At 33.6% G+C, this 60,948-nt stretch overlaps 5 protein-coding genes and 1 pseudogene across 5 annotated transcripts; 4 read left to right on the top strand and 2 right to left on the bottom strand.

Moving 5' to 3' along the window:
- The first annotated feature begins 982 nt into the window (after positions 1–982).
- On the top strand, positions 983–2,264 carry LOC133824658 (protein SRC1). The gene is made up of 2 exons (XM_062257621.1): positions 983–1,403; positions 1,940–2,264. Exon 1 carries the CDS (start codon positions 1,058–1,060, stop codon positions 1,370–1,372), a length of 315 nt encoding a protein of 104 aa, XP_062113605.1. The 5' UTR covers positions 983–1,057; the 3' UTR covers positions 1,373–1,403; positions 1,940–2,264.
- Positions 2,265–11,823: 9,559 nt separating this feature from the next.
- Positions 11,824–14,187, top strand: LOC133821696 (protein VAPYRIN-like). Its single transcript, XM_062253854.1, has one exon. It carries the CDS (start codon positions 12,143–12,145, stop codon positions 13,763–13,765), a length of 1,623 nt encoding a protein of 540 aa, XP_062109838.1. The 5' UTR covers positions 11,824–12,142; the 3' UTR covers positions 13,766–14,187.
- Positions 14,188–42,156: 27,969 nt separating this feature from the next.
- On the top strand, positions 42,157–46,879 carry LOC133824662 (5-methyltetrahydropteroyltriglutamate--homocysteine methyltransferase 1-like). Its single transcript, XM_062257624.1, has 12 exons — positions 42,157–42,311; positions 43,014–43,367; positions 43,472–43,559; positions 43,910–44,037; positions 44,131–44,522; positions 44,617–44,780; positions 44,936–45,016; positions 45,108–45,274; positions 45,360–45,465; positions 45,583–45,833; positions 45,938–46,139; positions 46,243–46,879. The coding sequence occupies exons 2-12, from the start codon at positions 43,018–43,020 to the stop codon at positions 46,609–46,611; spliced, it is 2,298 nt and encodes a 765-aa protein (XP_062113608.1). The 5' UTR covers positions 42,157–42,311; positions 43,014–43,017; the 3' UTR covers positions 46,612–46,879.
- A 3,955-nt stretch (positions 46,880–50,834) lies between these two features.
- Positions 50,835–54,360, bottom strand: LOC133824664 (COBRA-like protein 10). Its single transcript, XM_062257626.1, has 3 exons — positions 53,606–54,360; positions 51,220–52,689; positions 50,835–51,125 (listed from the first exon to the last, which is right to left on the bottom strand). The coding sequence occupies exons 1-2, from the start codon at positions 54,162–54,164 to the stop codon at positions 51,239–51,241; spliced, it is 2,010 nt and encodes a 669-aa protein (XP_062113610.1). The 5' UTR covers positions 54,165–54,360; the 3' UTR covers positions 50,835–51,125; positions 51,220–51,238.
- A 622-nt stretch (positions 54,361–54,982) lies between these two features.
- LOC133825789 (protein PHOSPHATE-INDUCED 1-like) lies at positions 54,983–55,918 on the top strand (annotated as a pseudogene).
- A 700-nt stretch (positions 55,919–56,618) lies between these two features.
- LOC133825790 (uncharacterized) lies at positions 56,619–60,500 on the bottom strand. The gene has a single exon (XM_062258689.1). It carries the CDS (start codon positions 60,498–60,500, stop codon positions 56,619–56,621), a length of 3,882 nt encoding a protein of 1,293 aa, XP_062114673.1.
- Positions 60,501–60,948: the final 448 nt, after the last annotated feature.

Raw genomic sequence — 60,948 nt, forward strand, 5'->3', positions numbered from 1 at the left:
ACATAATTGACAACAGTTTGATTAAATTGGTAAAATTTTATTAATTAAATTTGAGTTTAGGGTACCAAATATGTACGATTTTAAAATACAGAGTATCATATGAACATTATTGAAAACAGAGGGTACCAAAATGATACTTTGCAAAAATACAGGATACCAAATGATTATCTACTCTATTTTTTATATAGAAGAGATATGTGTCTTGGAGTACAATAAAAAAAGATGTGTCCAATATTGTCATTTATTAACTTTTTGCATTAAATTTAACATTATTTTTGCATCTTTATTAGGAGATAATGTTAACTCATATAGAAACTTTATATTCCAAAAGAATGATAAATGTTTTTCTCTTAAAAAAAAAATTGACTGGTCTTCTATCTCTAAATTATACCTTTTTTTTATTATTATTTTACCACTCAAACTCGAATAAATGATTTATTTTTTTAAATATATATTCATAATTTATTAAGTTTTAAGTGTTTGAATAGAGAAAAGACTTTTTATCAAGACAAGATTTTTGTTCCACATACATACATGTCACTTGTTGTAAGTTTGATTTAAAATAATAATCGATTTTATAGGTGAATTTTGATGAAATTTGATTGGATGATAATTTATTAACTTGGTCCCACTCCCACGTGTCATCATATCATGTTAAAAGAAAAAAAAAAGAAAAAATTAATTGCACTAAAAGTCAAATCAATGAATCTTATTTATTTTTAAAGACCACATCTTATCCACACACATCTTTTTATTTTATTATATTATTTTCTCCCAAAAAAAGAAAATACAAAAATAATAGACATGCATAAAAGACACTATCGTCACCTAGATCTAATACCAGTGTCTTTCGCCGCGTACACGTAGGTGAGGGCATTTCCGTCATTACACACTCAACACGTAATCCGCACATCTCCACCGTCCAAAATTATATAAATAATATTTTTTGTTTGAAATCCGCTTTCCCTGCCTATAAATTAGAACGTTCTAGCTCCATACCCATTCATCGAAAAACACAGCGAGTAATCAAATCATTTCTTGAGAAAATTTTCTAAACATGTCTGGAATCATGAACAAGATCAGTGAAACCCTCCACATGGGAGGAGGCCACAAGCCTGAGGATCAGCACAAGGGCGAGCACAAGGGCGAACACCACGGCGAGCACAAGCCGGAGCACTACGGCGACCACAAGCCGGAGCACCACGGCGAGCACAAAGGCGAGCACAAGGAAGGAGTGTTGGAGAAGATCAAGGACAAGATCCACGGTGAAGGAGGCCACGAAGACAAGGGCGAGAAGAAGAAGAAGAAGAAGGAGAAGAAGAAAGACGGTCACGGCCATGGCCATGACAGCAGCAGCAGCGACAGCGATTAGATTCAATGTAAATATGAAGATCATGATATAGGTATACCTTCTTGCTCTTGTTCTTCTTTGTTTTCAATTTTTTTTTCATTTTTGACTCGATCTAAAATTTTTTGTGATGATTTTCCAATGAAAAGCTCGGATGTCATGGAGTTTTTGGTACTTGATGATACAACATTTTTGCTAATAATTATTTATAAAATTATTATCATAAACTTTATGATATTTTTATGAAACTTGAGTATCGATCATGATAGATCTGTTTTTTTAATTACTTTTTCTTTATTATACTGTTCTGATCTAAATATCTGTGATATTTTTCAATTTCATCACATGGATTTACGGAATATGTTAATTTTCTAAATTTTATGATTATGATATTTTTCTAAAATTTGAGTATTCAAAGTGATGTGCACAAACTTAGTTGACTCTGACAGTGAGATATTTGATAATTTTTTGGAACCGTTAAAATTATTATTTCTTTTTTTGATATAATTCTAGTAAAATAAAAAAAAAGGGAGTAATTTGTAATTTGATTTGGTTCCGAGGACTAATTAGTAAATTTGGTGTAAAATGCAGGTATTTCGGGTAGCGGTGTGGAGACAAGGAAGCTGGGTTTGTTTGGCCTTGTTATGTGAAGTTTGGAGAAAATAAATCATAAGAAAAAGAAAAGAAAAAAAATGTAATGAAAATGAAATGAAAAGAAGTGGTTGTGTCGTGATCTGACTATAGTACGTCGTCGTTTTGTGTGTTTAATGGTGCTTTGAATAATATTGTCATGTAATAATGGTATTAATATTATTGATATGATATGAAATGATATTGTAGGGTAGAGTTTTCATATATTGTCCGTGAATCGTGATGATATTTATTTATGGAATGAAATTTTTATTTGTGGTCATAACCATATCCACCCACTTTAATTTTTCTGTCGTTTTCTTCTTTCATTAATATTTTTCCTCATATATTAGAAATTATAACAATAAATATTTATTGAAGTATAATGTCCGACATGTTTAAGCATAAGAATATTAAGCTATTAATAAGAACATAATTAATTCTATTAATTACTAATTTGGTTTTAGATAAAACTTTACCATTATATTTTGGCGAATTGACGAAAACCAAAATAAAATATAATAAATATAGTTCAAAATCTTAAAAATGTCATTTTCATTAGTTAGGGTATTTAGTTAAATCTTATAGTACATACATATATATTATAGCTACATATTATTTATCTTTTAAATTTATTTAATTAATTTTTTATTAGAATTTCTTTCTTTTTTTCTCATTTTTTTATTTAAATAAATAAATCACATCTAAAAATATAGTATTTAAATATTGTAAGAGTATTTGTAGTAAATGACCTAAAATAGCTAAAAAAGAGTAAAAAAAAAGTCCAAAAAAACCTATGTCAGATGAGTGAGGTATTATTACTTTTTATTTTACATAAAGAATAGTGCCTAACTAAATATAGCTACAACTTTAACTTCTTCAAATTAGTTTTTTAATAATTTCTACTCTCTACTCTTTCTTTCCTTGTAGATTTTTATTTTATATATTAGTGTATTTTTTAAAAAAATTTAAATAATTTACAGTATAAAAATTAATAAATAAATTTGTTTGAAGTTTGTTTTAGATACCATAAATCATTTAAAATTTTCTAAAAACTGATAGAAAATCCTAAATTATTATAATGTACACTATATCATATAAAAAAATTAATTTTAATTTTTATAAATACCAAAAACAAAACGCTGTTATCAATAAAGGCAAAATACATGCTCCGAATATAATCATCCCCTAAATATTAGAAAACAAAAAGGCTTCATTTGAGTGGCAATAACGAAATGTGCCCCAACTCACGTGCGAAAGGGGACAAGTTACGGGTTGTGTCCCTTTTTCAACTCACATGAAAAATGGGATATTTATAAGCCTAACGTCCCTTCTAAGTTAGTTACCAATATAAAGTCTAGTCTTCTCAATACCCTAAATTTTCATTTCTAGAAGAAATTTGACTACTATTTAATACATTAAATTATTTTCTTTTACGGATTTCTTTTTTGGGTTTTTTGGCAAAATTACTTATTTTTTAAAGTCATTTTACACTAGTTTAGTTTTAATAATTATTTATAAAATAATCTCTTATGATTTAGATAACTAGTCGAAAATTTAGACAGGTGATCGAAAAATTCAAAAAGTCGGTTGAATATTTTAGACAGTTGGTAAAAAAATTTAGATAACTGGTCGAATTTTAGACAGAGATCATTTTGCAAAAAATTATCAAAAATAGGCCAGAATGCAAATTCACTTAAAAAAAAGAGTCATTTTCACCAATTTCTATTCTTTTTTTTTTAGTCTTGTGGAAAACTTTCCTTAGTAACTAATCCAATCTCCTACATTGAAATTTTTAACACATATTTTTCTTCCAACGAATCAGGATGTTGATACATGTTGTTCCCCTTCCCATTGCCTTGTTCATCAATTATTAATTCTTGTTGTTTGTATTCCTTTTCAACTCCTTCAACCCCACATGGTAAAAAATATGATGTTTCTTCAATTTAAGCTTCGACTTAAATTTTATAGGATTTTGATGTAGGAGATTGGATTAGATACTAAGGAAAGTTTTCCACAAGACTAAAAAAAAGAAGAGAAATTAGTGAAAATGACTCTTTTTTAACACATTTTTCTTCCAACGAATCAGGATGTTGATACATGTTGTTCCACTTCCAATTGCCTTGTTCATCAATTATTAATTCTTGTTGTTTGTATTCCTTTTCAACTCCTTCAACCCCACATGGTAAAAAATATGATGTTTCTTTAAATTTTATAGGATTTTGATGTAGGAGATTGGATTAGATACTAAGGAAAGTTTTCCACAAGACTAAAAAAAAGAAGAGAAATTAGTGAAAATGACTCTTTTTTAACACATTTTTCTTCCAACGAATCAGGATGTTGATACATGTTGTTCCACTTCCAATTACCTTGTTCATCAATTATTAATTCTTGTTGTTTGTATTCCTTTTCAACTCCTTCAACCCCACATGGTAAAAAATATGATGTTTCTTCAATTTAAGCTTCGACTTAAATTTTATAGGACCACAGGGTGATTCATTTGTCTATTTCTCTTCTGCTAACTCGAGTTTCATTTTTAGTGGAATTTCAAACAATCAATTGCACGTGTGACTAGATTTTTTTTATATGCGTGGAAATCAGATTGTGTTGAACTAATTTGTGCATAGTAAGAATTTCTTGAAAATTTGTGGGATGTCTGTTATAACTATAATATACACTGTCATTAAAAAATAATTTGGTTATAATTTGTTTAAATACTAGAAATAGAAAATGATCCCACGGTAGAAGCATTTTATATGCCCCTATTGTAGAACTTTAAAAAAATTTAAATCTTCACTTAGAGCAACTTTAACGCTGGTTGCCAAAATGATAGTCTGTTGAGCGTATCTGACAAGTCACGTTGCCAAGGCATTGGAGAGGACTTGGTAGCTTTGAATATTGAAGCATTGCTGCCTCTATCAAGCAACAGTGCTTTCCTATTATTTATGAATATAATGTAACGTTTAAAAATTTAAACACTAGTCAAAATGACTTTTTTTTACTGTTGGCCTGTTTTTTTTTCAAACAATTTAATTAATTTTTTTTCTTCTATAAATACTCATCAATTTCATTCAATTTTAAATTTCGTCTAATTTAAATTTCATGTAATATTTCTTTAAATTAATATATGAATTTACAAAATTAGTGTGACAATTACAAAATAACATATTAAATAATGATATGTGAAATCATAGTTGACAACTTTTAAAACGGCTTAACATTGAAACATTTTAATGGAAAAAGTTGTCAAAAGTAATGCGGATGAGACAAAAAATAAAAAATTATATTTTGGGATGACTTAAACATTTTGGGCAATCAATGTGGTATCCACCATTAGAATTGCTCTTATAAATTGGAAACCATTGATGGTCACAATCATAGATTTGAGGACAATATAGAAAACTTATTGTATTTTTAAAATGATCTACATGAACATGTATATCCATATTTTCTCTCATTCTTTGTGAAATCTACCTTCTTTAAGCTTTTAAGGCATTGACCCTCTATCTGTTTAGCTATGTTTTGTTGAGTATAATAAAAATTGCCAAAACTTTGGATGAGATTTACAAGTTTTCCACATATGACTCCACATTGAAGAGACACAAAATTAACTATCATGAATTTATGCAGGTTACTTGCTAGTGTTATAGATATTAAGAGAGGCTATTTATTTGAATATTTTGTGGATTGTGCTGGTAAGATTTGAGTTTAGAACCCTTAGTTGCCTACTTAACATTTTATAGGGATCAAATCCTATGTAATTTTTTTTTTGTATTTGATGTAGAATCCATAATGTTAATGGAACTTAATTAGCTAATAAGAATTATCTCTTGATCTAATCATATTTTTTATTGATGAGTCATTATGATGAGATTTGTATGTATGATCATTTGTTAGGTTAATCTTTGTTGATATTTAGTTTTGGGCCTGTGGGCTTTGAGCTCTGGATGATCTTAGATTAAGCCTATGCTGGTTTAGACTTTGGGCTTTGTCTCTTTTAGATCTTTACTCACTTGGGCTTCACATTATGTATGTTTTAGGTTTTTAAGTTATTTGAAACTAAACAATTTCAGTAAATAAAAACTGTAACATTATTTTCTGACCATAGATAATATCAATCACAACAATTACATTATTATTTAAATATATATAAAAAAAAAAAACACACACACAACCATAAGATCACTCACTCTATATCTATTTTACATCACCAAAACTTCATTTTTTTTCTTTCTATTTTACCTCAAACTACCATACAGTTTCTCTATTTTACATCACCAACACTCCACTTTAATATTATTTACTCATTTTATATGTTTTCTCTCACTTTCAATAATATTTATATATTTCTGTAATATTTATTGATGATGTAAAATGTAAATATACTCTACATTAAAAAAAATTATACTCTATTTTGAATAAACTCAAAAGTTATAAAACAAACTAAATTATAAAAATATAAAAACAATAAAGTAAGTATAACATTGTAATAACAAAAATAATAATGCATTATAATTTAACAAATAATTAAATAACAAAACAACTAATTAATGAGTCATAAAAAATAAGATGAAAATACTAAAAAAATATAATATTAAAATATATATACACAAAGGCACATATATGTATATATATGAGAATTTTCTTATAGGGACTTCATCACTTTAAGCCCTACCGGTGGGGTTCTCAGTGTTCTCGACCTTTGACTAATTTTCGACGCGATTTTTTTTTATGACCGTGTATATTGTAGCTATTTAGAGCATCAGCGTGATTTTCAGAAAATTCCGAATAGTTTACAGTACCGAAAACTTGGTTCAAACATATTATTATACGTGTGACTAATTTTTTTTATGCGGGTGGAAAGCAACATGTTTGAATCTAGTTTTCGGTACTGTAAACTATTCGAAATTTTCTGAAAATTTGCAGGATGCTTTAAATAGCTACAATATACACGGTCATAAAAAAAAGTCGAGCTGAAAACTGTTCATAGGTCGAGAAACACTGAGAGTCCTACTGGTAGGGCTTAAAGTGAAGCCCCAATAAAAAAAATTGTCCTGTATATATACACACTAAATGCACACACACTACATATATATATAAAAATGCACACACATTAAAAAGAAAGAAAGAGAGGGAATGAAAAGAGAATAAGTAGGAGTTTAAAAAATAATAAAATATTACATTAGTAAATAGTTCATCCTACATTTAGCTAAGAAATAGTAGTCTAAGGTAATTTTTTTTGTAAAATAGCTTATCTGTTGGAGCACATTTTTACCACTTTTTAGCTAAATGTTTAGATTTTAGCTACTTTACCTCCTTTATTGAAAGTACTTTAAGTATATTAGTAATTAATAGGTGGTCGTCACTGCATGATAATTTCAAACATAAGGGTGTTTTATAATCTTCTGAAGTTGACAGTTTCCTTCTAAAAACAAAAATATCACTATACAACTCCAACTATTTTGTAGCACAGTACCTAACCCTTACAATGAAGTTAAGTTAGCATAGTTTCTTTATTAAAAAAGAAAAAGTGGGGTGACTAATGGTTAAAATTAGTTAGTCCAAAATTACATGAGGTGTGCTCATTAGTATCCAAAAATCTGATGATATATTAGGTAAATGTAGTACTGTCATATATAGATTTAATATGTATGTAAGGTTATAATATAGGGTTGGAGTAAATGTGTAAGATTTAATAGTATATATTTCATGTAATATGCTCTTCATCAACAATAGAATATAGATATGGCTAAGCATTTTTTTATAGTTTATTAGTTGGCTAAGTTAGTTGTATTCTTGTATTCTTGTGCAATAGAAAATGTCACAATTAATAATTAAAAGGTCACTAATATATAGAGCTTGGAATGGGTAAAATCTCCAAAGTTAATAGAATTCATTTGTTTAAGCAAAACTAATTAATTAATCAAGATGTTCACAAACCAAAAAGGGCCACATGGAAAGGAGCAACAAGGTTATAGATTTGCTTGTGATATATTTATATACTCTCTTGCCGTATTGGCAAACAAGAAAATCAAAGCATAGAGTTAATAATTATAATATTGGACTAAGTACTTCTTTGTAACTATTAGTTTTTTTTGTCATTTTGCATAATAGTCTTTTATATATATATATACTAGCTAAAAGCTGGTGTCTTAGGCACGAGCAACCCGTTAAGAATGGTACTTTTGTTTTAGCATTTTGTTAAAGGAATGAGTGAAAAAATATATTTTTGTTTGAAATTTTTGTATGTGAAGAAAGTAAATAATAATATAAACAAATAATTCATAACTAATAATTTATTTTTCTTGACCTTGGAAATTGAATTGAATATTTTAAGATTTTTTTTATTATTATTATTATGTTTTTTTGACACTTCTCTATTTTGCTTACAATTTTTCTTTATTTAATAAATTAATATATATATTATGAGAAGACAATTTGATTGTAAACTAATATTTTCTAAATATTTAATTCAATTATTTACAACTTCTCAGATATTTTTTTTTTTGTTAGAGATAAATTATATTTCAAACAAAATATGTATATATATATATTACATAAATGACAAGTTGGAGCATTAGTGAAATGAGTCGGTGGGACAATATTTTTTTGTGGAAAAAAAGTAGTCTTAATTAATTGTTTATTTAAAAAAAATTGAGTCTATTATTAAATGTATAAATATTCATGCTTAAAATTATATAAAAAAAATAATATTTGAATATTGAGGAATTATATGTTTTTTTGTTTGAAAAATTTGTAAATAGTGTTGAAAGGCTGTAAATTATTTGTTTATAACTTATATGATCTTAGAGAATTAGAGTAGTGATATGTGCACTCAAAATATGATAAGTGTAATTGGCTAAAATAAATGTAATTGATTAAGTTAAATTATCGTATCACCATGCGTAATGTTTACTAATTGAAATTGAGTTTAACAGATAGTTTTATATTGTTTGTTGAATAGGATTTGTTAGTTGTAATTCTTCTTCTGTCTTTTCGTATTGTGATTTTTCTTTTACTATTTTTTTTCACACACTAATTTACTATATATATAATACTACTTTTTACTATTTTTACTGTATTTATGATAAGTCAATTGTTTTTGTCGTTTAAGTTGCCTAACATAAATAAATATATTTTTCAGTATTTTTGTCACATATATATTTATATGCATGGTCTTCTATCACATAATAATGTATCACATAACTGTACATGCCATGCATACATGCTGATGCTGAAATATCAATGTTCATGTTCATGATTCATGTTTGATGGTATTCAATCAAGGCATTGTATCACATATAACTCAAAACATCTTTAGTCATAATACACGAAGCTTTGGGTTGGTAGCGTTGTTATACCTTAACGTAGAGCTATGACTCAGGTCTAAGGTTTCCAGCCTAAAAATTTAAACGCTTCATATATCATAACATATAACAAATCATGAACATAAAGTAATCCACATATCCATCAACATAAGAACACATACTTGCACATAATTCATATCATTCTTAACCAAGTAAGACATCTTTCACATATCACGAAATTCATCAATTACATATCACACAACACCCTTATGGTGTTCATATAACCATTCTTCACATACTTATCATATGCATCATCATCATACCATACTTAACTCATCAGATGTACACAATCAATGTAGTCATGCATCTTACACTTAAGCACAAAAGGTGAGATTTACTTACCTTAGGTCCTTAGCTTATTTTAAAACTGCTCAGTAAGAGTCAATCAATCAAATCCATACAAATCCGATTCAAGGCACATCATTTATTAAATTCTATCAAAATCTTAAATATACACTATTGATAGTGAATATTAACAATACCATAAACTATATGAATGATAATAATAATTATTATCAACGTAATACAAATAACTCTTCATATAAAACATTACTCATTTAATAATGTACTCTAATAATAATAATAATAATAACAACAACAACAACAATAATAATTATCATCTATAAATAAACTTATTTCAATAATAATAACAAAATACCTCAATAACAATACATATATGAATGTATATATATTCAAATAGTCATTTTATAAAAAAAATCTTATTTTAACATAAAATTGTAATAATCAATATAATGATAATAATATAAATATAAATATTTATATTATTATTAACTAGTCATAATATCAATTCCAGTGATATAATAAATATACTTTCTCCAAAATTCATTGGTCTTACAAATATCAATAACTATAAGAAACTAATATTTGATATTATTTTAATATTCAAATATTAACAAAAATATTAATACATAATAATAATTGTTAAATAATAAATTTACTATAAATCACACTTTATATATATATATATATATGAAACTATATTTTTGATTTACTTAACAAAATAATAACAATAATAATTAAAATTACTTAATCATAATAATTTCCATATTAATAAAAAATCAATTAAATATGTATTTTTATAATTTATTTAATATTTAATATTTTCTAGAAAATTGGACAGCACAACGGCTATAAAATGGAAAATCCCAAAATCAAAATCTGTATAAGAAATACATATATATAATCCCAGACAGCCAGTATAATTACAGAAAATATTCAATAAATCAAGAATATACAATTATACATTATAAATACACATAATAACAATTACTCTAATCAATAACAATATAGGTCAAAGAATTTATACCACAATGATCGGGTTCCACAACAAGTCAAACAATGATTTTCTGAGACTCAAAACGTACTTCGGAACCTCGAACACTAGGTTTCGACCGTCGGTCTACTGTGGATCGCGGTGGCTCGTGGTGGGCCCACCACCCAACTATGGTAGATGTAGGAACAAGTTATTGGGTTTTGAAGCCCACAACACGAGGAGCACGATGGTGGTGACGGATCGGCAAACGGATGCCCGATGTGGCCGAATCGCAACTTTGAAATAGCAACACGAGAGAGCGGCTCGGGTAAAAAGAAAGGTTGAAGCCTTTTTTTTTTAATTTATTTTTAAAATTACACTTGGACCCAAAATACTAAAATTCTTTTCAAATAAGCTCTTTAGCAAAACTTTCTTAATTTTATAAAAATTCTCAATTAAAATTATATGACATTTGGGTCTAATACTTGACTACTCAAGTTTCTCTCTCTTTAATCTCATTAAAAACATAAAATGATATTTTAAACACTATTTTTCCATTATTATTTCTTAAATTTGTAAACTTGTACATTTTATGTATTAAAACTCTAATTTATAATAAAAAATGTATAATGAAAATGTTGGATATTACAGTATCGTATAAGAAAAAATAGAGTTTCAACCTTTCCAAAATAATTTACTAGTACTATAGTAGTTAGCCAATTGAATTAGCTCATGTATGTCTACGATACGTATATTATTATTAGAGAAATTGATGAAAATAATAAATTTTTTTTAAGTGATTTTGTAATCTGGTCTACTTTTGATAATTTTTTATAAAATAATTTCTGTCTAAAATTCAACTAGTTCTCTAATATTTTAAGACCGACTGATTAAGTTTTTCGACCACCTACCTAAAATTTTCAACTGCGAATCTTTCGACCTCACGCTAAATTTTGCAAAATACCCTCCTTCTTCTTCTTATTATTATTAAATGCAGTGCGCGGAGGCGAGCCGTTTTCAGTATTTTAATGAACAAGTAGTTAAACATAAAGACACATTGAAGATTATATACTTATTATTATTCTTTTGTTCTCTAATCACTACGTATGCTTTGTTTGACAATTATGCACATACTACATATACATATATATACCAAGTATATACACAAGCTTATATCTATATATAATTACAATCTCAACAATAAGAATGACTTTTAGTCCTTAATAAACACCTTAAAAAAATAGTGGAGAGAGTGACTTTGCACAAACTGTTCCGAAATAAACACTATTTCTTTTGGCCCAAACAACTGTTTCTTAGGAATTATAAAGATCAGACGCCGAATAGAACAAGTCAGCTTTGTTTTCTACGTCTCCACTTGTCACTCTCTCATCAAAGCCGGCTCTCTCTCTCGAGCTCACTCTCTCTTCTTTATATTACTTTCATTTTCTTCAATCTTTCATTTCTTCAATTTCCATGGATTTTCATTCAAAACCCACTTAGAGAAACATCATCTGAACCCCGAAAATGAATAGGTTGATAAGCTTAGAACCATCCAATCTAGTGGCCATAAGAATAGAGCCAGGGCAAAAATGCTACGGCCAAATCACGCTGCGCAACGTCATGTACACCATGCCGGTGGCCTTTAGGTTTCAACCACTCATCAAAACCCGTTACTCGGTCAAACCACAGTCGGGGATCATACCACCGCTCGAGAAAATAACGGTTGAGATCGTTTACCACCTCACTCCGGGTTCTACTCTCCCGGAGTATTTTCCTTACTCGAACGATTCTTTCCTCTTGCACAGCGTCGTGGTCCCTGGAGCAACAACTAGAGACTACTCCACCACATACGATGCCGTTCCGAGCGATTGGTTCACCACGAAGAAGAAGCAAGTGTTCACGGATAGTGGTGTTAAGATCATGTTCGTCGGATCATCGGTGCTGGCTCGGCTCGTAGCCGACGGTTCCATGGATGAAATCAGAGATGTTCTTGAGAAGAGTGACCCTTCTTGGAGGGCTGCCGACTCGGTTGACTACGAGGGACAGAGTTTACTTCACTCGGCAATCTCTCAAAGCCGAGCTGATCTCGTTCAGCTCATTCTCGAGTTCGATCCTGATGTCGAGGCTCCGAGCCGGTCCGGGTGTAGCCCGATTGAGGCTGCGGCGGATTCTGGCGAGGCCTTGATTGTTGAGCTTTTGCTGGCTAGGAAAGCGAGCACGAACAGGTCGGAGAATTCGACTTGGGGTCCGATCCATTTGGCCGCCAGAGGCGGCCATATAGACGTTTTGAGGCTTTTGATACTAAAAGGTGCTAACGTCGATGCCCTAACGAAGGACGGTAACACCGCTTTACACCTCGCCGTTGAGGAGCAAAGGCGGGACTGTGTGAGGCTTTTGCTTGCAAATGGCGCCATGCCGGATATCCGTGACACTTTCGATGGTGATGCGCCGCTGCATATTGCGGCGGTCCTCGGGGACGAGTATTTAGTGAAGCTCTTGCTCCAGAAAGGTGCAAACAAGTACGTCAGGAACCGCGCCGGCCGAACAGCCTACGATGTCGCGGCTGAGAACGGCCATGCTAAGCTCTTTGATGCTCTCCGGCTCGGGGATAACCTCTGCACCGCCGCGAGAAAAGGAGAGGTTAGGACGATGGTGAGACTTATCGAGCACGGCGCGGCGATCAACGGACGAGACCAACATGGGTGGACGGCTCTCCACCGGGCTTGTTTCAAGGGACGCGTGGAGGCCGTTCGAGCTTTGCTCGAGAAGGGAGTTGATGTTGATGCTAAGGACGAAGACGGGTACACGGCGCTGCACTGCGCGGCGGAGTCGGGCCATGCCGACGTGATAGAGTTGGTGGTGAAGAAAGGCGGCGCGGACGTGGAGGCTCGGACGAATAAGGGTGTGACTGCGCTGCAGATTGCCGAGTCGTTGGGTTATAGTGGGATCACTAGGCTACTCATTCATGGTGGTGCTACAAGAGATCATAAAAATAATACTAAGAATAATTATAATGATGATGATATTTCACAAAAGATGATTGTTTCAATGGAGGGAGATCAAGAGTTGAAGAAGAAGAAAAGCAGGATTCGAGGAAGAGCAGTTCGTGGTAGCTTTGACAGGTCTAAGGCTTTGGTCATGGTTTAAGTGGCCAAGCATTATTGGTATATATGTTAATGGTGGGTTTATATTTTTTTTGGCTTTTCTTAGCCTGGGTTGTGGTGTTGAATAGAAATGTATAATCATTCTCATATATATGTTTAATTTTTAGTTATGATATTCTTGAGAGAAATTGAATGTTTTTTTTCTTTCTTTTTTGTTTGCACTTCATATATGGACATTGGTTTTAGTTTCAAATTTTGAAGATGAAATAATTTTTTTGATTTAGAATGCTAAATCCTGCTATTTACCTTCTTTTTGGTTTTCAATTGCAAATTGAATGTTATTGCCGTTGCAATTTATGTTCTAAAAGAAATATGAGTATTTTCTTAATTTGATTGGAGTGTGTGTGATATAGAATGTGTTGGTTTTATATGGAAATTGTTGGTCTTAATAAGGAGAGTGGTAGAAAATAGCTAGGCAGCCACTATAACCACATATATATATTTATAGACTATAACAATATATATAAGGGCTGGCTTAATATTTTCGAAGTACTTAAGTATATTAGGATTTTGTGGCTTTATCTTCGAGAGAAAAAAAAAAATTGAAGCCTTTATTCTTAAACATAAAGTAAAGCAAAATTTTGAGGCCTTAGATTTTTGCCTAATTTGCCAAATGGATGAGCCGGCCCTATAAGATGTATATTGTAAAGAAAATGTTATCTATTAGCAGACATGATCCTAAGCCACAGTTTATGACCTGAGATAGCTTATGTGACCTAAATATCAATCATATAATAAATCGATTACATTCAAATTATGAACTAATTGTTTGGCTCATGTAATAATGGGAAGATTAATGATATGCATTCAAAATACGTACATAAACATTATAGATAAGGACGCGTGTGATACTGTTTTTTTAAATAGTGGGTCTTAGTTTTAATCAATCACATTTATTTAAAAATAATTAAAAATCTAATGAATATAATTAATTAAAATTTTAAGAGGGGTAGTAATGTCTTGAACAGCAATATTAGAGATTTTGAGATTAACTTGTCACGACCCGAGCCCTAAGTTTTGGCAGATATGTAATATTCATAACTTAATTGGGTGGTCAAATGTCAAACTTTGACCATTGTTAGAATATAACGCTTATAAATGATATTTTAGTTTATACTAAATAGTATCATAATTAGAAGTCCAAAAATTATGGAATACCTCCTATAATTATATATAAAAATATTTGTGATTAAAACATGATTATCTATCATTATACATAGAATAATAATATTCTTAAAGTTATGTAATCACCAAACATTTATATTTAATAATTCATAAAACACTAAATAATACTTAGCATACATCATTCTTCATCCGCAACTATTACATAACCAATTAAGAGATGCATACCATAAGGTTTCAAATCAAATACATGAACAATGTTTAAAAGATAAGACTATGGCTATGAGTACTAAGCTAAAATCGCATTGGCTCCACCAATAAATTACCTTCTCCACACTCACGTCACTGAGTTCCTCGAAGGGGAGAGATATAAGGGGTGAGCTTATAAAACCTAGTAGGAAAACTAATATCAAAGGACCAATAGTTTAATAAAACCCCTGCATGGTTAACTTTGAAAACAAATCATTTGTCATCATGTATAAACAAAAAATAGAGAGAACCCACAAATAATCACAAGAAACAAACTACACATGCACTTCACACCGTCCACTAGATCCCTAATTTCCAATACCCATCATAGAAAATAACATCATAAACCAGGTAGTCATGCATAATAACCACCAATAAGAGGTGGCTCATAACACATCTTGTATACAGATACTAGGTCTTTACACCTACAGATGAGTAAACACCTGACCTATCTATGATGACACAGAGACTAGGCCGTGAAACAACAATATGCACAAATCATGATCAATATGGCTCTCAACAATATAACCAAATGCAGACAAAAAGAATAAAAAAAGAACATATTCCTTTTATTTAAGAAAATTGGGCAGCATAACGGCTGCATATGAATAAAACTCAAAAATCATAACCTGCATAAATAAGTAGATACAAATATATTTGACACTCAGTGCTCTCAGAACAGTCCAAAAAAGCATGCAGATTAAGTTTTCAATTATTCACATTTTATAAATAAAAAATTAGAATATGTCTAATGTTATTCGATACATATAAAGCAAGTCCAAGAACTAAGTTGAGTCTCTACCTCTCTAGGAGCGTTATCTCATGTCCAAAGAGACGCTCCTAAGCCTCCCTATTCTTAGGTTCCAAGTAGTTTAGCCTGCTTCAAAGTCACTTTGTCCTACAATCCTCGATTGAACAAATAATTATCATCATCGTAATGTACTCTTCAAACTGAGTCCAATGACATATAGCATGATACTATTTAAATACAGTAAAAGATCTCACCTCAGTCCCGGTATGCGGTGGCTGATAGTGGTGCTTCGGAAACACTAACGAAAATTAACTTTCTATATATCAAAACGATCATCTCGATTTGTCTTGAGACTTGCTTATGTGGTATGATAAATAATGTGTATAAGTGTATTTGTCTATGTTGATCTCTCGAAAAAAAAAATTAACTGATTAAAGAATGTGGAATTGAAGATGAAATAATTAAGGTGAAGATCGACGGAGATTTTTTCTCATACGTACACAAATATTTATCTAGAAATGTTAAAAATAAAAGTTATTGATCACCAAGAAATAAAGAATAGTATCAATGACAGAGATTTTCCTTTTGATCATTTGTTTTGGTACTTAATTTCTGGTTTTCAGTCCTTATATAAAAGAGAGAATGGATTGTTTTTTAAGAAAAAACACCAACTAGTTTACTCTCTTGAAAAATTAAGTAATTTATAAAATACTTACTATATATTTGGATAATTTTGAAAACCATTACCCATCTCAAGCAATTTGTCCTTTACTAAATCTAACATTTTTTCTTGACCAAAGTGACCTATAATACAAGTAACTAGTAGTTGTCTCACAATTTAAAAACATTAAACGTTTTTAATGTAAAAACATGTTAAAAAAATTTACACACTAATACAATTATAATCATGTTTTATTACAATTCAATTCTTTAATTAAAAGTAAAATAAATTTCACATCATTCATAACATTATTAGACAAACTTTCAAACAAATTAAAATACAGTTAACCAAGAATAATTAAAAGTGGGTAGTTTTGCAAACCATATACTGCACCACCGTACAGTTTAGAAAAAATACAGCCCACTTCGTACTACAAAGAATGTTAATATAAGCAATTTATGTGGATTTTTTTTTGAAAAATTACACATAATACCATAAATTTTTAAAAAAATTGAAAAAAATAGAATTTTACAAAAGTTACAAAAATACAGATATCAGTTTGTAACAGTTTTGTAATCTTCTATAATAATTTTCTATTTAGTTTGTAAATATTGTTTACGAAATCGTAACATATAGTTACAAACTTGTAAATTTTAGTTACAAAAAAATTGTATTATTACAAATATGTAAATTTGGTTTACAAATAAAAAAAAAATCCATATTTATGATTATGCCCTTCATTTTTTTGTAATTTTTTCCAGAATCCATATTTTTAATATTTTTTTTAAATCTTAGGTATTTTTGTGAATTTCTTTTTTTTTTTTACACCCACATCTGATCTAATTTGATCATGAGAAAATCGTGGACTCACCATAAATATAATTCTTCCTTATTCTCAATCAATATGTTTTTAAGTTTTATTTTATTCTCTTTTTTATTCGTTCCTTCCTTTTTTTTTGGGGGTCAAACAAGTAGCTGGTAGAAGTAGTCCAACACATTTATTTATAGGATTCTTACCCCAATGCCACAATTAAGTTATTTATTAAAAAAAATTGAGAAAAAAATAATAGAATAGAAATAAATCGATAATTTTCAAGTGTTAAGTTATGTGAAGAAGATTTGTGAGTAGCAAAATGTAACAATCATAGGTTGGCAAGAACAGATGTGAAAGCCACCTTATGTCAATATCCATATATACCAAAACAAAACCAACCACTTTAAAATTTTCTTATATAGAAATGACTTAGTTTATTTTGTGCACCAAGTCCACACCTACTCACAAAAATCTCTTTACTTACAAACTTAAAATTCTATCTTTGAATTGTTTATTTTTGTGTAATGTTAATTGGTGCCTATAAAATATTTTTCAATTTAATGCCGTGACAGCTCTCTAAACTCATATTATATATAATACATTTTTATACTATTCCATCTCAACTAATTAAAATTATCATGTAAGTTACAAGTTTTGATTTTTTATTTGCAATAACTCATATGTTGAGCTCTGCTTGATCAACTTTCAATGATTGGTTTGAGTTGGCTAGACATGTAAGGCAGTTTCCTAATTGATACTCACTTAAACCTAAATCTATATAGACTAGACTATATATTAATCCATGTACTTGCTACTACTATTGTTAATAATTCTCTAAGAGATTGTCTTTAGGTAGACTTTACCAGCAGATTTTGCTTCATTTTATATATATATAAAAAAGAACATCCATTATATATCACATACTTTATTTTATATATTTAAATTAATATGTAGAATATAATGATATGTGTATCCAAAATATGCACATAAATATTACACACAGTGACATAGCAGTTTAGCCTAGTCAATCACATTTATCAAAATTAAGACCTACTGTTTTAAAAAACAGTGTCACCTCACTATGTGTAATGTTTGGGTGCTCACATCATATATACTCTGGGTTTGATTTGGTGTAGTTAGATTTTCAATGGAGTGTTGTTATTTGACACCTTAAGATGTTCAACAATACATGATGTAGTATCCTATAATTGGTTAGCGATACTCTATAAACTTATTAAATTCAAATAAGTGAAACTCAATATTAAATTTTACCAATAACAGTATGTCACATTCTTGTGGTGTTGGACACCAATAATGCTTCTTAACAATTCTCTTTTCAATATCTAATAACACTAGTATCAATCCAACTATGGTTCAAAAGTTGAATACATTCTTTTTTTTTAAATGAATACATTTTTCACATATGCTATAGTTTATATTTAAACATTATTTTTTTAATGATTAAAAGAAATCGATTAAGCTATTTATTTCTTTTTTGTAATAATATTTTTTTTTTTTAAAAGGCCAATATATTGCAGTTGGTGTGGGCTCTCCTATCAATATCACCACCAATCACCTTAGCTGACTCGGAAGAATAAAATTCCACGTGGACCAAGTGGGGGTGGTGGGCCCCACTAACAATAGCAGATACCTACTACCCCAAAAAAAAGAATCGACCGCGCGTGAAGCCAAACTCGATCTAAGAGTGTGGGCATTCATCCCTGATGTCAGAAACCGTCAGCAAAATTTAGGGAGGCACAAATCTGTGTAGATGTGCGTGCCCTTTCCAGACAAAGACAAGTGTGACCACCGACGCTCTCAGCTTATGAGAGAGTCACGCGCGTGAAACACGCTCGGATATCCATTTCTTTGAAAGAATCTAACCAAACCCATTTCACGGTCAGCATTCAAAGCAAATAAATTAACTAATAAAAAAAGGAATTTTTTATTTTTTTTGGGCTGGAGGAAGAGCTTATGTGTCTCACGGACCGACACTTCTATCCTCTTCTAAGAGCAATTAACCCACTTAATTTCAAATTTACCCTTATAAGCCCTTCAAATTTCCTTTTTACAAAAGAATAAAAATATAGGAATTTTTTAAAGTGCATACCCTAACAAGGTGTCCAACCCTTTCTCTATTTGGCTCGTGAAGTATTTTTAGCACAAATTTTTATAATAATTATCTATATTGTACTTATTTAGACTATTTTGTAGATTTGGAGTAAATTTAGAATAATTTATAGTGTTAAAAACTAAATTTAAAAAATTAGTCACGGGTGCAACAACCTGTTTGAACTTAATTTTTGACACTGTAAATTATTCAGAATTTCTTGAAAAATTTGCAGGATGCTCTAAATAACTATAATAAACACGGTCATAAGAAGAATCACGCCGAAAACTGTTCACGAGCTGGAAACACAAAAGATATGCACTATAGAAGTATCTTATAAATATATATAGGCTAATTTTTAAGTCTCCCACAATACTTAATCTTTCAGCCGGATCCCATTCATTTTACCAAATGTCAAAATATCAGCATTTTTGGTATTTTTTATTTTTTTTTAACTTTTGACTTGATGCAACCAGTTATCTCAATTTTTTGGAAAACTAGAGCTTATATGGTTGTGAAAAGTAAATGCATTAATGTAGTTTAATGTAAAAAAAAATGTACAGCTGAGGATATTATGGTAAAATTCGTATGGAGTTGAGACAAATTTACGATAGTGGCTATGTAACATTTTGGTTGTTGCTGAGTAATTGTTAATGAACTGTTGAATAACATTGTTAGAGTCGAATATAACAAAAATTGAACTATATTTTTATTGTTTTGTGTATAAAAAATGAATTGTCTTAGGAAAAATTTGAAATTTATTTGATCTTTTTAATATTTAAATGATTGAATTATCATTAATTAAGTAGTTTAGGGCTATATAAATTTTAAATCAAAACTTTGTTTGATTATATGTATAAAAAATGGCAGAGAAATTAAAATTATTTAAGTCCTACTAGTTTACAATTAGAAAATTATATTAAAAAAAAATGTTCTTATAAGAAAAAAATCTAAATTTGGTGTCCGATAATATATTTCTTAAAACTTAATTATTGCTTATACTTGTTGACAGAAAATAATAGAAAGAGTATACATGATTTGTGAAACAAAATTTAAAAATATATTAATGTAATATTTTCTTTAACAAATGTTATATGATATCAAATTTTAATTTACCAACAAATTTAGTTGAATAAAATTTAAAATTAATACATTAAAAATTTAGAATAATGGTTCATAAAAATAAATTATTATTTACATTTGTTCTAATTAACTGAGAGGTTTGTTCTAATTTTTGTTTTATAATTATGCTTTGTTCTTGAACATTTGTACCATTAGAATTCATTATTAAATATATGGATAAATTTATGATAGAATTCTCAACACCAATCAAATAATTTTCAAACACAATAAAAAAATGGCTCCACTTCTTTTAGTGGTACATACACTAATATACAATATATATTCTCATTATTCAAGACCAAAAGTTGTATAACTAGTTAAGTTGGGATTTTTTTTCACAATCATGTTGAATAGTTCAAAGTTGTAGCAATAGTGTTCTTGGTGAAAAGTACATGAACTAATCTATATTGAACCAAAAACAGATAACATGAAAGAATGATCAAGTAATAAAAGTATTCTCCTTTCCTTTTTCTAGACTCTCTAAGCTAACACTACTCTCTAGATACAAACTCAAACACTATTAAATACACAACTAAGACAAGTCATTGTGGAATTAAATCAAACACTTTCTATGCACACAAATTATACCAACCCACCAAAGTTTATATGAATGAGTCAGAAAATGGCACAAAACAAATATACACACATAAGTAATTGAAACTTATATATAGATGAGATATTAAAAACGAAATAGTACAAAACATGACATTTCCATGAAGCAATACAAATAAACCAGCATAATTATATTGCTTTAGTGCAAATATATGGTTTTATGTTTAGAAGGTATAAATAATAGATGAAAGGGTGCTAGCTGATTTCAAAGAGAAGCCTTAGAGCCTTTTTCATAAGCTAAAACAAAACTATCTAAACCAATTACTATTTCAACAACCAAGGATTGTCACTTCAATTCAAAGTCACAATATAAATCAATAAGGAAAACAAAAAGTTGAAAAATATGATTGGTTGAAAAAGTTGTTACATAAGTGTGTAATGTTTGAGTGTAATTTGTGTGTGTATATATTATTACTCTAATAATAATGTGGTCTTATCATAAATCATACACTATTATATACATAAAAGTGTATAACATGTATATAAATTGTGTGTATTTTGTATGCATAAAAAAACGTGTGCTTATGATTATTCAAGGTTAATTTTGCATTAAAACACATAACACATTATTGTATTGTGTGTGTAACACCCCAACTTCCCTAATATGGCTTAGTGCCTTGATTAGGACGCCAGGAAGGCAATAATTGAGCTAATTATGTGTTTGTGCATTATGAGCATATTATTATGTGAATTGTATTATGATACGATTGTGCTTGCATGTGTTAGGTATTATTAAATATGCATTTTGGCATGTTTCTTATTAGAAGGTATTTTCGTAATTTTGACTCGTTGGGGGTATAACTGTAAATATATATGATTTATAATTGTGACAATATTATTATGTGATATAGTTGAGTTACCTGGCACAAGGCGATCCTAGTGGGCAAGTTTGCAGAAAAGTCACAATGGGGTAAAATACCCGGCTCGGAGTGAGCTTAGGGGTCTTTTGGAAATTTGGTAAATTACCGGGATTTATTGAGTAACGGGAATTAATTGATGAATATTTGGTTTGATAGACTTATTTGAGATTAGCGGGAATTATGCCAAATGACGATTTTTCCTTTGGGAGTAACCTTTGAGGTTAAATGGGACAAGAGGCAATGTGGTCATTTGACCACATGGGTTAGCAAATAGGCCAGCAACTGGGCATTGTGGCTCACTCATGTTCTCAGCCTTCCATTTCTCTCTTGGTGTTCATTTGGAAGCTTTGAAAGGATTGTACCTAGAGGTCAAGTTTAGAATCCATTTTTGGTGAAGATTGAAGGGGATTATTGTGGATTAGCAGCTATGGATTGGGACTAGAGGCTACTAGGACCATTATCAACCCAAGGAATTCAAAATTTCAAAGGTAAGACCCCTGTTTTTGGGCATTTTAATGGTGTTCTTGGGTTTTCTAACTTTGATTTTTAGTTTTTGAGTTTTGTGAGTGTTTATGGTGAATTGAATATGGGGTTTTGTTGTTTAAGATATGTGGTGCATTTTTTAGGCTGAAATTATGTTAGAAACATCTGACTGGGTCGAATTTGGAGTCTAATTCTGCTAGAATCGTAAGTTTGGAAAATTTGGGGAAGAACACTTATGTTCTGGGTCATTTTTGGATTTATGGTGACCTAGCGTGAACGCGCTAGTGTCCCAGAAAGAGGAAAACTGAACTTCAATTTGGGGCCTTGAGTTTTGGGGTGCGACCGCGCCAATGCCTTGGAAAGCCAATTTTTCTGTGGGCGTGACTGCCCCAGGTGCCATGAAAGGCTGATTTGCTTAATTTTAAGAATATGGCCCGGGGGCTCGAGAATCCGATTTGAGTGCCCACTTGGGGGCCCGGGGGACGTTTTTATCGCCATGTTAGCTGGGACCAAGGTTTTGAGAGTTAGCGTTCATATTGGAACTCGGGATCTAGGGTTGATTTCTGATGAACGCATATTTGTATTGTGACTAGGATTTCCACAAGGCTTAGGTCAGGGATAGAGCTCAGGGTCGTTTCTTTAATCACACAAAGCTCAAGGTAAGAAAACTGCACCCAATGTATGAGATACGTGATTAGGGCTTGGCCCAGTTGTTAAATGTAAATATGGTTAGGGTTTGGCCTGGTTGTTAAATGTAAATATGGTTAGGGCTTGGCCCGGTTGTTAAATGTAGATATGGTTAGGGCTCGGGCCCCTGTTGATGAGCATGATTATAATTATGCTTGTGAATACATGATTAAGCATATTGGAATGGGTTGTATTTGTTTACATGATGAATACTATGCGTGCTGAACACATGTCGCTATGGCTAGGCCACCCTAGGGGTGTATTATGAACTTGTCTGGCTCGGATGCCACTTGAATAAATAGACGTGTGATACACACTTGTGTTACCCTCTGGTCGCATACCTGTATAATGTGTTTGCTTGGTTACAATTATTACTATTAAGCATGATGTTTATGTTTTGTTGATTATCTAAATCTATTAAATAAGTTTTTTTGATGAGTCTTGACTCACGGGTGCTTTGTGGTGCAGGTAAGGGTAAACAGAAGCTTGGCTAGCCATGAGTTGGAGAGCATTAGGGGTGGTGTGTACATATGCAGTTCGCTCGACCACCACGACCAAGATATCGCAGAAGAACTAGCGTTGGACCCTATTTTGCCACTTAGGTCGGCTTAGTTTGTAATCCTTGAGTTGTAAACAACTTTTAAACTTCTATTTTGGGATCCCATGTAAAGACTAAAGTTTTTAATGGAAATGTTCATTCCTTTAACCAAATTTTTTAATACCTGAGTTTTTAGTTGCTTAATCACATGTTTAAGTCCAAATGACTCGTTTACAATGTGTATTTTTTATATATAAAACTGTGTATGTTTGTGATTACTCAAGAATAATTTTGCAGTAATGACATGCTCTTAAATTTTAGTGTTCATTTTTCTTATTGTTATTTATATGTATTGGTGACAATCAAGGGTATTGGTAGAGTTTGATTTCAAATGATGAACCAAAACTCTATAAATAGAGATAATTTTGCTCACTTGTGAATATGTTTTTTTCCATCCATTTTAGCACTTGGCTAATAGAATAGGGGAAATAAGTATTTGGACAAATCTTTCGAATCTTGTTCAAGTCTAGTGATCTCCGCTACTTTTCACTTTGGTAGTGTGAGTGAGAGTTTTACTTTCTTTTTCTGTATATCTTGTCATCGATTAGTGTGTGTATAGATTGTGCTTAGAGTTGTAATCTCATTGTTTTATTCTCTTTAAGTTATATTGTAATTAAACTTTGTGGTTGGAGTTGTAATATTGGGATTTCCTCCATTGTTATAATATTCTCTAACATAGTGAGGTTGAATGACATCCTTGAATTGACAATCTAAGACCACCCAAAAGAGAATTAATTTTGTATCAAATTAGGTAATTGGCCCGGATACTTGGGAAATTGGGTGTAATAACTCTTACTCTACTATAAATTAGAGAAACCTCTAGATATGATGTAGGCCACTTTAAGTATACCAAAACTCTGCTGAAAAATAGAAAAGATGTTGGTGAATGTATGCTAGATTTTTTAGCCAAACCACATAAAATTCCATTGAGTTCACTTTTTTTTTTTCTCTAAACCCTAAATCATTTTACTAAAAACTTGTCGAACATTTTAAAATATCTAATAAATATACAAAAAAAAATAAAAATAGTTTTTAACAAAATAATTATGTTTTACAATTTAATTTAGCCTAAGAGTTATTTGTGTTGAGTACCAAACAAATTTGAACTTTTCAAAAACAAAAAAACTTTTAATACTTTTAATAGACTACCAAATTGCCCTTAGTCTTTATCATTAGTTTGATTATAAAGGAAAATATCTCTAAATCTGTATACAGATATATATATTTTTTTTTTTGTGAAAGGACTATATATAGATTTCTTTCCTGTAACTTGGGCTTAATGTGAATTGAGTTAAGTTCCACTTTTCCATATTTGTTTTTTTTTTTTTTTAAAAACCCCAAAAATTTAATGCATATAATTAGCTGTTGTTGTTGAAGAGCAGAGATCCTACATATATCTTCACCGACACAACAATGTTCCAGCTCAAGTTTTATCTTCAAAAGCAACTAACATTGTCATAACTCTCATACACATCCACTTTTAGCTTTTTTCTTTTTTTCATTTTGGGCTTTTTTTTTCTTCTTCCAAATAGTATCATCTTATTAATTATGACATAAAAATGAAAATACAGGTAATTCTCCAAATCTTACTAAATTAATTCTATGTTATGTATTAGTGGTTACTGTACTTATTTTGAAGCTGTAATCACATCAAATAATGTGTCCAATAATATAATACTATTAACCTTTTAAACACTCCTAATCTAGATCTAATACACAATAATCTCTTTTTTGTGTGTGTGAATAAAAATGAAAAAGGTGGTATCTAGAATTGGGGCAGAACCTGGTCGAGGATTTGAGTAAAGCTCCGATTGTTGGTGCTCAAAAAGGCTATTATTACAGATCAACTCCATCGTCATCGTGTGTGTGCATTCATTCGAACAAAGCTTGAACAATTTTTTTTTTATATTATTTATAAAAAGAAAAAGAAGAAAAAAGAAAAAAGAGGCTGCTGGGGAGAGATACTGGCAGCCTAGCTAATAAAAGAGGAAATGAAGTAATTTATAGAACATAGAAGCTGCTGATTTTTCAGAGTAACTGATGTGAAAAGACGAAACTACCCTCCTACCTTTTGCTACTGTAATGTTGGTCCATGAAGAATAAATAAACTATTTGGATTTTCAATTTTCTTAACCAATAAGACCTTAAAGATAAAACTCATGAATTCAAAAAAGTATAATGGGACTTTTGACTAGTATGTTGCTTAAGGTGTACAACATTACATGAGGTAACATCTAGTTGTTAGTTAGTGATATTCCATAATTCGTATTAAATTCAAATATGTGAGACTCGATATTGGATTACACTAATAGCGGTATGTCACCTCCTTGTGGTATTAGGCACCAGTGGTATCTCTTATCAATTTTCTAATTGATATAGTGATTGATATTAGAGTATTGCTATTTGACACCTTAAGATGTCCAACACCAAATAAGGTGACACTCCATGATTGATTAGCGATAACCTATAATATTTAATAAATTCAAATAAATAGGATCCGATATTTAATTACACCAATAGCATTACGGCTTCGTTAGCAATTCTGTTAATATTATATATGGAATATTATGATAATTAAATTTTTGGGGGTAGTTGAGAAAGCGGTGGTGAGTGGTCACCATTAATGGTAAAAACTTCATCTCCGAAAATGACAGGTGGAAAGTCATTCCTAATCCAACCACAAACTCAGTCCATTAGACTAAGTTTCGTATGTAAATTAGAGTAATGGTCAAATTAGCCCGTTAGATTATTCAATTGCTAAGGAAAGTGTTAACACAAATTTTTTGTTGATTAAATTATACAAATATAGTTTAAGATTTGGTGTTAAGTAAATAACTTGTATAATAAAAAGACAGATAAAATTAATATTAGCCATTCTTAATAATATTTCATGACTTGGTCACAGAATTTTCTATCCTTAATAACAAGTTAGATGTTGATTGAATCCTCTCTAATGGTCATCTCCCATCTCTCAAAACATCATTCGAGCAAGTTTCAATCTACCAAGTGATTGAGATGTGGGATTAAAACTCTTTTTAATTTAATTATAATTATCGACAAATCTTCATATAAGGACATCATTTATTCTCCTACTATAAATGTATCTATATATTTTAGCATGTGAATAAATTATAATTTAATTTTTTTTATATAATTATTATTTTTTAGGTCTTAAAAAAACATCACCCCCATACTTTATACTTATAATTTGTGATGTTTTTTTGTTTTGTTTATAGAGTAAATACTTATAGACTTTATACTAATATTTTTAATAATACTCATTTGATATTTTGTTATTTGAAATTGTACATATATGTTATTCAGATCTTAAATTTGATCAATATAATCAAATTGTCATCAATTATATGAATTTTAAATTTAAATTTAATTACTTAATTATATATAACTGATAACAATTTAGTTATATTGATCAAATTTAACTTCAGAGTACCAAATACGTACAAATTGAAATTAAAAATTACTAAATAAACATTATTGAAAGTATAAGTTATCAAACTTGTTTAAATAATAATTTTACATATGACTTGTGCTCTTTGTATATCCATGTGAACATGCCCATCTAGTAGGAATCCATACAAATTTGTCTTTTGCAGCAGCTAATGAACTTCACACCATTATACAAAAAACAAAATTACTAATGTAAATAAATATAAAAAAAATACATTTTCCCTTTTTTGTTTTTCTCAATTTTGAATGGATTTTTTAAAAAATATATATATAAATTGCTATATAGACTACTTTTATCAACAGCTATTATCATTATTTTTATTTTTAAAATCAATAAATTTGATTTATTGGTCATTACTATAAATCTAGATCTAGACCACTTACCAAATTATTTTTATTTTTAAAAGCAATAAATATGTCGATTTGCAAGTGACATATATCATAGTCCAACAGATTCATAGTTCACAAATATTAACAAAGAGAAAAGACCTTACTTTGTCAACTCTTGAAGGAAAATGACAACTTACGGTAGGTGTCACCGCACTCAATTATATTTTCCACATGAACAAAAAATTAATATTAAATAAATCTCAAAATTTTATTCTCAAACAACCAAAAAAAATATATATATATATATAATGTCCGAATCAAAAAAATTAATTAAAAAATAAAAATCACATATCTCTACCATTTTCTCCTACTACCCCTAATGGCAACCATGATTATTAACATGTACACATCATTAGATCTTAATTATTATTTAAGTTAACAAATTGTGGTCCCTTCTCACCTACCCTCCCAACAAATAGCATTATAGCATGGAGTTTTGTTTTGCTTTAGTCATGTGTTCAATTTCAATGTTTCAATAATAAGAATTTTTCAAAAAAAATATTTCAATCTATTGACGAAAAGTGTTCGATAACAATTTTGAACACCATACACTAATACAGATTAAAATTTACGCTTTTATTAGTATGCTGTTGAACGCCAATTTGTATCTTTCGATATGATTTGATCATAAAATTTTAATAAAGTTAAGTTTTCTACATGAATATTAGGGTTTATATTTTTTTAGATTTTGTGTTTTGACAAATTACTTATTGAATATTGTGTTTTCTAAAATGGTTCAAATAGATCTCTAAATCTGATTTTTGTTAAAATTTTTATACTAAAATCATTAATAATTATGTTGTATTTTTATCAAAATTGAGTTTAGGAGTTTATTTGAACTATTTTACAAGACGTGTATGGTCCAAATAAGTAATAAGACAAAACACAAGATCTAAAAACTTATAACCTCTAAATATTACAATCGAAAATAATATGTGAGAAAAATAATTATATTTATCTTACGAAATTAAAAATGAAAGAGCTTATTTACTAAAATTAAAAATTTAGATACTAAATTGTATAAATAAAGGATTAATGACACTTTATTAAGAACTAAAATGTAATTAATTAAAAAAAATAGTTTGGAGTGGGGCCCAGGCCCAGGCCCAAATACCAATCCCCGTCCTTACCAACTGCAGCCACCAACTCCCGTTGTTGCTTTTCTCGTAATATCTCTCAATAAAAAGTTACCTCCTCAAAATCTCAGATATACTTTTTTTTGGTAAAATTAAAATAAAATCGGTGGTTGGTTGGTCCAAGCGCTTTTGCTGCGCGTGACTAACAACAGCAACCTACTACTGCTGCTCGAACGTTTACTTTATATAGTTTTGGTTGACACGTGTCATCGTGTTTTGGTGTATTTACTAAAATAAAACTATAAAGTTGGCAGAACAGCTAAAAAAATGCAATTTCTTTTTGACTGTTTCTGTTTTTATTTTATTTTATTTTTCAAAGGTCAAGAGGGTGTTTTTACAATCTTTTGTTGATTATAGTTATTATTATTGGATAATTCTATGTAGGGCCTTAAAAAATAGTCTTTTCGTAGGGTTTTTTTGTGTTCTTAACCCGTGAATAGTTTTTTGTGCGATTTTTTTTTATGACCATGTATATTGTAATTATTTAGAGCATTCTGCAAATTTTTAGAAAATTTCGAATAATTTACAGTGCCGAAAACAGATTATTGCACGCATGACTAATTTTTTTATCCACGTGGAAAATAGCATATTTAAACTTAATTTTCGGTACTGTAAATTATTCAGAATTTTCTGAAAATTTACAGGATGCTCTAAATAACTACAATATATACGGTCATAAAAAAAATTGCGCCGAAAACTGTTCAAAGGTTGAGAAACACAAAAGAGCCCTATTTTGAAGGCCCTACCAAAGAAATTTCCATTATTATTAACAAAAAAGAAAAAACCCAACATCATATCTAACATTCATTAAATATAGTCTTAATACAATGTGTAATATTTTTCAAACTAAGTTAATTATGATTATTGCCTAGTTCTTAAACAATACATATACGTCACGTTTGTTATGCCGTATTATATTGTATATTATTAATTTTGTACAATATTGTGTTTGATATTCACTTATATTAAAGTGTTATATTAAATTATATTATATTTACGACCTCAGACCCAGCCCCCGGTCCCGATCCTAACACTGGAACCCGGACCCGACCACGGCCCTAGCCTGGCCCTTGACCCCGAACCAGGCACCTGCCCTCGAACAACAACCCAGACATGGACCTCGCGCCTAGGACCCAACCTTGGATCTAACCCTGGCCCCGGACTCGGACCCGGACCACGACCCCGAACTTTACCAAAATACAACTTAATTTAAAAAATATTACAATACAAGCTAACATGTATCATTTCATAAATATTTAATAATATGATTGATATTGTATTAAAATTTGTGATTGTAATAATTAATACAATACATAATTCAATCTAAACATGGTGTTCTACTTATTTAATACAATACGACATTTTTATACGACATGTCAAACATGCTCATAGAAAGATAGATATTAAGGATGTAATATTTTAAATAAGAAAATATACATCATTAAGAAATATTAGAAAAATACACCCAACATCACTATAAAATTTAAAAAAAGTGACATTATTTTCACTTTCTTTCTCATTTTATGAATTGTAAAATTAGATTAGCAATATTAATTATTTGATAGTAGTGTGATTGCGAAATTGAGATTCAATAGTTATGATTTTTTTTTATTGATATATTAATGTGATAAATATTTTATATTTTTGTAACTGTGGGTGTTTGAACTAGTTTATGTACACCTTGACTAATTAAGTCAAATCCTGGCAACTTAGTTGGGAGAAAGGCAAAGAGGAGTTATTGGGAACGAAGAGTGCATTCCTCGTATTCATTCACTCTGTGTGCATCACTACTTGGAACCATGCACTTAATCACACATCTCAATCTTCAAAAAGCCAAATCCATGAGGTTACTTATTTCATTAAATATAACCTAAAAACACTCCAACCATTTTTAAATTCTAATTTTTTTCCCATTCTCACATTCCCACTTGAATCATAAAAAAATGTGCTAAGTTTGTTTTACACCAAATATAATGTTTAAGACATATATTAGATCTGAAAAAAGTCTCATATGGAAAATATAAACAGGAGTTTGTACTTTGTTTGGACCCTATGTTTTAAAAAATTCATTTTTGGACTCTATATTTTATAAAATGGTTCAAATAGACCCCTAAACTCAATTTCGATGAAGAAAAAATTAAATATAACAATACAATTTTTAAGCAGAATGATTTTATTTTTGTTCTGAAGTGTTAGTTTAGTGAATTATTTGTGATTTCAGTTGAAAATACTTTGACCAAAATCGGATTTAGGGTTCTATTTGAATCATTTTACAAATACATAGAGTCCAAAAAGTAATTTGAGGCAAAATACATAGTCAAAAAATGTATAAACCCTATAAATAACAATATCTTTATAAATGAGAGTTATTCCACTTAACACCAATTAATTTTGAGAATGAACCCTAATTCTAATACTAGTGGTCTTTCCCCTCAAATTCTAATAACATACAAAACAACTTAAGTGTAACGCCCTGGATAGCCAAGACTGTTACACTGTGTGTTTATAAAGTGCTAAACTTTCTAATCAAGTCGTTTAATTAAAAACGTGATTTTGAAACTATAAAGGAACTAGGGTTAAAATGTTTTGGTCTCAAAAGTCACACTTTTCATAAAGAGACGTTTCCTGTTTACACGGGATCCAAAAAATATTAAGAACAAAGACCGTTTACAAAAGTCATAAGGTTTAAATACAATATCAAGCCATATTAAGGCAAAACAGACAGTTAGGCAATCCCTGTCCTGATCCACTCCTCGACCATGGCGATCGAACAGCTGGCTATGTACATTCAACCCCGCAGCTCTCCATCTCAGGATTGGTCCAACTTGTCTTTGCCTTACCTGCACCACGTAGCACCCGTGAGCCAAGGTCCAGCAAGAAAACACAACAATAGAGCATAAGCAATCAACAGACAATTCAGTATCTCAGATCGCATCACATATTCTCAACCATATAAGCATTCAGTATAATCAGGTATTTCACATACTAAACTGTAACGCCCCAAACTCCAGGGACCGTTACGGTGTGCCTTGTAAACAGTGCTAAACTCGCTAATCGAGTCATTTGGCAAAAATTGTGAACTAAGTATGATTAGCAGTTTAGGGATTAAAAACTTTGGTTAGGATGTAGCGTTTCACTAGAACATTTACTATATACATTGGGATCTCGAAAATAAAGTTTCAGAGTTTATTACAGAAAATATTTACAACAAGCCGTTCTAAGTGGCAAAACAGGGTTCAACCCTAGTTCCACTTTAAACCTCGGCCGTGGCGGTCGAGCAGCTGCATATGTACACATCATCACCTAAGCTCTTCAACTCAAGGATGGTCCAGCTTTCTCTTGCCTTTACCTGCACCACACAGCACCCGTGAGCCGAAGCCCAGCAAGAAAACATAACACTGTACATAAGCATTATCAAATGATTATCATTATAATCACACGGAGCATAAAGCTTCCAAACCAATGGGTGAACATCATATGATTCAAGAGGGAGAGTGGCTGCTAGGTAAGCCACTAGCCTCCAAGCACTTATTTCATTCATCGACCCTCGAGGCCGGTTGGGCATTAATGCTCTTTGAGTCATTCAATGCTGATGGTCGATTAGATCTAATCTCCGTTGGCTTGCGTGAACCACGCTAAGACCGTTCTGACTAACAAATCAGCGCTATGTGACCAGTGTCCAGTATCACTGCCGAACCTAACTCATAAGTCACAGCTTCAGAGCTGATACCAACACCTTTGCCAGTTCTGACTGATGAGTCAGTGCAACGTGACCAGTGCCCAGTACCACTGCTGAACCTGACTCATAAGTCACAGCTTCACAGCTGATACCAACACCTTTGCCAATTCTGACTGATGAGTCAGTGCAACGTGACCAGTACCACTGCCGAACCTGACTAATGAGTCACAGCTTCACAGTTGATACTAGCACCTTTGCCAAATCTGACTAATTAGCCAGTACCATGCACAGGTAAGCAATGCTATCAATATGTATCATATGCCAGTTATCCAAGAGTAGGGCATTTAGCATGCTTACTAAACAGTTGCTAGCATAATCATGATAACGCACAAACTCAGAGACTCAAGCTCTGGCCAATCTCATATTCATCACTCATGGCATGCCCTAATCACATGTTTCTCGTGCATCACATGCATCACACTTAATCATCCAGCATGCCTCAATAATAATCATATGCAGTTGGGCAAGATCGCCAAGCATTCACTATGCTATCAATGTTTACATTTAAACATACAACATGCATCAATCATAGCCATGCATGTCACATACGGGGTGCAGTTTTCTTACCTCGGGTTCGAGCAAGAATTAATAAAATAACGACCCTTGAGAACGATCAATCCTTTGGTCCTTTAGCGGTCACCTAGTCATAACCAAATCTGGAATCCCATCAATAAAATAAATCATAGAAAGGTTTATAATCTAAAATCTCACTCTCGGGATCCATCCCACACTCTCGGGACTCTCAATCCACCCAAACAGGGTAAAGGAACCAACCCTCGAGCCTTAAAAGTCCCCCCGAGCCCTAAAATATGCTTGCTGGAAAGTGCACTAGCGCTGGGGCGCTGCCTAATGGCGCTGGGGCGCTGCCCCAAAGTCAGAGAGCTCCAGAAACAGCTCTGCCTAGCGCTGGGGCGCCATCAGCAGACCAGAAACTCTTCTGGTCTTCTCCTCTGCGATTTCCCTTGAAAAACAAACCTCCTAATCAATCCCAAACATCATCAAAACATAAAACTCAACCCCCAAGCCTCATCTACACCACACCCTCATCAAAACCCAAGCAATCTTACACAAGAACTTCCATGAATTCTCACAACTAACATCTCAAATTCCCAACTGAAAACTAACTTGTAAAACAGAGTAAAGCTTAAGTTCTTGAATGAAACCTTACCTCAAGTTGGATTTTAGTCCTCTTCAATGATTGAACTAAGTTCCTAAGCTCCCACCTTTGATCTCCTAGCTTGGTTCTTCAAGTTGGCTCTCAAAAATTGAAAGGAAGAAAGAGGGAAGAACATGTACGGGAAGGAGAGAAGAACTGAAGATGAGGAAGCTCTGTTTTGGTCTAAAGGTTTCTACAGCCATCCAATTGATATATATCTTAGGGGTGAAAAGACCATTTTGCCCCTAGGTCAAATAAAGCTTCTAAACACTCCCAAGGGTAAAACCGTCATTTCCCGCCTATCTCGTTAATTATAATTAACACCCTCCATTTCCTGTTATTCTCAAAATTATCAAATACCAATAAATCATATCCCATTACCATTTAATTCCCGGTAATGTTCTAATCATCAAAATGACCCCGAGACTCACCCCAAGCCTCGAACTTAATCCCGTTATGACTAGACCGAAAACTTGCATCTCATGATCGTCTCATGTCGAAAAGCTCGAACCAATCCACCCTATAATGTGGCTATATTAATTAATCTCAACCATGCACCCAAAATATACATTTACGCCCACTGTGACCAAATTACCAATATGCCCTTGCATTATAAATATGAGCCCATATGCATGCATTCACCATCATATAATAATATAATTCACATAAACATGCATATAATCATTTAAATATAATAATAAATCAATTATGGTCCTCCCGGCCTCCTAATCAAGGTCCTAAACCTTATTAGGAAATTTGGGGCTATAAATAACAATATCCTTATAAATGAGAGTTATTCCACTTAACACCAATTAATTTTGAGAATGAACCCTAATTCTAATACTATTGGTCTTTCCCCTCAAATTCTAATAACATACAAAACAACTTAAGTGTAACGCCCTGGATAGCCAAGACCGTTACACTGTGTATTTATAAAGTGCTAAACTTTCTAATCAAGTCGTTTAATTAAAAATGTGATTTTGAAACTATAAAGGAACTAGGGTTAAAATGTTTTGGTCTCAAAAGTCACACTTTTCATAAAGAGACGTTTCCTGTTTACACGGGATCCCAAAAATATTAAGAACAAAGACCGTTTACAAAAGTCATAAGGTTTAAATACAATATCAAGCCATATTAAGGCAAAACAGACAGTTAGGCAATCCCTGTCCTGATCCACTCCTCGATCATGGCGATCGAACAGCTGGCTATGTACATTCAACCCCGCAGCTCTCCATCTCAAGATTGGTCCAACTTGTCTTTGCCTTTACCTGCATCACGTAGCACCTGTGAGCCAAGGTCCAGCAAGAAAACACAACAATAGAGCATAAGCAATCAACAGACAATTCAGTATCTCAGATCGCATCACATATTCTCAACCATATAAGCATTCAGTATAATCAGGTATTTCACATACTAAACATATCAACTCATATCATATATCAGTTCACAAATGATAACTAGGGCTAGCGCCCTCAGGCCGCTCCCTCCGTTATCCCACTGACTCCGGCCCGCTTAAACCGAGCTCAGTGAATATTAAGCTGTCCTCGACTACCAGTGGCCAAGCCACACCCTGTGCGCAAATATTGTGTAAGGCACCCTTAGGCTGCTTTTCACATGTCCCATGGCATAATACCATCATTGACATAATACAATTATCAGGAGCACTTAGTCTCATCACAAACATGTAACCGGGTGCAGTTTTCTTATCTTTCAATTCGCTAGCTTTGATCACCTGACTCCTTGAGCACGATCCCTCTCGAGCCCTAGCGTTCACCTAAACACAACCATAGGTTAAAGTCATTACCAAACCTCAAGTCCAAAACCTAGCCTCGGGACCAATCCCGAGCCCCTGGGAAGTCCTAGTTCCACCAAACAAGGTGGTGGAATCGAACCCCGAACCCTAGGTCAAAAACCCTTGCAAATAACCCTAAAATCAATTTCTGGAAACAGGGCAGCGCTACAAGCAGAACCAAATTCCCCCAGAAATCTTGGCCTAGCGCTACAGCGCCCAAAGGCTAGCGCTGTAGCGCTAGTCACAGACAGGCAACACCTCAGATTTCCTTCCTGCGATTTCCTCGAGCCAAACTCAACCAAAACTTCTCCAAACCTTCACCAAACTCAAAAACAACCTTATTAACACACTCCACTCATCCCAAGCACCCCAAATACCCAGAACTCAAGCACATGCATCCCTAATCTTAAAATTCACCATAGCCATTTCTTGATCTCAAAACTCTGCAGAAACCAGTCAAAACATCAAAGTTAAAAGCTTAGAATTTCATACCTTTAGTGGAAATTCGATTTCAAGACAACCTCTACACCTCCTTAGCTTGCTCTTCCTCAACCTTTAGCCCGAATTCCCTAAAGTTCCCATCAAGTCCAGCTTATGCACCATAGGTCAAAAACTAAAAGCAGAAACTGAAAAAGCTACAAAGTCTTACCTCAAGTGATGGTGTGTTCTTGCTAAACCCCTGTCAATTCTTCAAGCCTAGCTTAGGATCCTTGATGCTCAGCCTAACCTAGCTCTCCTCTGAGCTTTGCTCCAGAAAACCCAAGAAAAGTGGTGAGAGAAGCATAAACCGACCCTAGAGAAAACAACTCTGTTTTCCTCCCTTTCTTTTTCTTTCTTTCCTCAGACTTCTATATTTTTCTACAACTTCCACTAACATAAAGCCTCATTTTTACTTATCTCTATCTGCCAAATGACCACAATACCTTCCCCTTTAATCCCAAGTCCTTTAGTCCACTTAAGGGCATTTTAGTCATTTTACCCAATTTCTGCTAATTCCTCGAGTGTCTCTAATATTTCCTCGCTTGCTTCCCAATACCTAATTAATCACCAATAATATTCTTCGATGTCAAAATAGACTCCAATATACTCACTAAATTCCCATTTATACCCCCAGGCTCACCCCGAGCCGGGTATAAATCCCCGCCATGACTTTTCCGCTAATCTGCTTGCTAGGATCGTCTCGAGTTACAGATCATAGATATATCCACATAATAATGTGGTCTCGACAATTATCACATATATCAATACAGTTATGCCCATAATGGCCAAAATTACGATTATGCCCTTCTAGCCTAATCAGGGCCTACATGCATACTAATACACATAATCATGCATCTCAAATATTCAAATAATCATTTAACATTATTTAAATCATAATCATGCATTTTACTCATTAAAGTCACACATAATTCTCATTATGCCATCCAGGCACACTAATCAAGACTCTTAAGCCTTATTAACAAATTTTGGTCGTTACATTAAGCGACCCTAACTTATTTATTTATTTTTATATGTATTTATTGGTTTATTTTTATTTTTCCTATAATAAAATTTATATTTTATAATAATATTTTTGTTACATGTTATTGTAAAGCATACATGGTGACTAATATAGATCTAACCTAACTTAGATCACAAGTGTAATAATGTGTGTATAGCGGTGGTTGGTTCTTACATGTTTCCTATTATTTAGTAAATAAAAATAAAAATTTACAAATTTGTATATATTTTATTTAAGGCATTATATATATGTAAACAAGCCTTTCCCTACATTAATGATCACATTCTTTTGGCCTCATTATCATTCTTTCCTTGGTCGGTGAAGTAAATCTGGGACTAGGATATAGTTAACATGTTGTCGGAGAGGGTACTAATATTAAATCAACTGTACACCCAAAATATATGGAAAGATAAAAAAAAATCATTTCACAAGAGTAAAATGTGGCACTTTAAGATGTTTGACATTTTTTATGTAATTTATTATCCGGTCTCAAGTATTTAAATTTTTGTAAAATTTGATATTAAATTGCATATTATATAGTATTAGACACTATCTAATTTACTATACCAGTATTCATTCAATAATATTATTTGTAAATGTTAAATTCTTCGCCTTATTTTGATATTTTATATTGGGTTTATATTTTTTTGACCCTGTGTTTTGTCTCATTATCTGTTTGAATCCTGTGTTTTGATAAATTACTTTTTGGACTTTATGTTTTGTAAAATAGTTAAAATATAACTCTAAACTCAATTTTGATGAAGAAAAAATTGAATATAACAACACAGTTTTTAAGCAGAATGAATTTATTTTTGTACAGATTAGTTTGGTAAATTATTTGTGATTTTAGTTGAGAAAACATTGACCAAAATCGGATTTAGGATTATATTTTAACTATTTTACAAAACATAGGGTCCAAAAAGTAATTTGTCAAAACACAGGGTCCAAACAGGTAATGAGACAAAACACAAGGTCCAAAAAAGTATAAACACTTTTTATATTTTGTTAAATTATGACATAAGTATAATTATAAAAAAAAGTTTATGCCATTTTGGATCTTTGCATTTTAGCTTAATTCCACGATCAACTCTTTGTTTGTAACAACCTCCTTTCTTAACATACATATATATAGTGTAAAAACAAGGTTTAACCTGAATATAACAATACTGAAATTCTGAATTTACAAAACTTTATTAAACAATACATAACTAATGTTCATAACCTCAAACCATACAATACTCACAACTAAATAAAAACTTTATCTTACATACAAATCTTAATACTTTTATAAATAATTTTTTTTGTGACGTTACTACACCTTAACGTAGAAATGAAGATGTATCCAACTGATAAATTGAAAAGCTTTATGTAAATTACAAAGTTCATGAAATACTTTTAAAACTTTAAGTAAATTATAAAGTTCATAAAATACTTTTAATGAAATATAATTATAAAATCAAGTTTCTCGTTTATTTATAAAATAGCATAGCAGAACTCCACTCCCTTCAGGTCAGCCCCATATGTACAGTCATGTTGGCTCCACGTATACTCATCAACCATTTATATTTGGGGCATCTTACCTACAATACAAAACATTATCTGATGAGCTAAGACTCAGTAAGCATAATAACTACCTCATATGCATTAAAATAAACGTGCAACATGTTATGTATTTTCTTTCTTTCACTTTCCTTTCTTTTGGGCCCCAGAGGATACTGCTGTCGGCATTACACAGGGAATCACATTCCCACCTGAACGTAAACATGATAATAGTGAATTTCTCCCTCATAAACATTCATTATATAGGGAAGTACATCTCCCTCCTTACATTTTTGGGACGTAGGTCTCCCAAGCAACACCTTTACTTTAACGCTTTCAATAACTTATTTATGAACATTAAGCGTACTTATGCATAAGAAATATAACATTCTTAAAAATAACTTATGCATAACAACATGGCAGAATAACATATAAAGCATATAAATGCACATAAGACACATAAAATACTTGTATTGTAGATGATGATTCTACTTACCTTGCGTCTTGATAAAACATTTGAAATTGTTAGCTTCCATGATAAAAACACAAACTATTAACTTACATAAAATCTACCTGATGTAACTTTAGTTTATGATTGTTGTTATTCTATTTTTATTATTTTATTGTTTATTTTATGTCTAGGCGTATGATCATACTATATTTGTCCATGGGAAGGTTCTGGTCTAAAAGTCGTGGTTATGGTCATACGGAAAATTCTAGGTCATAATACTTGTCCATAATAATAGGGAATAAGGTCATAAGAGTCCATAATAGTCCAAAGTGTGACCATAGCCTATATAAGTTTAGCATTTCAATGACACATAAAAAAAATAGTTTATATTTCAATTTTGACATTATAAATTATAACGACATGGTAAAGTAATCTTATATATAAATTTTGGCATTATAACGGCATAGTAAAATAATCTATTTATAAATTTCGGCATTATAATGGCATGATAAAATAATCTATATATAAAATTTTTAGACATAGTAGCATAATCTATATATAAATTTTGGCATTATAACGACATGATAAAATAATCTATATATAAATTTTGGTATTATAAAGGCATATTAAAATAATCTATAAATAATAGCTAAATAACTTAACTGAAAGACTCGGGAAAGAGCTTACCCAAAAAGGTCTTCGTAGGCTAGCGTTATAAACAGAACTTCGCCTAGATTTTAGAGATTTAAAACTTTAAAAGAGTGTTAAGAAGAGTTTTAGGCAGAGTGAGAGAAAAAAAGAATTTTTTTTTTCGTAATTCAAAAATGAATTCTGAAATACTCTATTTATAGGAAAGCATTAGGTTACTATGCTGCATAGTAAAATAATAAAATATTAAAAATATCAAGCATAGTAAAATAATAAAATATTCAAAATATCAAGCATAGTAATTTGCTTAAGTTATCACTATATCACTACTGCATCAACATGTGGGACCCATGGGGGGACCCCGCTGTGGGACCCACTATGAATAGTGCCCGGTGAATAGTAAAAAAAATGAAAATTTCCCAATCTTCTTATATTACTTAGTTTAACATTTTTTTCTCGCAAGCTTTTCTGAAAATGTTTCTCTAACACCCATAAATTAATTATTCTCACCTGATGGTTACTTCAACAACTTACAATTGTTAAAATCCCATAATAGAAAACAACTATATCTCCAACGGTCAGGATCACTATTCACCAACGGTCATAAACGGCTAGTTTTTGTCCTATAAATACTTGTTCCTTTAACCATTTACTTGCACAACTTCTTCATCTCTTAACCTTCTAGATAAAATTCATCATCAAATCATGAATTTCTCTTTATTGTTAATAACTTTAGTGATTGTTTGCTTGTATTTAGCATCATTCTATGAGTATTATACTAATGAAATGCCCATGAATGTTATAGTTGCATATTCATTAGTTATTCTTCCACTTTACTTAATAGCTCTAGCATTCGGTTAGCATTGTAATGCACTCAAAAGTATGAATAAAAATGTCTTCTCTTATTTTTCATAATTGTTGTAATGTATTTGTAAAAAGAAATGAGAGTTACATTGTTCTAAAAAATATATTTTTGAATCTTGTGCGTTTGTCAAATGATTAAAAATGGCCCCTTAATTTGAATTTTGTCAAAATATTTTTGCTCTTAGGTTTTATTTACTGGGTCATTGACTTGAGAAATATGTCGATCTCTAATAGACATCAATATGTATGAGATTATATTTGAAATTTTTTCGATTAAATTTGGATTTAGGGGACCATTGTTAACTATTTGACAAAATATAGGGTCCAAAAATATATTTTAAAAAAAAAAAGGTCCATGTAAAATTAACCTAAAACATAAAGATTCAAAATGATACAGGTTAAAAAAAACAACATATCTATATTATTTTGAAATTTTCATATTGTTATCCTTTCAAGTTTCATTTTTTTTTGTACATTTTATTTTGTGTGTGCGCTTTGATTTATTGATTTTTACTCAGGTTGACTAGTTCCATCTAATTATGTAGCTATGCTTGAGGAAGTATCTACTCATTTGAAGCAAACAATTTGCTGCAAATTTGATGATCTGATTGCACTACTCAATGGCTTCCTGAACATCTACTCGAACGTAAATCTCGCTCGAGCACTTTAAGGGGAATTCGATATTCAAATTAATCACGTCTTTACACGAGCATGTGGTTGTCCTTCATTTGATTGAACGAACACCTTCTCATGTAGAGCTTGTTGTTGGTAGACCTAGGTTTTAGATTTGCTAAAAACATGTACAACATGTAGCTTTCTATGCGAGAGGATATAACATTCTTCTGGTCGAATGTTACTCATTCTCTCTTGCTTGTAGACTTTTTCCTTATTTTTATGTGCGTGAAAGGCTTACATAACATGTATTATAATAGTATATAGTATTATTTTGTATTGAGATATTTAAGGTAGAAGTCAGCAAGTAGTCTGAAAGTTTGCACTTAGTCACCATATAATTTTTTTGACTGTAAATAATTTGAAATGCTACACTTAAGTTACTATGCAATCAATTAGATTTAATGAACGATAGTCTCTTAGATTTAAGTATACATCTAATGGACTTTTATCGCCAAAAAAACAACTTAATACCTTAAACACAATATTTTCACCTCAAAGAGAGAAGCCATTTATTGATACCCCTTTATAGAAAGATTTCCCTAGTCATACTTTTTTTCCTTTCAATTTCGATGACATTTGTATCCTTGTAAGGTACATCTCAATAACTTCATAAAAAAAAACGTACATTTCAATTAAAATGATTAAAGTAAAAAATGTAGGCCCAAATTTTTTTTGTTCTAAGTTCCAACTCAACTACATTCACCAAATTTTTTTTGCTTCTAACAATAAAAAACACACGCGCGCGCGTGGGACTCTTTGAAAAGTTTTCATTTTTCCACCCTTAAAAAAGAAAATAGAAAATAAAATTATTAAGCCTCTATTTCCCACAATTTCAGTAAAAATCACAAATTATAATTTTTATTTTAATTTTAATTTAAAAAAAAAAAGAATGGGCCAGAGGCATTGTAGACCACAATAGTAGATCTAAAGAAAAGAAAGTAGGAGAGACCAAGTGTTTTTTCGGCTATAAAACCCCATTACACCACCCTTGCTCAACTCGTGCCGTTCTCTTCTTACTAAGACAATCACCCCAGAGTGGAGAAGAGAACCTTAACGAACCAACCCCATACCCATTCATTCGTTTCTTTCTACCTCGACAAGGTACGAAGGGACACTCACTCACTCTTCTTCATTCTTCTCGATTCTCTGGCTTTATCTTCCGATTATTGTCTTTTTCTCCCTTTCGAACTGAGATCTGCTTGTTAGTGAGCTTTTTCTACGTTGTTTGGTGTTTTTTGTGGATACCCTTTTGGTTGAATCAATGGAATTTGTAGTGGGAATTGTTCGTTTTCTTGTTTTGGGCTATAGATCTGATTGAGTTTTGTAGTAGATCTGGTTCTTTGTGTTCTGTTCGAATAGTGATTGTTTTCTATACCAGAATCTCATGTATGGTAGTAGCTAAGATGTCAGATCTATGGTTTTTGAGAAAAATTACTACCTTATGGTTTTAGTAGTGTCCTCTGATTTCATTTGATCTGAATAATGTGTTCCAGAGACTGTTAAGATCCATGTCTTCCATATCAAAATTAATTGGTAATGAGTGTAGTAGCCATGTTCGTTTGAGTTATTAGGCTCTCATTTTCATTTCATGTTAAGATCCATAGTTTTGGTAATGAGTGGCATAACCCTGAACACTCTTATAAAGACACCCGAAACAACTATCAACTCATGTTATGATTTATCTTATTTGAACAACTTTATTTGTTTAGATTTGAAACTGTTTGAAATTGATTCATTTTGGTTATTTTTGATTGAGATCTTGTATGTTGATGGAAATTGGCTTGTTGTGTTCAACTGAAACAGAGAAATGGCATCCCATATCGTCGGATACCCCCGTATGGGCCCCAAGAGAGAGCTCAAGTTTGCTTTGGAATCATTCTGGGATGGTAAGAGCAGTGCAGAGGATTTGAAAAAGGTTGCTGCTGATCTCAGGGCATCCATCTGGAAGCAGATGGCTGCTGATGGTATCAAGTACATTCCCAGCAACACCTTCAGTTGCTACGATCATGTTCTTGACACCACCGCACTCCTCGGTGCTGTTCCATCAAGATACGGCTGGAACGGTGGAGAAATTGAGTTCAGTACCTATTTCTCCATGGCCAGAGGAAACGCCTCTGTTCCCGCTATGGAGATGACCAAGTGGTTTGACACCAACTAGTAAGTCACTTCATCACTCTGTTTTGTGTACCATGCTAATATTCTTTATCGTTTTTCGAATGGTTTGCTTTTGTATGCTGACATGATTTGGTGATTTGATCCAGCCATTTCATTGTCCCTGAATTGGGCCCTGATGTCAAATTCTCCTACGCTTCCCACAAGGCCGTAGAAGAATACAAGGAAGCTAAGGCGGTATGTTTGTTGGTTGTTTGATGTTGGAATTTAAATGCACAATTCTGAAACATTCTATGACATATTTGAACTTTGTCATGTATATATATATATATTCATTATACAAGTACTTTGAATTCATATGAACAGATTGTTGAATTGGTCGAACGGAGGGAATATTTTATTAAATATCTTTTATCCACTTTGTTTTATAGCTTAATGAAGAAGAATAATAGAATATTATTGAACAGGAAGTGGTTTAGGTTGATCTTGTACTAATATTCCTCATCAAAAAATTTAAATTATGTTTGCATATTCAATGGAAAGGAGTATGTAACTTATAATTTAACATTTCTTTGTATCTAATGCAGCTTGGAGTGGACACTGTTCCCGTCCTTGTTGGCCCTGTGTCATACTTGTTGCTGTCCAAGCCTGCAAAGGGTGTTGAGAAGAGCTTCTCTCCTCTCTCTCTTCTTGGCAAAATCCTCCCCATCTACAAGTAATAATTTGTGACCCGAGATAAATTATTTGCTTACTCTCTGTGTTTATCAATTCATCTTTTCTAATATGCATGTTGTTAATGCCTTTTCAGGGAAGTCATTTCTGAGCTTAAGGCAGCTGGTGCTACCACTATTCAGTTTGATGAGCCCACACTTGTGAAGGATCTTGAATCTCACAAGTTGAATGCATTCACTGAAGCCTATGCTGAACTCGAATCAACTGTAGCTGGTTTGGATGTGATTGTTGTGAGCTACTTCGCTGATCTTCCTGCTGAGGCATACAAGACCCTTATCTCATTGAAGGGAGTCACCGGATATGGATTTGACTTGGTTCGTGGAGCTAAGACCCTTGAGTTGATTAAGGGTGAATTCCCCAAGGGCAAATACCTTTTTGCTGGAGTGGTTGATGGAAGGAACATCTGGGCTAATGATTTGGCCGCTTCTCTTACCACATTGGAGGCACTTGAGAGCATTGTTGGCAAAGGTGTTTAGTTTGGTCTCTTTTGTTATGATACGGTGATACAAAGTTTAAATTTGTCAAAAATACAGGGTGCTAATTATTCTTTCTTTCGATACAGATAAACTTGTTGTCTCCACCTCTTGCTCGCTTCTTCACACTGCCGTTGACCTAGTCAATGAGACCAAGCTGGATGCAGAAATCAAGTCTTGGTTAGCTTTTGCTGCTCAAAAGGTTGTTGAAGTAAATGCCTTGGCCAAGGCTTTGGCTGGTCACAAGGATGAGGTAAATTTGTCTTTCTCTATGTCACTGCAGATTTGATAGGCTGCTAGAGCATTGCTAGCACCTTATTGGAAGTTGTCTGAGTTTGTAACATGTCCACATTATATTAGCTACTAGTTCGTTTAAAGGGCATAATTCATTGCATTTTATCTTTCCAGGCATTTTTCTCCGCCAATGCTGCAGCTCAGGCTTCACGAAAATCTTCCCCAAGGGTCAACAATGAGGCTGTCCAAAAGGCTGTGAGTGCCTCATTTCTCATCTTGTTTGTATCAAGTTGACATATGTGTAGTGTTCATTTTGTTCATATTGGTGAATTATTTTGTTTCCCAGGCTGCTGCTTTGAAGAATTCTGAACACCGCCGAGCAACTAATGTGAGTGCCAGACTTGATGCTCAACAGAAGAAGCTCAACCTTCCAATCCTTCCAACTACCACCATTGGGTCTTTCCCCCAGACTGTTGAACTAAGAAGGGTGCGCCGTGAATACAAGGCCAAGAAGTGAGTGAAGCTATATCTCTCATATTTTCTTTAAAATGTGAGTTGGTGTGGTGAAACACTTGTTAATATACTGTGCTGATTTTAGGATATCCGAGGAGGAATATGTTACCGCCATCAAGGAGGAGATCAACAAGGTCGTCAAGCTCCAGGAGGAACTTGATATCGATGTCTTGGTTCACGGTGAACCAGAGGTGAGTTTAAATTTTTTTTTTTGAATGGGAGGGTGTTACAAATTTGTGTACTCTGCTTCATTTGCATTAGTATTTTCCTAGTGGAAATCCCACTGATTTGTTAACTTTTCATGGCAGAGGAACGATATGGTTGAGTACTTCGGAGAACAATTGTCAGGATTTGCCTTTACCGTCAACGGTTGGGTGCAATCATATGGATCTCGTTGTGTGAAGCCCCCAATCATCTACGGTGATGTTAGCCGCCCCAACCCAATGACCGTCTTCTGGTCCTCAACCGCACAGAGCATGACCAAGCGACCAATGAAGGGTATGCTTACAGGCCCAGTCACCATTCTTAACTGGTCCTTTGTCCGTAATGACCAGCCAAGGTATACCTTTATTTAAAACCCACTTCCAAAAAAAAAAAAAATCTTGAAGATCGATTTATGCTAATATGATATCTGTATCTAATACAATTTATTTCCTTCTTTAGATTTGAAACTTGCTACCAGATTGCTTTGGCTATCAAGGATGAAGTGGAGGATCTTGAGAAGGCTGGAATCAATGTCATCCAAATTGATGAGGCTGCTTTGAGAGAAGGTTTGCCTCTTAGGAAGTCTGAGGAAGCTTTCTACTTGGACTGGGCTGTCCACTCCTTCAGAATCACCAACAGCGGTGTCCAGGACACTACCCAGGTAATCCTCGAGCTTAAATCGAAATGTGTCTTATAATTTGCATTTCGATTCCAGTTGAAGCAATCTTAGACATTGTATCTAATCTTTTGAAACCAACACACAGATCCACACTCACATGTGCTACTCCAACTTCAACGACATCATCCACTCCATCATCGACATGGATGCTGACGTGATCACCATCGAGAACTCACGTTCTGATGAGAAGCTTCTGTCTGTCTTCCGCGAGGGAGTGAAGTACGGTGCTGGCATTGGCCCTGGTGTCTACGACATCCACTCTCCTAGAATCCCATCAACTGAGGAGATTGCTGACAGGATCAACAAGATGCTTGCCGTGCTCGAGACCAACATCTTGTGGGTTAACCCCGACTGTGGTCTTAAGACTCGTAAGTACACAGAGGTCAAGCCAGCACTCAAGAACATGGTCGACGCCGCCAAGCTCCTCCGCACCCAGCTTGCCAGCACCAAGTGAGTGGTTTGAAAAAGGTTGGCCGTTGGATTGGAAGAAGAGGAAAAAAGAACAAGAAAAGTTTCTTTATTTGTTCCAATAATTGTGTGACTCAAATACTTAGTAGGCTTAAAAATGCTCTTGTGAGCAATTTATTTTCATTTCAATTTTTTTTTTTTGTGTTTTTAATATTTGGCATTTTTGAGGCCCTGTCTCCTATCCTTTTCAAAGGCATCAAACTGCTTAAATGTATTTGGAGAAAAGAAAAATATCATTGCGAGTTTGTGCATTCTATCATGTGTACTTTTTGGTAATTTTGTTTTAATATTTTCTTCTAAAGAAATGGATCCAAATATTTTCTTCGACTATTGCTTGATTGGTTAAAGTATGTTTGGAATTGGAATTATGGGAAGTAATAGTATAAATTTACATGTTATTAGTCTAAAAATGCATTGGATATGTGAATGTTTAAGAGTATTTTACTAACTCTAATTGAGTACTCAGAACTACTGCTTAGCCATAGATAACGATGTCATGACAATGCTTAGATGGGTCAGTCGAAAAAGTGGCATAGTTGATGGCTATTCACCGCTCACACAAGATACCAACATAATCCCACCACTTAAAACTGGTTTAGAACATAGTTAGAGCAAGCACACCAATGTTTATAGGCTGATCCTAACCTATTAGAAATGGTAGACCAAATAATACAACTGCGCCAAGGGCAAAAAAATAAGGGTTTATACTTTTTTGGACATTGTGTTTTGTCTCATTACTTGTTTGGATCTTGTGTTTTGACAAAAAAAAATTTTGACTTTGTATTTTGTAAAATTGTTCAAATAGATCCCTAATCTAATTTTGATGAAGAACAAATTGAATATAACAACACAGTTGTTAGACAAAATGATTTTGTTTTAAATTGTTAGTTTGGTGAATTATTTGTAATTTTAGCTTAAAAAACTTTGACCAAAATCGAGTTTAAGGTTCTATTTGAATCATTTTACAAAACACAGAGTCTAAAAAGTTATTTGTCAAAACATAGGGTCTAAACAAGTAACTGGACAAAACACATGGTCCAAAAAAGTATAAACCCAAAAAAGAATCCAAGAGCTGCTTGACTACTTAAGTACAAATTAGCCAACATAACTAACATAAATGCTATTATTGGCTCTAACCAATAGAGCTTATCTATCACAATGTATTGAGATCGTTGATATCTAAGTTATTCGACTTCTTTGTTAGTTGCCGCTAGACCCTATAAACTTGCCCTCCATAGTTTAGTGAAAAATATATGATTGTTTCTTAAATCCCAAATTAACACAAACTTTCTGTTGCTCCTTCCAAATGCCCATTCTTGTAAAATTAAAACAAAATAATTAAAACCTTAAACCCACAAATTTAGAAAAATTAAATTAAAAAAATTAAAAATTAATTAGGTTTATATCAACAAAGGTCCCTAATCTTCCTAATCATTATCACTTAGGTCCCCAAACTTTATTTTGTATCACTTATGTTTCCAAATTTACTAAATATGTATCACATAGGTCCTTTCTGTTGGAAAACTGTGTACGGAATGCATAGCAGAAAGCAATTTATAACCCAATTAATTTCATAAATTATTTTTCGCTGGGTTATAAATCGTTTTCTACTGTACATTCTATAAACCATTTTCCAACTAAAATGATATGTGTGATACGTATTTAGTAAGTTTGGGGACCTAAGTGATACCTTTTAGAAAGATTGGAGACCTTTATTGATAAAAATCCATATTAATTCTGACTTAAAACATAAAATAAAATAAAATTCACACAATGGTATGAATGTATAGAACTTCCTCTTATACACAACTCTGTAACAACACCAAATAAACAAACAAACAAAATTATAAATAATAAACAAAAAGGGTTACAAAAAAAATTATAATTAATGAACAAAAAATCTTAAATAAATAAAAAAAAGATTTTATAAATATATATATAAAAAATAGTTAATTGAAAAAAAATTTACCTTGCTCGAGGTGACGCGAGGTTGACATGGTGGTGGCGGCGCGATGTAGATTATATTATCGAGAGTGAAAGAAATGTGAGTGAGAGAGAAGGCTTGAGGGTGAGAGTGAGGGAAATATGTGAGTGAGTGAGAGTGATAGTGAGGGCTCGAGGGAGGGTTGTCTAGAGAGAGAGCACTATGAGAGAGAAAATGAGGAGAATAAGAAGGGGCAACGTTGGGTAGGACATATTGCAAACATTTTGCCAGTGCGTTTCAAAGCACCGACAAAAGTATAAAACTACATCGTCAAAATTTGTTTTTTGTTTTATTGGTGTTTTTTTATACTTTTGTGAATGCTTTGAAATTGTTGGAAAAATGTGCCTCACCTACTGTTATCCCAAAAATTAACATATCTGATGTGGTATCAAGCCTGGGCAGACCCCCCTGCAAGTTGGTCAGTGTATACCTACAAGGTATGCGACAAGTTACTGCTCGGTAGGGTAGGCAGTTTACAGACAGTAAATATTTACACCCTTCCCAATCTTGAGGGGAAGTCTTTCTAACACTGCTCGGCAGGACCACCAGAAAGCTTGTTGGTCGATTTGATAAACAGATACATCTAATTGGCTTAAAGTAGTTACATTCACCATTTACAATCCACAGGATTCGCCCAACCATCCGCAAAGAGCGCCTAACAGCCCTGAAGACTCGGTCAAGGCTCCTAAGGAATAGGACAACAACCACTTGCGAGAATGTAGGGATATTTCCCCGTCAGTTATGCTCAGGCACAACCCTTGGGCCAAAGGAACAGTATAAATACAAACTCCTCACCATAGTGAATGAGGTTCACAAAAAATAGCCTACTGATCAGCACCAGAAACATACTGAGCAGCTTGGCTTGATACTTAGCAGTGATCCTGCCATTCTATATTGTCTTTCACACCTAGAAATCTACCTGTATTAACTGGTTATCTTGTGTAAACCCTTAAGATCAATACAAATCTAAGAGGAAGTATATCATTACCATTTCTTGGAGCCGCACCTCTATAACTCTGGTGTTGTTTGTCATTTATTGCTCATATTTATTAGGTTTTTGAATTATTTATGGCTCATTGATTGTTTAATTGAAAGCTCTCTAACTAATTAATTTAATTCCGCGTTAGTTGACCAAAAAGCCTATCAACGCCTGCCAATAAGTTTCCCTACATGACGCACTGGGAAAAGTATATTTCATGACACCTTCAAAATTGAGACGTGGAATTTATTTAGCCTAACCTTTTGTCAATACGTTTTTGTGAAAAGCACTGGAAAAGCGTCTTTTTCTTAGTGAGGAAAATTGTTGAGAAAAACTTTTTTCCAGTTTGTGGCGTGGTAAACTTTTCCCGGTGCTTTTTCTGTAAAGCACCGACAAAAGTGGCTTTCCTGTGGCAGCGAGCAAAACACTTTGTTGCATTAGGAAAATGGACAATTCTAGTTGTTATAGTAATATGTTACTAAGAAAAAAAAATAGTAATTAACTATACTGTTTTGTTACTGAAAACATTAATAACTAGTTGCCATATATTACTAATTAATTAGTAACAACCACTTTTCTTTAGTATTCGTTACCACTTTGAAATTGAGAAAAGTGGTAACTAGTTACAACTTTAAAACTGAGGAGAGTGGTAAGTGGTTATTGAGATGGGATTTCAATATTTTAGAAAAAAGAAGAAGACAATTTCAGATTCAAATTAAACTGAGAAATCAATTTTCAGTCTCAATTCTTTTATTGAAATTACAAATAGAATAATTCTGATATTGAGTAATTACATTAAATCGATCAAAATTATGAAATAAAGTGGTAGATTTAAAACATGATCTTGCATTTTATTTAATTAAAAATCTAACAATAAAGTAAAAAAAGTTTGTTCGGTAATTCAACTTTTATTTTTTATTTTTTTAAATTTTAATTAAAATTTGTTAAATTTTGAAAATAGAATTTTTAAGCTTTTACAAAAAAAATTAAACAGTTTTCATTTTTTTTTCAAACTCACTTGATGATGACTCATCTCTTCCTCTTAAAAAAACAAAACACGAGTTAGCAAACAAATTTTCTATATTATATCTTTAGAAACAAAAGATAAAAACTATTACCAAATGTAATATTATTTTTATAAACCAAAAAATAAAATATAAAAAATCATTTAGCAAAAATTTTAGCAAAAGCAACCTATATTAATTTGTTATGCAGAAAAAAAATATCATAGAGCAAATAAATTTCTTATCATTCTTAGGTGAAACTTTTTCTTTCCTACATTAAACTTTTTTTCTATGAATTCTCACTAAAAGAAAAAGAAAAAACTACACTAATAAATAAGAAATCAAACAAATTTACAATGAATACAGCTCTTGTATAGCTACTTGTAGTATTAATTAAAACTTCCATACAAAATATCTTAAATTTATGCCTTAGAAAAAGAAAGCTTCATATAGTCCTTTAATGGTGATGATCATATCTTCTTGTGTTCCATCTTCTGCTAATTTGAGTTCATCTTCCTGTAACTCTTTCCCACCTATGTCAAAAAAGAGAACCAACAATTAATATATATATATATATAAATATATCAACCAAGAGCAAATATTTTCAAAAATTGTTATTAAATTTACCAAAAATGATTTATAATTATTAATGGCAGCCATGGTCATGGTCAATCATCATCACAAAAGTCAACACACAAACAAGCAAAATCGGCAAGAGCCCAATAACGGCGGCTTTATGGCCGGAATTTCCAGTCGGAAAACTTTTCGGAATCTCGCACTCTTCGCCGTTGAAAAACACCTTCGCCGGAAACCCATCGCCGCCGCGGATATTAATCCCGGGAGTGTTCTTCTTCAGAAAAGAGATCACCGACTGCTGCTTACCCGGGACTCGCGGGTCGGTTTTGGGGTTCGACCCGTTGGTCTCGCCCATCAAGAAATTCAAACCCTTCAACCCCTGGAAGAAAATGGTGTTGTTCATGGAAAGCTTTGTTCCATTAAAGGAGTAGACATTTTCGTAACCAGGGTAAGCTTTCTTCATCTGAACCGCCGCAAACCAGTCCTCAAACGGGTCGGGTTTCCAGTTGAAGAGAGTGATCCTGGCCGTCCATCCACTCCTGTAATCCGAGTTTATATGCCAGTTTAGACTGACCCCACAGTTATCGGAACATGGCAACTTTTTGGGCACCGGCAAGTGTCTCAGCCTAGCCCAAGCTCTAGCTTTCTCCGACCTGTTCGCAAATGGAACCAGAAGAGCCTCCGCCGGAAGAAGCAGCGGGGGCTTTTCAGGGTCGCATGTTCCGGCTATGTTTTGTGGATCTTCTGAACATCCACACGCGCATGTGTTGCAGGGGACCACAGAGTCGTTGTAGTAAGACGAGAACGAGACGCAGCACCGGGATTGCTTGGGCTTGGGTCGAGTTATGTTGCAGCCGACTTGCCAACTAGCTATGGCGTAGGTGACCGATTGAAGGCCACTCGGATCGGGAAACTCACTCGGGTCGACCCGAATCGGCGCACCGCATTTGTATTCCGGGTTCAATACGCCGTCGATCTGCCATTTTTGAGGTGGGTATATCGCAGTTCGGTTGCTCACGTCCGGTGGGAGCTTGTAGACCTGTAACTGAAAGATGGATTTTGCTTTGTTTATGTCCATCAATGGCGGAAGCAAGCTACCGTTTCTGCAACAGAAGGGCAGTTTTCCTACTTTCTCGTCCTGAGCTCGCTCGGCCGGGAGGTCGGCGATGATGGGTTTTTTGTCACAGTTCATGACTTGGGAGAAATCCAAGTCCTTGTAGTAGTTTCCGGCGGGGCCATAGATGCATTCAGAGAAGTCTCTGGTGTGGGTGTAAGCTCCTCTCATGTTGAAGATGAACTCTCCTCTGGTCCATTCCCAAGTTAAGTTCCAGTGGTCGAGACGACCGAGAGGGTGGTTGTTTTCCATGGTGACTTGGGCTAGGTAGCTCCCGCCGTAGGCTTGGATTATGTCGTATGTGAGGGAGAGGTCGCTGTTTCGACGAGGCAAGAACTTTGTCTTTTTGGCTTTCCTCGCTTTGTATTTTGGATCTGGTTTACAACATACGTACATGGATCTTGTCCCTGTAAAAAACACAATCAAACGACTTAGATTTATCAATTTTTGTTATTAAATTCATAGTAGAAAACCAATTTCTACACTATTCATATTTACATTAGGCCAACTCGAATGGGAGTTGCCTGGTGTTTGTCAGAATTGGTCAAGGAAGGAAAAAAAAAAACTGATGTGGAGAAGTTGAATTTTGGCAACTTTGCCCAACAGTAGCAACGTTGCCTTTAATTTTTTTTTTTTTCTTTTATTTAATTGGTTGAATTTTGATGTGATAGTTTAAGCCACCTATACCAGAGTTGGCCTTATGTATGGGGTTAGTCTCTAGTGCAAACCCTAAAAAGTTAGGGCATATAGGTGTACTCCCTTTGGGAAATTTTTTTTATGAATACTTAGATTATAATTAGTTAGAGTATTTGTAAGTTTTTCCGAAATTCAATAATGTACTGTACTAAAAATAATATTTAAATAATCTCTTGCACAGTTGATTGTTTTTCCTATTAATGTTTAAGGTAATTTATATAAACTATATTTTGGAGACGTTAAATTATTTATAATTTTTTAAAAATTTAAAAAATAATTTAAATAACTATAATACATATAATCATTAAATGATTTTTAATATATGAATATCATTATTTATTAAAGGGATTTTAATATGTAAATATACATATTTATTTATGATCATTTGAAACACATTTTCTCATACAAATCATACTAGCTTACGTACGAAGTTGAAAACAACAAAATCTATATATATGTAGCATTTTTTTTTATTAAATATAAATAATTATTTAGAAACCCATCATTAGATTTTGTTTATAATCTCATAATTCTTGTTTTTAAAGAAAAACAAAACAAGATTAAACTCTTAACAAAAGAACATTAATTATAATAAGATGTAAAAAGGAGAATAATAAGATGCCTTGCCTTGAAAATGAGGAGCATGACACTTGAACCCATCATTCTCAAGCCTAATTGTTTTGGGCATGGGAATAGCTTTAGGTCGAAGCCCAAACATTGTGCCAGTGATTTTAATCGTCGCCTGTATCTGCGTAAGGTCCCCAGCTGTATCAATGGAGGTTTTCAAATCAGTCATTGGGTAACCCGACAAGTAAGTCCCATTACCAACATCCACCGGAAAATCTCCCCCGTTCACGACAACACCACCATCGGCGGAGACCAAAATCTCACGGTGCTGAAACCCAACAAACACCTTCCACGCCTGGAGCTCTTCCAGCCCGGCGTTGATCACGGCAACCTCCGACTTGAACGCCCAAGACTGAGCCGACACGTTTTTAAGGCGCGGATATTCCTTCTCCCTCGAAATAAACGTGTACGATACGAAAATCCCATTACAGTCCTCCACGGCCGGGGGCAGAGCCGCTGCCTTAGCTCCGTCGTCGGAGTACTGGCCGGAACATGGGTGGAAGACAAAGAGTAGAGCTAGAAATATTGCCTCAAAGAGTAATGGTGGCACTAGTTTCATGGTCAGAATTATATATATTGTTATGGGGTTTTTTTGGTTTCCAGTTTTCGAAGGTAGATACAGAGTTTGGGAATTCAGAAGCGGCGGTCTTGGGTGGTCGCCGCGTTCCGAAAGGAAAAAGTGTGGAAGTGTGAGGAAACCCCATAAGAAAGAGAGGAGAAGTGTTTATAAAAAATGAAGGGATGAAGAGAAGAGAGAGTTAATGGAAGACTGGGTCAGACTTTTGTTCTCTTCCTCTAGTTTTAACGATGCATTCGGAGATCTAGCTTCTATGACTATATATAAATAAGAAGGCTTTTAAGAAATGAGGTGTCTTCCTAAATTTTTTTAGAGTTGTTTATACTTAGAATTTATATTTATTTTATTACGATTATATTAAGAGAAATTAGTGAAAATAATTTTTTTTTAAGTGATTTTATATTCTGGCTTACTTTTGATAATTTTTTGCAAAATGAGCTCTCTTTAAAATTTGACTAATTGTCTAAATGTCTAAATTTTTTATTAACTGTCTAAATTATGAGAGTCCATTTTGCAAAAAATTATTAAAAGTAGATTATAGTACAAAATATCTTTAAAAAATAGTTCATTTTGTCAAAAGACTCTTATATTAACTACTTATTTGTAATTACATATAGGCTAAATTTAGGTTTTTTACCCCCCGAACTATTACATATGTATTATCGTGCCCCTCGAATTTTTCATGCAGTTAAAAAATCCCCCCGATCTATTCACAGTCATGTAAATTAGGATTTCCGTCTAATTCCGTTCATTTTTTGTAACGGGAGGATGATGTGACCTTTTTTTTTACATAATTTGGGATGACACGTGGGATTCTTTCCGGTGAGTCCGACAAAACCCAGGAGCCACTTCCTTTCCAGTACCACAATGGCCCTCTTCTCTTTGGAAAAATCTCCATTAACCTGATATGATACGGAAACTTCAAGCCATCCCAACGAGCCATTGTCTCTGACTTCATTACCTTCCTTACTTCTCCATTTTCTTCCAAACCCAACGCAGACCAACCATCAGTCAACATGTGGTGGAAGACCATCGAAACCTACCAGCGCCTTGCCAACTCCAACTCCAAGAAACCTTCGTCCCTCTCCGTCTCATTAGGAGCCGAGTTCATCGACGAGACCTACTCTCTTGGAAAAACGTTGACTAGTAAACACATCGTGCGCCTGGCCTCCAAGGGCGGTCAAAAGGATGCCATCAACGTTGTTTTGACTGCCGCTGACGTTGCCGACAACAAATTGAGAGGAAATATAAAGAGCTCCAAGTTCGCTTACATCTGGGTTGGAAACTCGGAGACCCAGTGCCCAGGTCAATGCGCATGGCCGTTCCACCAGCCCATTTACGGACCACAAGCACAACCACTGATTGCTCCAAACAACGACGTGGGTCTTGACGGAGTGATCATCAACCTGGCTAGCCTTTTGGCTGGAACCACAATGAACCCGTTCGGAAATGGGTACTTCCAAGGGCCGAAGGAGGCTCCACTAGAGGCGGGTTCGGCTTGTCCCGGTACTTTTGGGAAGGGGGCCTACCCTGGATACACCGGTGATCTCTTGGTTGACCCCACGACTGGTGCCAGCTACAATGCTCACGGCGGCAATGGAAGGAAGTACTTGCTTCCGGCTCTATTTGACCCTTCCACCTCCACTTGTTCTACCTTGGTTTGATCAGCTTGAGATATGAATTAAGAGCATTTGGAGCTGTTATATGATATGATATGATGTGCCTAATACTTGTTATTAATTAGTATATATAAAAATATATATATATATATATAAATTTATATGTAGAGAGAGATTGTTAATTAATTATTTAATTCTTTTTGTACACTTTAGAGTCCCACGTGTCATCCCAAATTATGTAAAAAAAAGGCCACATTATCCTCCTGTTACAAAAAATGAACGGAATTTGACGGAAGTCCTAATTTACATGACTGTGAATAGATCGGGGGGATTTTTTAACTGCCTGAAAAATTCGGGGGGCACAATAATGCATATGTAATAGTTCGGGGGGTAAAAAACCTAAATAGCCTTACATATATAACCTCTTATTATCACATTTAACACTAATATGATTACGTTTTAACATAAACAATCATATTATACATTACATAAATATATATTTGTTAGACAAAAATTTTAAATTTTATATATTAAAATTACTCGGAAACACAATTTCGCCTATGCTAATTTTATAGCATAAAAATTTATTAATTTGAGTTCCACCCATCAAAGATTATATGAATAACCTTTTAATTGCTACCATTTTTATTTAAAAGAAAATATTTTTTTTTGAAAAAAAGGTGTGGACTTTATTGATAACAATCTGCAAAGATTACATCCAACACAGTAGGGGGTAAATTCTCCCTCAAATAAGTGCGCTCAGCTATAGTGAAAGAAGCCTTTGCCAACGCATGGGCAGCTTCATTTGCAGAACGCTTTACAAAATTAATAGAACTGAACTTAAATCCTTCCAAAGCTGTTTACACTCATCTATCACACATCCAAAGTAAGATGCCATGGATATGCGACTCCGTAAAGCTTGAACAACCATCAAACTATCGGTCTCAACAGCAACTTGCACCAATTTTCTTCTCTTGATCCAACTCAGCGCCTCCCATACTCCCATTGCTTCACCTAATTCTGGAGCCACAGCCCCCATTCGACAGCAAGAAAACGCCTCCACAAAAGCACCAGTGTGGTCCCGAACAATACCAGCAAAGCTATGGGTTGCTGCCTCTGAAAAAAATGCTGCGTCTACATTAAGCTTCAACGACCCCAAGGGAGGCTTACACCAAATAGCACGACCATCAGCAGGTGTTAACAAATTTGGTAAGGGAGCAACATCCCGATCTTGAGCTTGGGACCATGCCTGCAAAGTGGTGTCTGCCATGAGCAAAATTCCATAAATTAAACCTCTTTTATTCCTCCAAACCCGCTCATTTCGCCTCTGCCACACAGCCCAGCAGAGCATAAAAATCTTTGCTCTTTGATCTTCATTTTTCCCATCTAAATTCGCCCTCAACCAAGTTGCAAATGACTCAGAAGCTGGAGGAGTCACACGAAATTCCAGACGGCTCCAGCACGGCCAAACACTGGTACAACTCACCAAAGAGTGCACGGTGGTTTCACTGTCCGATTGGCACAAAGGGCACTTCAAATCGACCCCAATATGACGCATATGGAGCTGGAAGTTTGTAGGAAGACAGCCCGTGGAAGCTCTCCAAACAAGGTCCTTCACTTTTGGGGGAACTTTAGCTTGCCATAAGCACTTCCAGAAAGATTTATCCAGATCTAAAGCATCTCCATGTTTGAGCAACTGTAAATGTTTATAGCAGCTTTTAACTGTAAAGAATCCCGAAGGCTCCAAAGACCAAACCCAGTTGTCAATAGGACGATTTGGGCAAATGGGTATACTCAAAATGCACCTTGCATCCCTGGCATTAAAAAGGTCGTTGACCACCTCTACATCCCACCCAATCCCATCTGATTGCATCAAAGAAGATACCTTAGCCCCAATTAAAGCTGGGTGTACCGAAATAACCCACGGGTATTCAGCATCATTTAACCACGGGTCCGTCTGAATCATAGTCGACTCACCATTACCCACACGGCAACGAGCTGCACCTTTTAATAGATCCCTCATTTCCCAAACACTTCTCCAAATATAACTAGGATTAGATCCTAGCTTAGAATCTAAAAAATTCCCAGACTTGTAATAGCGAGCCTTAAATAGACGTGCCACCAAAGAGTGAGGATTATTAATCAATCGCCAGCCCTGTTTGCACAAAAGAGACCTATTGAAATCATGAAGATCTCTAAACCCCATACCCCCTTTCATCTTGTGTACTGTTAACTTCTCCCACTTCTTCCAATGAACTCCTCTACCTCCACTTGATGAAGAGTGCCACCAGTACCGACACATTAGCTTCTCCATGTCATTACATAAGCCTAAAGGGAGCAAGAACACGTTCATGGCATATGAGGGCAACGCTTGGGCAACCGTTTTAAGCAAAATCTCCTTCCCTGCCTTAGATAAAAAACGCCCCTCCCACTGCTCTATTTTCTTCCTCATCTTGTCTTTAATAAAACCCAACAACGCAGATTTGTTCCTACCAAGTGTATTAGGAAGCCCCAAATACATGCTTGATGGGCCAGCTTCAGAAATATTGAGATATGTGCATAAACTTTGATGCATAGCAAGAGTGGTATTCGTGCTAAAGAACACAGAGGACTTCAAAAAATTAATTTGTTGCCCTGAAGCCAACTGATAATAATGAAGTATATCCTTAATATGAGTCGCCTCCTCCATAGTTGCTCTACAGAACAAATAACTGTCTTCTGCAAACAGCATATGAGAGATCACAGGAGCCTCTCTTGCAACTTTACACCCTGAAATCTTACCATCACCAACGAATTTGGAAATTAAAGCAGAAAACCCTTCTGCGCAGAGAATAAAAAGATAGGATGACAAAGGATCACCTTGTCGCAATCCTCTAGAAGGAACAATAGGACCCAGCTCCCTCCCTGCGATGGCAATCTTGTAGGAAACCAAGCTTACACATTTCATGACTAAGGACACCCAATGATCTCCAAAACCCATCTTCTTCATCATAGCTTCAAGAAATCCCCATTCGATTCTGTCATAAGCCTTGCTCATATCGAGCTTTAAGGCCATAAACCCATCTCTCCCTGACCCTTTCCTCTTCAAATAATGCATGACTTCAAAGGCCACCATTATATTATCAGTAATCAGCCGTCCCGGTACAAAAGCACTCTGCGTTTCTGAGATCACCATAGTAAGCACTGTCTTCAATCTATTCACCATCACCTTCGAAACCACTTTATAGACCACCTTACAAAGGGCTATCGGTCTTAAATCCCCCATCGAATCTGGCGCTGACTTCTTGGGAATGAGCACAATATGAGTCTCAGAAAGGTGAGTTGGGAAGTAACCAGTGGTAAAAAATTCCTGGACCATGCAGACTATATCCTCACCAACGATGTCCCAGAACTTTTGGTAGAAGCCCGGGGAGAAACCATCAGGCCCTGGCGATTTGTCAGGGTGCATTTGGAAAAGAGCTTGCTTCACCTCTTCAGGTTCAACTGGTTTTATGAGATCCAAATTTATATCCTCCGAAATTGATGTGGGTACACAATCCAAAATTCGACCCCAGTTTGTACAAGAGGCAAAAAATAAATTCTGGAAATAATCTACCATGACCTTCTCTAGACCACTGTCCCAATCTCGTAACAATCCATTCTCATCCTTCAACGATACCACCTGATTCCTCCTTCTTCTCTTGTTGGCGGATGCATGGAAGTACTTGGTATTGAGGTCCCCAGCCTGAAGCCACAACTGCTTTGACCTTTGACGCCAAAAGATTTCCTGCTGAGAGAGAGTTTCGAACAATAAGGCTTGAGTCTCCTTATAGTATCGAACTGAAGACTCATCACGTCTTGCTTGGGTCACCTTCAAGATAGCTTTAAATCGAGCTATTTTATGTTTAAATTTTCCATTAATATCCCGCCCCCATTCCGCTAAAGCGGTACTACAACACTTAATCTTCCGAGTCAGAGAAAAAGAATGGGGAATCCCCCAACCGTCTTGCACTATCTGTCTACAGAGAGGATCTCTAGCCCAAGCGTTCTCAAATCTAAAGCGGTAAGTGTAAGGCGTTCTTTTTCCGAAGTCCAAACTCAACCATAAAGGAGCATGATCTGAAATAGAAGGACCAAGATTATGCAGTCTCGCATTAACAAATAAAGACAACCAGCTTTCAGACACCAGAGCTCTATCTAAACGAACCTCCACCCAGTTATAAGAGCCACGCCCTCTCTCCCAAGTAAACTGATGCCCAACCAGGTCCATATCAACCAAACTACACTCCAAAAGGGTCTCCTGAAAACCATTAATCAACCAAGAGGGGTATGGTCGCCCACCCCTCTTATCTCTATTTGAAAGAACATTGTTCAAGTTACCCATCAAGCACCAAGGTAATGAAGAAGCACTTGCAAGTTGACGAAGTTTCCTCCAAGAGTCCTCCCTCAAGTGACGATTTGGTTCTCCATAGAAGCCCGTTAACCGAAATCTAGGATGACCATCCAAACTCATCTCCATGTCCACATGATTATGCCCATAACTAAGAAGAGAAGCTTCCTCCTTGAATCTCCAAAGCATCGCAACACCCCCACTGTGACCCATACAATCAACCGCAAAGCACCCCTCAAAGCCGAGAGATACTCTAAGCCACTCCACCCTATCCTTTTTACACAACGTTTCACATAAGAATACTACTTTGGGCTGCTTTTGACACACCATGTCTTTAAGGAATTGAATTGTCCTTGGGTTCCCAAGCCCACGACAATTCCAACAAAGAAGACTCATAATTCTTGGCGGGTCCAGCTTGTGGAACCCGCCCCATGAAAGTTTTTTGGAGTCCTTGCTACCATGTTCACCTTGTCCTTTTCTGCCAAAATAAGAGAGGACTGCGCGTGGCTCTCTTGAACATCATCTCGGCCCACGTCAAGCATAAAGCCCAAGCTCGGCTTTGCTCCTTGCGTATAGGCCAAATCCAGCTGCATGTGCTCTGGTTGGGCCTCCTGAATTCCACTCCTCTGGCCCATCAACTGAACTCCACCCTTGCCCGAAACAGCCTCCTCCCCAACGTGGCCCACTTCGCCCAAATCAACATCAGTCCTCCTCCTCTTAGGATCCAGAAATAGAAAGTCCTGGGTCAACTCTTTTCCTCCACCAATCCCACCCTCAT

Source organism: Humulus lupulus, chromosome 3 (genome assembly GCF_963169125.1).
Source record: "Humulus lupulus chromosome 3, drHumLupu1.1, whole genome shotgun sequence".
Classification (NCBI taxonomy): domain Eukaryota; kingdom Viridiplantae; phylum Streptophyta; class Magnoliopsida; order Rosales; family Cannabaceae; genus Humulus; species Humulus lupulus.

Bases quoted from the DNA above. Each gene is read 5' to 3' on its own strand.
- LOC133824664 (XM_062257626.1), bottom strand. From the start codon at position 54,164: ATGAAACTAGTGCCACCATTACTCTTTGAGGCAATATTTCTAGCTCTA. The intron at 52,690-53,605 runs GCAAGGCATCTT...TGTTTTTTACAG, and splicing joins TCATGCTCCTCATTTTCAAG to GGACAAGATCCATGTACGTA.
- LOC133825790 (XM_062258689.1), bottom strand. From the start codon at position 60,500: ATGGTGTGTCAAAAGCAGCCCAAAGTAGTATTCTTATGTGAAACGTTG.
- LOC133824662 (XM_062257624.1), top strand. From the start codon at position 43,018: ATGGCATCCCATATCGTCGGATACCCCCGTATGGGCCCCAAGAGAGAG. The intron at 44,781-44,935 runs GTAAATTTGTCT...TTATCTTTCCAG, and splicing joins TGGCTGGTCACAAGGATGAG to GCATTTTTCTCCGCCAATGC. The intron at 45,466-45,582 runs GTGAGTTTAAAT...TTTTCATGGCAG, and splicing joins TGGTTCACGGTGAACCAGAG to AGGAACGATATGGTTGAGTA.
- LOC133821696 (XM_062253854.1), top strand. From the start codon at position 12,143: ATGAATAGGTTGATAAGCTTAGAACCATCCAATCTAGTGGCCATAAGA.
- LOC133824658 (XM_062257621.1), top strand. From the start codon at position 1,058: ATGTCTGGAATCATGAACAAGATCAGTGAAACCCTCCACATGGGAGGA.